Raw genomic sequence first — 61,960 nt, 5'->3', positions numbered from 1 at the left:
GTCCTCGGGAACCAAACGTGTCGTTGGACATCGGTGATGGGAAATTGAAAGTGAAGGGTCTGCTGGTTCCGCGTCTCTGATGCCCTCCCGTTCCCGATCGGCCCCCTCCGGGGTCCTGCACAATTTGTAGGACTACATGCTTCATTTCCAGATGTGACTGTCACAGTCCGCTTGCCGAACCCCACCCTGAGGAGCAGCAGGCAAGAGGGTTTGGGGGCTTTGTGCAGGGTGACTGTTCGCCGTTTCCTGGGCCTTCATGAGCCGAGTCCCCCGGTGGACCCCCAGCGTCCGCCCCTGCGGGCTCCCGGACCCAGGGTGGGCTCCCCGGTCGGCTGGGACTCGCTCCTTCTCGCCCTGGGAGCCCTGTGACTCCAGCCTTGATCCACACAGCACAGCCCCCACCCCTGGCCTTGTCCCTTCCTGCCTGACCAACGCGTCAGCCTTCCTGGGGGTCTCCTTGCCTCCGGGCCACCAGCTGGGGTCACATTTCCAAGACTCAAGTCTGGCCCTGTCTCTTCCTTTCTTAAAATGCTCCTGTGGGTCCCCGCTGCCCACACGGTAAATATGAACCCCTGGTTGTGGCACAGAAGGGCCCGGAGTTTCTTTTCCATTGCCCTGGTAATGACTTCCCCCCTCCCCCACCCCAGCCCTGCAGAGGGGTCTCCTGGCTCTGCCTGGGGCCATGACTGGGGCGAGGGAACACTGGGCTGCATGCAAAATCTAAGAGGTGCCTCCAAACCCAGGGACCAAGATAGACAATATTTTAAAACACCCAGGGTGCCTGGGTGGCTCAGTCGGCTGAGTGTCCTCCTCTTGGTGTCGGCTCAGGTCATGATCTCACGGCTTCGTGAGTTCGAGCCCCGCGTCAGGCTCTGTGCTGACAGCGCGGAGCCTGCTTGGGATTCTCTCTCTCCCTCTCTCCCTCCCTCTCTCTGCCCCTCCTCCGCTTGTGTGCACGCCAGCTCTCTTTCAAAATAAATAAACTTAAAAAAAAATGAATGCAAACAAAAAGTTCACGGCGGACAAGAGCGTTAGCGTTTTACGCATTTTGGGATGTGCCGGTTCTCGTACTGATGGAGCCGGAAAACGCGAGATCATGCACGTGTGGTTTGATGTGTTTTTGTCCCCAAAGCGTTCGCTTAAATATTGAAAAATAAAAGAGCAGGTGTATTAACACTCGTGGTATTATTTAAAGTTTAAATATTTTATTTTTACTCAAACCAGAGTTTATTATAATTTCACTTTCTGGCTGTCGTGGAAGAGGGTGTATCAGGGACATTCCCCAAAGCTGGGGGAGGGAAAGGAGATTTATTTTAAATGTTTATTTATTTTTGAGAGAGGGAGGGAGAGAGAGGGGCAGAGAGGGAGACACAGAATCGGAAGCAGGCTCCAGGCTCCGAGCTGTCAGCACGGAGCCTGACGTGGGGCTCGAACCCGCGAGCCGTGAGATCATGACCTGAGCCAAAGTCGGGGACACTTGACCGACTGAGCCCTCCAGGCGCCCCAGGAAGGCAGATTTTGTGTCAGCCTCCCTGCACTCACTGGGCATGGGCACAATGACGTCCTTCCTCTCCGGGGACACCCCTGTCTGGTCCATGCAGTCTGGGGGCCGCGGTTCTCAAACTGGACCTCCCGGTCCACACCGGGGTCACCCCCCACCCTCGACTGGTCCAGAGCGCGCACCCCCTTCTCTGCCTCCCTCGACTCCTGCTTCCCTCCAGCACCTTCCTGACCGCACAGCTCTGTCCACCCGCATTTATCCTCTGTCTCCACTGCTGGCCTGTGAGCGGCCCGAGGGCGGTAACCACAGGGCACCTGCGGGAAACCGAGGCTTCACCGGTAAGGGGCTGTGACGACCCGGGCCCGGCTGCAGACTCACTCTGCCCTGAAGGAGGCGGAAGACGAGGTTTCTGCCGCTCGGAGGTCAGCAAGCATGGGCTTGCAGGAGGGATGGTGACCCCGGCTCCAGGCCAGGCTGGAATTCAGTCCCCCAGGGGGCGGGCGAGGGGGGCGCAGGGGCCAGGGAGGCCCCGCCATTCTGCAAAGGCCCTTGGAGTTTCTTGGATGCTGAGGCCGGCTGGTCTGGGAGTGGCCACACGCGGCAGCTCCTGGGTATGGCCAGAGCCCTCCTTCTGGGCATCGTGGTGGCCAACGACGGGGGCATCCACTGATTCTCCCACCAGCCTCCTTCCAGGACCTCCAGGGCCGCCGTGCCCCCTCCTTCCCTGTATCAGGCAGGTTCCAACAGAGAAGCAGAAGGTGTGTGCGTTCTACCGCGAGGAACCAGCGTGTGCTCTTCCCCGGGACGAAGCGGGTGTGTGCGGGTTGACTTTCTTCTTCCTCAGGAAAGCCTCAGTCCTGCTCTGAAGGCCCTTCACCTGATTGAATCGGGCCCACCCAGAAGATCCACAATAATTTTTTTTTTTAAGTTTATTTATTTATTGAGAGAAAGAGCAGAAGCCGGGGAGGGGAAGAGAGAGAGAGAGAGAGGGAGAGAGAGAGTCCCAAGCAGGCTCCGCACTGTCAGCATGGAGCCGGATGCAGGACTCAAACCCAGGAACCATGAGAGCATGACCTGAGCCGAAACCGAGTTGGATGCTTAACCGATTGAGGCACCCCGGCGCCCCCAGAATAATCTTTTTTATTTAAAGTCAATGGATTAGGGGCACCTGGGTGGCTCAGTCGGTTGAGCATCTGACTTTGGCTCAGGTCGTGATCTCGCGGTCTGTGAGTTCAAGCCCCACATCGGGCTCTCTCTCTGCCCCTCCCCAGTTCATGCTCTGTCTCTCTCTGTCCCAAAAATAAATAAACGTTAAAAAAAAATTAAGTCAATGGATTAGAGAGGAAATACATAAGTAAACCAGAAGCTAAAAAGCTTGTTAAGGCAGCACTTGCCCCTCCGCGTTGGGGCGTCGAATCCTCAGTGTTCGAACCACCCCGATGAGCCCCGGGACGCTGTCTCCTTCTGTCTGGGCTGTCACAACAAAGCGTCACAGACTGGGTGGCTCACGATGGCAGAAATGTACGTGTGACAGTTCTGGAAGCTGGAGGTCGTAGATCAGGGTGCAGGCACGGCGGGGGTGGGGGCGCGGGGGGATGTCTGGTGGGCACCCTCGTCCTGGGCTTCTGGCGGCCAGCGTCTCACGACCTCACCTCGCGGAAAGGGGGCGGGATCGCTCCTCGCTCGGAGACCCTTTCACGTGGGTGAAAATCATGAGGCCCCACCTCGTGCCCTAGGCACCTCCAAGGGCCCCCCTCACCCCATCACCGTGGGGCCGGGATCTCCACGGACGGATCTGAGCCGCAAGGAGCCCGTGGCAACTCCGAACTCCCAGACGGACGGTCAGACGTCCGCCATCACAAACAACGGACCGCGCGACACCCCTGAACAGGCAGACATCGCACCGGTGGCTGGTCCTTTCACAAAGACTTACGTCTGCATTTCTGGGGGACACAGAACAGGCCTGACCGTCCAGGAGACCATGCTTTCCTTGCAAGTCACAGAGTCCACGCCGTGAGGGCGAAACCAATTGCAAGAAGAAAGAGAAGGCGTCAAAGAGGGATCCGGGCCCTTGCAGTGTGTGTGGTGTAGAAGCCAGACGGGGGAAGCCAAGAAAATGTGCCTCAGATGCCTTGGGAACATTTATCCCTTCTGTCGGGGCCTCTGCACGGGGGTCTGTCCACCGGCTTTCACTTTAACATTTACCGTTCTTTTCAAGGCCTTCGACACACGCGTAGAGGAAAGCCGAGACTCCTGATCAAGAATGAATTGGGGCCAAACAGGGGCCGTAAGGCAGTTGCCACGGCCCTTTGGAAAATCCGTTCTTATTAATAACACAGAGCTTTGCTCCCCCAGCTCCTCCCGCTGAGCCCGCGTGGGAAGGCGGCCTCTCCCCGGCGGGGGGTGTGTGGGTGTACCGCACCCCTACCCTTCGCCTGATGGTTCCCGCTCTCGCTGGCAGGGCTGTGGCGAGTTGGGGGCTGCAGGATGGAGGAGGTTCGGGTGGGGTTAGGCGGGCACCCCAGGCTGATGCCCCGCGTGCCTCTGTGGGAGCCAACTGTCCCGCGACACAGGCACACCTGCTGTCACCCCCAACCTGTGCCCGACACCGCCTTGCACTTCCAGCCGCAGACCCAGCTCTCCGAGGGGGACCCTGTGGCCCGGGGACCCCCTCCCTCGCTCCTTCCACCTCTCAGACTTTGAAACACCAGGGGTGTCCAGGGCTCCACCCCGGTGTCTCTCTTCTTCCCTCAGCCGTGCTCCCGCCCTCGGTGGCCTCACCCTTTGTCGGGTCCTGAGGTGCCACTTACCCCCACATTTGTCCCTCCCAGCTCAGATCCCTCCCCCGATCTTGGGTCTTGGGGTGAACAAGCAAGCGGGGCTTGGGGGGCGGGGAATTCAGTCTGTTGTGTTGATCTTTCCAAAGAGCCAAAGGGAGCACCTTGTATCTCCCCGGGACGTCTGACCGCTCGCATCTTACGACGTGGGCTCCACGCTGTTCCCACGCGGAACCACGTCCTGTCCCCCGGAACCCGGCGGACCTGGGTGACGGTCCTGACCGGTGGGGCGGGCGTGGCCGGAGAGGTGCCGTGGGATTTCTGAGGCTTGACCGTCCATCCCTGTGTCGTGGGCTCGGCCCGGCTCTCCTGAGATGCTTTTGCAAGCCAGCCACGGCGCCGAGAGGGAGGCCACGTGGCGAGGCCGTGTGGAGGGCCACACGGGGGGCTCTGGCCAGCAGCCCAGCCGAGGTCCAGCCAGCAGCCAGCTTCAAGCACCGGGGCCCGTGACTGAAGACGCCCACAGAGCATTCTAGCCTCAGCCATCGCGAGAGCTGCAGCCGTCGGGCCTTCCTGGCTGAGGCCCCCGCAGGGAGAAAGGAGACAGGTGGTCCCCGCTGGGCCCCCTGCAAGCTCTGACCCACGGAGTTCACGGGGCTTTGTTACGCGGGGCAGCCGGTCCGCCGTGGGTCCGTGGCTACCCTCCCTCCTCTCCTCCTCAGCTTCTGTTCCTGGTTTACTTCAGATGCCATCTCCCTTGTGTGTGTCCCTCCAGCGACCCCCTTCCCGCTCCTCCCGCCGATCGGAGCCCGACTCGGTTGCCAGGCCCGTCCCCTGCCTGTGTGCGTCCGCTCCCACAGCTCTGCTTGTCGGGCCGGGATTTTTCTTAACCTCTCAGCCTGGAGGACTTCTGGCCCTCGGGCCACCAATCCCACAGCTTCTTCTTTGTAAAGAAGGCTCCGGAAGGCTCTGGACTCATGCCTCTGGAGCGAGGGCAGAGCTGGGCTGTGGCATGGGCTGGGAGACCCCGTGTCCGTCTACACGGCAGCTGTCACCCGGGTCCAGATGGGTCTCCCTCTGTTGGGTTGTGGACTCAATACAGCCAGACCTGATTCCCCCGGAACAGGCGTGAGTTTATGTAAAGTCTCGGCTTGTCAGGCGAGTTTGCAATCCTGTCCCAATCGATTAGCCACCTCCTTCCAGGGCTCACTCCGTAGTGTTTCTAGGGGGCTCTCCAGGGCTGACCGAGGGCTGCGAACCGCTGAGGGCAAGGCTGACCCCGTGCTCACCGTCTCTGGAGCCCAGACTTTGCACGGACTTTGCAGGACGCATCCCGGGCCAAGGAGACCACTGGTTCGTCGGTCCCTGGAAGGAGGGTTCAGATGCCGACCTCCACTGCCTCCCCCCAGCGCGGCCACGTGGAGTCCCAGCCGCCTCCTCTCCGGCTAAGCCGCCCGCCCTGCGGTTTTCTCCTGGGAAGCGGCAAATCCAAGCTCGCTGGGGACCCCCCTGCCGGAGCCCGACCTCTTCCACAGCCCTCCGGCTGCGGTGTTTAACTCCGCTCCGAGACAGGTGCCTCTGCAAACCCCTGGTCTTAGCCGAAGCAGGACCGATTATCGCAACGTCCCCGGAGGACCCACGAAGGGTGTTCCCTTCCACAAGCGCCGAGGACAGGCGGTGTGGCTTGACGTGGGCACGTCATTTGCTGATGGCAAAGCATTATCTCTTCTTTATGAATAATGGGCGACATTGGCTGGCTCATCATCGTTTGAGAACTGTAGCCATAGTAACATGTGTTTTGCCTGTTAGCGGGAGATTTTTTTTCCCCCTCTCAAAGGCAACAGCTTATTTGACGGTGTTCCTATCCCCCCACTGGGGCAGTATTTGCTGGGTTTGTAGCTCCACCAAAGTCAGAAGAACGGGATGGTCTTTGCTGCCGGTGAGACCCTTGGAGGCTGCCACCGCGGGGGGCGGCGACGTAGCAGCCAGATTCCTTTCGGCCACGAATCGTCCTGTAGAACAAAAGACACAAGTCTCCGGTGGAAGGACTCAGTGACCACAACTTGGGAGGTCGTGTGCCCATGCCTGCCATTTTTCAGAGGAAAGGACTCAGGTTTCAGGAGAAAAAACCCAAATGCAAGGATTCCACATGCGTGCAAGCCCGAGGTGCCCTTGCCCCGCTGTGTGCCCGTGCTGGGGGGCGGGCTGTTACCCCAACTCGGGGCTCGGTTTCTCTTTCTATAACTGGGAGCCCATGGAGGAGGGAGGAGCCGGTGAGATCGGGCAGGGAGATGAGGGGGCCCAGTGTCAGTTGAAGGCAGTGGGGTCGGTCGGCTTGGAGAGGATGGCTGGAGGCTTTCAGGAGAATGATGGCCAATTTTGTCTCCCTTCTTTCTCTCTCTCTCTCTTTTTAAAATTTTTAATGTTTATTTTTGAGAGAGAGGGGGAGACAGAATGTGAGCAGGGAGGGGCAGAGAGAGAGAGGGAGACACAGAATCTGAAGCAGGCTCCAGGCCCCGAGCTGTCAGCACAGAGACCGACGTGGGGCTCGAACCTACGAAACATAAGATCATGACCTGAGCCAAAGTCAGATGCTCAACCGACTGAGCCACCCAAGCGCCCTTCTCACTGATGATGATGCCCATTTCAAATATCTGAGAGGCCATCTAGGGACAGAGGGATTAGACTTGCTCTGTGTGGCCCCGAGGGAAAGAACTGGGTCCCTGTGCGTGGGAGGACACCAAAGGGAGGCGTATTTCGGTCTGTCCGGGGCAGAGCTCTCTCCCTGCCATTGCTGCCCAGGCAGGGAATGGCCAGTAAGGGCGGTTCTGGTGCCCTGGGCCAGGGCCTCCGGGGATGTGACTCTGAGACATACTTGTGATGCACACGTTCATGGGGACGTGTCCTTGTCACCAGGATCTGGGGAGAGGAGCGGAGGAAGCCCGGCTGGGCAGACGCAGGAGGCGAGATCAGCCACAACAGAGGCTTCGGTTGACCCCACGGGGAGCCCTGGAGCAGGGGTGCCCATTAGCACCGTCCTGAATGGAGGCTGACCAGTCCCTGGACACAGTTGTCCCAGGGGAGGGGGTTGACCTTGGACAAGTCTGCTCTTCAGCTGAATGGAGGAGAACAGGTCAGCCGAGAGCCTGGGAGTTGGGAGCTGGGAGAAGGAGCCTGAAGGGGGCCCTGGCCGGTGCTGGGGCTGCAGGGACCTCTCCATCATGAGACTTCTGATGACCCTTCCACTGCTCACATTCTATAATAAAATATAGGGTCTACGGAAGACCCCCTTTGGTCCCCATGGGGCCTCCAGACGGAACCCCAAGTACTGTCTGCTAACTTCTAGCTTCAAGCTCTTGGATCCTGGGCAGCCGCTGACCACTGGCTCCAGAAAGAACAGTTTACCTCTTCCACATTCAGGCACATATTAATCGAGTGTCTTCCTCTAGGGGTGAGACACACAAGTGTGGACAGATTTCTGTCCCTGATGGGGTCACATTCTACTGAAAGAGACAGAAAACAATAATGGAGATAATCCTGGTAAGGGGACTTGGAAGCGTTGCCCACAGGCACTCCACCAGGGAACCAGTGACACGGGAACAATCCGAGTGCTGTGGGGGAAGCTGTGTTTGTGATCATCTGGGGGGACAGAGGTCCAGGCAGGAGGAAAAGCAAGTGCAAAGGTCCTGAGGCAGGAACGGTTTTGGTGTCTTCCAGCAGGCTCGTTTAGCTACGCAGAGCAGGGCAGATGAAGCTGAGCTTTCAGCAGCAGGCCAGCTGCTGCATTGTAGGTCCATCTGGGGACGGAGGAGGCACCTTCAGTGCGTGCAGTTAGACGCCCCTCGTGGCTCCCATGAGAGAAGACCCCAGCTCTGCTGCACAGTGCCGACAGGAGACTGTCCTGGGATTCCAGCTCATGTGGTTTTTTTCCTCCCCTGAAAAGCTGGCGTGATTGCAGGACCCCCCTTGTAGGGGTGTGGTGAGGAACTAAGGTCACGATGCATGGGGTGCTTAACTTAGCACCCGGCTCCACAGCAAGTGCTCACTAAACGCTAGCTTTCATCTGAGCTCTTCAATTCAGAGAGCTGAGGGGCTGGGCCTTCACCTCTGACCTCCGACTCCAGGGGGCACGCGTCCTGTCGATCCCAACTCCCAATGAGGAAAAGCAAAGCAGAAGCAAATGCAAAAGGAACAAAAAGGAAAAAAATTCTATGCAGATCCTTCCCTCTCTTCCCCCCACCCCCCCCCCCGTCTCAGTCGTTGTCTCTCTCCGTCTCTACCCCTGTCTCTCTCCGTCTCTGTGTATGTCTCTTGGTGGGCCTCTATGTGCTCAGTCCCGCCTGTTTGCCTGTCTGCCCCTCGCTCTGTCTTGTTTTTCCGCGTTCATTCTTTCCTTCTCGCCCCTCCCCTCCAACCCGCACTCCCCCGCCCTCTCTCCCTGCCTCTTTCTCTCCCTTCCTTCCTCTCCCTCTCCCTCCCCCCTCTCTTTTTCTCTCTCCCCCTCCCTTTCCCCCTTCTCTCCCTCTCCCTCCCCCCTCTCTTTTTCTCTCTCCCCCCTGCCTCTCCCCCTTCTCTCCTTCCCCGCTTCCCTCCCTTGGCCCAGAGCCCAGCGAGGCTCCCACAGGCCCAGGGACAGGCCGCTCTCCATGGTGCTGAAGAGGACAGCGGCTCCTGGCCTCCGGCCCTCATTAGGGAACAGAGATGGATGGAGGTGGTTTTCCTTGCACAGCAATCAGCAGGGACTCTCCATCTGCTGGGGCAGGGAGACCAGCCTCCCTGGAGCACAGCAGAACCCTTCAGTCGTGACAGCGGCTGCCCCTCTGCCCCTTCCCCCCGAACCCACTCCATCCCGTCTTGGACGTCCCCATGTGGCCTCCCTGGTCTCTGGACTGCAGCAAAGCAGGTTGGAAGCAGATTTATTTCTCCTGCTCTAGTGGCGCATAGCCGCTCCTGGTGAGGGAGCCAGGGGCTGGCCTTCTGGAAACAGAGGCGCTCTCTCCATGGAAACCCTTTTCGAGGACAATGGTGGCGAAGAGCCCAGCCCCTTTGTCCCTCCGGGAAGCTTTCTCCACTAGCACCTAAAGTGAATTAAGGGATGAGGGCCTGGGGATTATCTTTTCTGCTCCCTTTCAGCCAGTGATGGGTGCGGGGGAGGGCCCGGGGCTCGAGGGGCTCTGAGCAGGGGAGCTGTGGTCGCAGAGCCTAAGGCAGCCACGCACAGATCTCAGTCCCAGCCCCGTCGCTAACTCTGCTCTCTGGCGAAGGATGCGTGGTCCCCATCCGAGGCGGGGGGCAAACGTGTCTGCTCTGCTTCCTCACGAAGGCGTTATGAGGATGTGGCAGAACACAGGATGAGAGGGTTCAGAAACTGAGTGTTGTGCACATTCTAACAGATCTAATTTTTGGAGTGATTTCTAAGGCAGGACCTTACATACATGAACATCCTAATGGTGGTTAGGATGTTATTGATCCATTTAAGGGACCAGGAGACTGAGGCCCTGAGGACCCACGTGGCTAGTGAGGGGGGAGAGCTGTCCTTTCTTGCAGGACAAGCTTCGGCCGGTATCCCCACAGCCCAGTGGTCCCGATGGAGTGTCAGACCCAGGAGGACGGCAGGGTTGGAGTTGGCCAATCCACAGATGTGCGAGAGGCTGACCTTGGAGGCGCCAGGGGGCGGGTGGAGGAAGAAGATTTGGAGTTCCTTCTGGGGGTGGGGGGACCATCTGCTCTGTGCTCTTTCGGATCAACTACCCTCAAAATTTGTGACTTTCACCGACACTTTTGGGCCACAGGGATTAAGGAGACCAGGCATCTGTTCCTTACCTGTCCAGAGAAGGACAGTTATGCCCGAAAAAGGTGTTTCTGAGAGTCCAGGAAGGGTCCCTCCTGGCAACAAGGACCCGGCCTGGGGGTTCTGCAAACAGCCGGAGATTCTTGTCTTCCCATCCACCCGCCGGCAGCCTTGGCTTCCAGCCCCAGACACAGCCACTGACGGACGGCCCTCACCTCTGTTTTGAAGATGCCAAATATGATTTTAAAGTCTTGCTTTGTTCGAAACTCCAAGCAAGCTTTTCTGGGATAGACAAAGAAGCTGGGGCCAAGGGGAAGTTACCAGGGAAGACTTGGAAGTGAGTTGAATTGAGTTTCTACAACTGGGATGTTGACCTTCATGAGTGTGGATGTGAATTCGGTTATACTTATTTTCAACTAAAAATGTGGTTAACCTCTCCCCAACCCCCCACCCACGCAGCTTGCCATGTTTAAAAAACTTTAAAAACAATGTTTTTTAATGTTTATTTCTGAGATAGAGAGAGAGCATGAGTGGGGGAAGGGCAGAGAGAGAGGGAGACACAGAATCAGAAGCAGGCTCCAGGCTCCGAGCTGTCAGCACAGAGCCCGACGTGGGGCTCGAACTCACAAACCGTGAGATCACGACCTAAGCCGAAGTCAGTTGCTCAACCGACTGAGCCACCCAGGTGCCCCTAAAAAACTTTTTTTTTTAACGTTTATTCATTTTTTTGAGAGAGACAGAGAGACAGATCCCAAGCAGGGGGGTGGGGGCAGAGAGAGAAAGGGAGACGCAGAATCTGAAGCAGGCTCCAGGTTCTGAGCTGTCAGCCCAGGGCCTGATGCAGGGCTCGAACCTGTGAACCATGAGATCGTGATCTGATGCTTCACCAACTGAGCCACCCAGGCGCCCCTATCACTGTGCCCTTTTATCAGAGTCTAGCCCAAGGCTTTTCACAGAATGCACAGTATGTGAATGAATGAATGAATGAATGAGGGAATAAATGCCAACAACAACAGCTCTCCACTCTGATTAGTTGCTATCAGGATTCATAGCCATGTCCCCACACTTGCTGTGAGACCCCAGTGGTCCATGGGGACCTAACGGGCCTGAGGCCTGGGTTCTACTGCTGGGACAGCCCCTCCGTGCTTGTCTTGGGTCATCCAGTCCTGAATGTCCTGGCTGCTCGAATGGGCTGGGGATCATGGTCCCCTGCATCCTTCCATCCTGTGTCTGCAGGAAGGGTGTGTGCACGTGTGTGGATGTGCGAGTGTGTGTGGGTGCGTCCTTGCACTCTGGGGGAATGGCCAGACCCCCGGAGCTCACGCATGGCCTCCGAAATTCCCTCATTCTCTGTGTGAGTCAGGACTCAGTCACGGCAGTGGAAGCATGTTGAGTTTTATGGACAAAAGCCGTTTATGAGAGGAGATAGACCTTGCGCAATTGTGGGAGCCGGGTAAGACCTCCTTGTGACATTGTCGCTTCCGTGTCTGGAGCTGGGTCTGAAGTCATGTTGATCCATTTGAGCCGCCCAGTAGAAAGGACAGCTGGACGTGAACCTGGAGACAGCAAATACAAGCCGGAGGCCAAGAAGACGATGGGAGCCGGTGACGTGCCAGATCTGGCTCGATCCAGCGTGCCAGGGCTTAGTATGGAATTTTCAGGAGAATTATGAAATTCTGAGGCTTAGTATGAAATTTCTGTGATCCAGCGGTTCAACGCAGCCATTATTAAAATTTTAACTATATAAACGTACATTAAGTAAGTTACAGAATAACAAGAGTGAGGCATACTCAAAACTCATCACTTCCTAATTATCTTGCGATGTGTTATTATCACTTACGCTTCTGGGGTTATTTATGTCTCTCCGTGTGGCGGAAACACTATATAGTATGGCACCACCACGGACCCCTTTCCAACTCCACGTCCGGAGATATCATGGCGGCAGCTTTAAATTAGCCCCCGGGTGGGAGTATTTATACCACAGAAATTGGCAAACGCTTAAACCAGGCTTGGATTTATTACATTGTTGCATGCCTAGGCTTGTTCATAACACAAATGAAACTTAACCTTCCCCCCTCATGTTTATAGCACAATGTAGCAGTAGAAAAACTGGTTACATTGTGCATAAAGGAAATATTCTTCTGGTATCCAGAAGTATTTTTCAATGTAGCGAGGATTCCCCTTTGTCCTACTTGTCACCAGAAGCAGGTACCGCTTAGCAGCGCACTGTTGGCCGTGTCTTCTTCTCATGGCCTCCGATGCCCACAGCCCCGTGTGGCAAAGTGGAACACACACCTGGCCCAAGACTTGGGGGGTGAGAGGAAGGGAGGGAGCAGGAGCTGGAGGAGGTAAGCCAGGTGCCCCTGACACCGGCAAGGTGAGTGGGCAGCCAGGGCAATGGGTCTGTGTTCTTTCCCTGACTTCAGAGGACCACGGCTGGTGCTTTATTCTGCCTCCCAAATTTTGTGCCACCCTGAACTTGGAAGCATGTGCGGAAGGGAATTTGGACGAATGTCGTTCCCGCTGAGCCAGGCTGGCAGGGCCCCGCGCCTCCCCCGTCTCTATGACATGGTGTGAGGCTGGGTGTGAATATCCCTGGGTGTCACAGCTGTGCCTGGACTGGTGGCTCCTGCACTGGGTGTGGCGTGATCATGTCCAACCGCCAGGGTCAGGGCTGTGTGGAGCAGGTCTGCCGTGCCTACGGGCTGCCTTTGGCGTGATCATGTCCAACCGCCAGGGTCAGGGCTGTGTGGAGCGGGTCTGCCGTGCCTACGGGCTGCCTTCACCGGAAGCTGGGGATGGGCTGTTCTGTAGGAGCAGATGGAATGACCCGCAGTCAAGGGCATCTAAGTAGTCTTTTTGTGGGCACCGTGTGTTAATTGCCATGGCAGGTATGACAAGGCATCTGAGCTGAAGTGGTGAAGGGGCTTGTGGGGAGAAACCATGTAGAATTCCCTGCAGTGTGGAGTCTTGGGTCCCCTGGATGGCCCAGCCGGGCTCCTGGGTCCCCTATATGGGCCAGCCAGGCTCCTGGGTCCCTTTGATGGGCCAGTCGGGCTCCTGGGTCCCCTTGATGGGCCAGTCGGGCTCCTGGGTCCCCTTGATGGGCCAGCCGGGGTCCTGGGACCCCTTGATGGGTCAGCCGGGGTCCTGGGTCCTCTTGATGGGTCAGCCGGGGTCCTGGGACCCCTTGATGGGTCAGCCGGGGTCCTGGGTCCCCTTGATGGGTCAGCCGGGGTCCTGGGTCCCCTTGATGGGTCAGCCGGGGTCCTGGGACCCCGTGATGGGTCAGCCACGGTCGTGGGTCCCCTTGATGGGCCAGCCGGTGTCCTGGGTCCCCTTGATGGGCCAGCTGGGCTCCTGGGTCCCCTTGATGGCCCAGCCGGGTACCATTTGTCAGGGGAGAGACAGAGGACTCATGGAAGCACCTGGTTGCCCCGGCCTTGTGAGCAGATGCCCTGAGTCCTCCCAGTGGGCTGGCTTCCCGGCTCTTTGCTGGCACGGCCAAGGCTTTGCCAAGCAGGGGGTGTGAGGCTCAGAGCTGCCAAGGGCCGGGTCTTCATCCGCTTGGCTGCAAGCATCGTCTGACGGGCCAACATGTGCTCCGCTGTGCGAGCAGGGGGCCGATTGGAAAGGCTTCAGTCAAGCACGACCTTGGCTGGCTGGTTCCCTTGCGGATGTCTGAGCTCGCAGAGCCAGGGCGGGCGAGGCGGTTCCTGGGGAAGGGATCTTGCGTAGGCGGAAAGGGGACAGGAAGGACCTGGACGGGCCTCACTTTCCTTGTTGCCCAGTGTGGACGAGAAATTCCCCTGGGACTTCCGGAGGCCCCGCTGTCACACATCAAGCGCTGGTGGCCCTCGCCACGGTCACCAGCATGGCCATGTGAGTCAGTCCGAGCCGGGCTGATGGAGGCACGGGCAGAGGCGCTGTCTGCACCCCGCACCTGCCCGCCGCCCGTGGCCCTGCGCCACCTGGCTTCCAGCCTGCGCCAGTCCTCTCATTCTGGGCGTTGTCTTGGGCTCTGGCGATAGTTTTCTTTCCCTGGGGGGCTCTGGGCTTGGCGTCTGGTGCCCCCTCTGTGCATGAAGCTGCAGCCTGACGCTCTGGGCCAGGCCGCCAGCTCTCCCAGTCCTGCTTGGCTTTGCCGGCGGAGGACGGCCATCAGGACACAAAGACCTTCCTGACCGTCCCCGTGCTGCTGTCTGACCAGCTGACCATCTCATTAGGGCAGAGGCTCGTGTCATACGAGGATGGGGGGAGTTGGGGGCCCTCCAGGAAAGCAGAGAGCGTCCTCCTCCGCAGACAGCTGCTCTGGGCTGCGATTCACCCGCTCCCATCCCTTCTGCCTGGTCTCATGCGCCCTCCTCCCCGTTAAGGGGGGCTCCTGGGTGGCTCAGTCAGTTAAGCCTCCGACTCCAGCTCAGGTCACGATCTCGCCGTTCCCGAGTTCGAGCCCGCGTGGGGCTCTGTGCTGACAGCTCAGAGCCTGGAGCCTGTTTTGGACTCTGTGTCTCCCTCTCTCTGCTCCTCCCCCACTTGTGCAATAAAAAATTATATAAAAATTATATAAATTATATAAAAAGATGCCCAAGCCCACCGGGGGCCCACGCACTCACTCTCTGCTCCGCGTGGGCACCTTGTGTGGACGGGTCTGAGCCTCCTAAGCACAGCGCTGGGCTGCTCCGGGGTGAGGCATCTCCAACACTCCTCCCTCCTCGGCCGTGCTCTCCGAGGTCCCGGAGCCTGGGAGGACTACGGGATTCGCGCTGCACGAGGCCCATTGCAATACTTAGCAAAACACCGCCAGCCGCTGAGGCAGAGGAATCGTTCTTAAGTGGCCGAGGTTTTGACCTCCAAACCTCGAGGCAGAATTCAAGCGATCTGTTGCACCCCGTGGACGGCTTCTCAGACCCGAGGCCATCCTGTCTGTTTTCTCCCTTTGCACTCAAATCCGAATCTGAAGTCTCGTTGCTACAATGCAAGGAAAAGCCAACGCCAGGGGGAGCAGGTCTGGAGAGGAGAGAAGACAGAGGATTTCCTGGCTGTCCTCCCCCTGCCCTCCCAGGCCTGGGCAGCGGCCTCGGCCCAGCTGCATAGACCAAGACACACACACACACACACACCCGCCTATATAAGGAGCTGGCTGGCGTGGTTACGGAGGCTGACAGGCCCCACCATCTGCAGGGTGAGTCGGCCGGTTGGAGACCCAGGAAAGCTGGTGGTTTAGTTTCAGAGTCTGAAGACCTGAGACCTGGGGAGAGCCGTGTTTGAGAGCGAGCCTCAGTGCGAGCACAGGGGGGCGGGGGAGTCCTGTCTTCCTGGGGGAGGGTCAGCCTTTGCCGGTACGGTGGCCCCACTGATCGCATGCGCAGGAGTGGGGGGGGGGCGGGGGGAGCACCCGCCGACTGAGTCCGCGGACTTAACTGTCCATCTCATTGGAGGCGCCCTCACAGAGGCACCCAGGAGGATGTTGGAGCGAGTGCTGTGAAAGAGTGTTTGCTGAGCAGAGGCCAGTCGGCCAACAGGAGAGAGGAAGCTTTCAACCCGTCAAATATCCGGTCCGGTCGATGCTCTGAAATCTGGTTAACCGGACGCTGCCTCCGCCCCCAGGAGAGTGAACCTCCTTGCATTTGACGCGGATTCACCCTTCTGGGGAGAGAGGGCGATAGGGAGAGGGTGCTTCTGGCCCTCCGGAACCCAGACTCCATTCATTCTCTGGGCACCTGCCTGCCCGCTGAGACCCTCTCATCCCCAGATCCAGCCCCTGAGCTCCCCCTCCCGCGCCCCGTAAAAACCCTCCTATCGGAGCAAAGCAACTGCCCGTTCCATTTCCCTCCCACATCTCGTGGCGCGTGTCTTTATTTAACACAGTTGGCCACGTGTTTGTCGAGGGCGGGGGCCACCGTTCGCAGAGCGGACAGCGTGAGCAGGCATTGAGCCCGGTGCTCTGTGGGCGCCATTCCCATTCGATCCTCTCACAATGCCTGGAAACAGGTGTCTAATCTGCTCTCGGCGGACGAGGAGACGGACGGACGCTCGGGAGGGTTCAGTGTGATGTTCCCAAGGCCACGCAGCCAGGAGGTGGCTGGAATCGGAGCCCTAAGACAGGCCTGTTTAGAGTAAGGAAGGACTGGGGGCTGCAGACGCGCCCCGCCCCGGCTGGGGAAAGAAGCCAGCCCCCTTGCGCTTGCTGTGAAGACGCTCCCACCTCCCCCAGCTCAGGAAGGCTGTCAGCCCGTCTTGTCACGTCAGACTGCAGGACGGGAGAGACGTGTGCGTGGGAGGCTCTGAAGCAGGGGATCCCTTAATAGATGAGGCTCCTCTCAGCCCCCAGGCTCGATGTCCCCTCTGTGGCGGTGGGGGTGGGGTGGGTAGCATCAGTGCACGAGTCCCGGGCGGCCTCTGCAGGGCTGCGACCAGGGTCTGGAGGGGGAGTCCCGTGCACAATTTCAGGGGCACCCGAAACTCAGCAACCAACATAAATGATCTTGGAATGCGACGTTTGGAAACCAAAGTTAGTGCAAAATACCCATGATGGAAAAGTATGAACACTTAAAGTGTTTTTATGTTTATTTTATTTTTGAGAGAGACAGAGAGGGAGGGGCAGAGAGAGAGGGAGACACAGAATCCGAAGCAGGCTCCAGCCTCCGAGCCGTCAGCACAGGGCCCGACGTGGGGTTTGAACCCACGAACCGGGAGATCACGGCCTGAGCCAAAGTCAGATGCTTAACCCACTGAGCCACCCAGGCGCCCCTTACTGTTAATTTTTCTAATAAAGTCAAAGGTCACTCACTATTTCTATTTTCTTTCGGAGAAGACCGCAATACATGACCCACAGAACCCCTGTGTCTTTTGTCTAGACGTTACTAAGCGCTGGTTGGAAAAGTCCACTCGATGGAGAGTCAGTCCCAAGTCACTGCTTAAACCCTGTCCCCGTTGTCAGTGGCAGGACCTCGCGGAAAATCACGAGGCTCCAAGCCCACCTCCCCCGACCCTGCCCGGGGTGGGGGGGGGCAGGTGTTGGGGCAGATTCTAGGGAGATCATGGAGGTGCAGCTCTTTGCAAAATGGGGGGTGCCGTGCACACTGCGGGTAAATCACTAAGGTCCCATCTGTCCAGCGCTGTATTATGTTATTTAATTCTTTTTTTAATATTATTTAATTCTTACCACAATGCCCTGCAGAAGGACTACTTTTGTTATTGTAACGATGCGGCTTAGAGAAGAACCGTGACTTGATGAGGCGGCCACATGGGTCTCCAACACACTGCATGGCCGAGATTTGAGGATTTCTCTCCCAAACCATCGCAGACCCTGGAGAGGGGGCGTGAGGGATTCCAGGGGGACGTCTGTTCGGATTCGGGGTCCGGGGCTGGGCGGCTTCGGAGGGGTCCTTGCTGCCTAGCGGCACGGGGGCAGATGGCCTGCACGGAGCCGGTGACCGCTGCTGTGACTGAGCCAGGCAAGAATCGCGTGCTCCGCCCCCTCCCGCCCCCCCCGCGTCTCCGGGCATCGCTATGGAAACCCAGCCCAAGCCTTCCTCGCCGTGAGGGGCCTTTCCTGCGTGTTTTCCCTCCTGGCCTCAAAGCTTACAAATCACTCTTTCCTGTGCGGAGATCAGCTGAGCCTCCTGGGCCTCCGTCTGGGCAGGTGACTGACAAGTCAATTTGGTCCGACAATTGTTGGGGCTGGTTTTTCCATTGAACCGTGTTCCTTGTTTTGGCTCTGGTAACCGGGTTTTGAGCTGGAGCCGGGGGGCTGGGAGTGGGGGGGATCAGGAAGGTCAGGAGAGGACCCCGGGTGGGCCCCCTCCTTCCCAGGAGGGCTGAGAGGGGAGGGTGAGGTCTGAGGCAAGGAGCTCACACGACGACTGGAGTCTGTTCTGAGGACGAATCACAGGGTTCGGGGAGCTGCGTGGCTTTACCCAAGGCCACGGGACGTAAGTGGCAGAGCGGGGACTTGACTTGAAGGCGTGGTGACGAGCTCAGTGCCATTCCCATCACCTGGAAAACCGAAGGCGGCCTTTGCTCGGTTTGGGGATTTGGCCTCCTTGCGCTGAGGAGGGACAGGCGGCTGAGTGTGATTTCTTGACTCGTGAAAACCTGCACCTGACCCGACCTAGGGCTTTAGGTGATGCCCTAGGTGCCGCGTGCCAAGGGGGCCCCACTGCAGCTCCGGCCTGCTCGTCGGCGGACGGGGAGCTCACTCCTCGAAACGTGCAGCAGAGGCGGGAGGAGAAAGCAAGTGTCTGGAGGCCAGGAGACCTGGGTGTTCATCTCACTCGCTGTGTGACCTTGGGCAAGCGAACTGGCCTCTCTGAGCCTCCGACGCCCTGTCTGCACAGGGCCGAAGATAATCGTTGCTCTGCTCGCTAACCCGAGGTGTTGCGGGGGCGTAGCAGGGCTGGGACTCGGAGCACGCGTCTCTACGGGAGCTTCGGGGGCCCAGGCTCAGGATGTGCAGCCGTCGGGGGCCGAGTTGTGACTTTTCTCCTAAGGAGGGCTCTGGCCCATGGGGTCAGCCAGGGATTAGGGGACGGGATTCCTGCACATCCGTCCGCGTTTGTGCGGAGGAGACCTGCTGTCTGCTGAGGGGCCGGTGGGGGGGGACCCACCAGAGCGGTCCCCAGGAGGGGGCGCGGTGACTTGTTTCACTGGTCACGGCCGGGGTCAGGTAGGGCCTCAGGCCCTCCTCCTTTCCTCCTCCTCCTCCCACGAGACTATCCCCTGCACCTCCCCCCGCCCTGCCCCCACAACCCCTCATCCCCTGCCCCGCAAGGCCCGCCCCCACCCAGCTGCCCCTGGTCCCGTCCCCCCCCCAGCTGCCCTGTGACCCCGTCTTTCCCCCCAGGTGCCCCCTGGTCCCGTCCCCCCCCAGCTGCCCTGTGACCCCGTCTTTCCTCGCAGGTGCCCCCTGGTCCCGTTCCCCCCCCAGTTGCCCTGTGACCCCATCTTTCCCCCCAGGTGCCCCCTGGTCCCGTCCCCCCGCAGTTGCCCTGTGACCCCATCTTTCCCCCCAGGTGCCCCCGGTCCCGTCTGTAACACCTGGGGCTGTTGTTTCCAGCTCTATATCCTTCAGTTGCTGTAGGGCCCTGTGTCCCTCTGCAGGCTGAAACCCTCCTGACCTTGCTGGCTGCTCTCTGGGGGGAGGGGGGGAGGGTGGCAGACACCCACCCTTGGACCCCAGCCCCTGGTGGCGCTTCTAGGCTCAGGAACAGGAAGCAAAGTCATGTGCACTGAGGACCCGTTTTGCTCCTCGCCCTTCACACCTCAGTCACACTGATGAAACTGGTTCTAATCATGGCCATTTCACAGAAGAGGAAACTGAGGCTCAGAATGGCCAAGTGACTTATCCAAGGAAGCGTGGATGGTGTAGACAAGATCTCAGCCCACATCCACGGGGCCCTAAAGGCCATGCTGCGTCACCAGCCTGCCCCTGTCCCCAGGGGATGCATTCCTGCCCTGGACGTCTCCCATACGAGACCGGCCGTCCAGTGTGGGCAGCACCAGCCACGTGCAGGCCAGCCTGTGACACTTTCGCTGCTGACTCTGTTTCGCTCCCCCACCCAGTAATGCTGCGCCGTCCCTAACGTGAAAAGGAGACCCCGGGACAAAGCATTTAGGACGGAAAAGAAAAACCCGAAACTCAGGACAGTCCGACCTCGTAAGGAGAAGACAACAGGAGTTTAAAGACAAAACACAGGGCAAAGGAGCCAAGGTGACAGTCGGTCCCTCTGAGGTGGAAGGCAGCCAAAGTTCATGACAGATTTTCACACGTCGTCGCAAATGTCAGGGATAAAGTTTGTTTTGCTGTGAATTAGCCAACCGTGGGGGAGCCTCGAGATTTGGTTTGTTTGGGGGCCAGAGCAAGACAGAGCAACTCTTTCAATTTTGGTCTGTTGTTAAAAAGAAAATTGTTTTAACGTTTATTTACTTTTGAGAGACAGAGGGTGAACGGGAGAGGGGCAGAGAGAGAGAGGGAGACGCAGAATCCGAAGCAGGTTCCAGGCTCCGAGCCGTCAGCCCAGAGCCCGACGTGGGGCTCGAACTCACGGGCCGTGAGATCATGACCTGAGCCGAAGTCGGACGCTTAACCGACCAAGCCACCCAGGTGCCCCTGGAAGCAAGGGGTTTTATTGCTGGTGACGAGGAAGGGGACAGAGAAACTGAGGTCCCAAGCGCTGTCTCCACAACAGCAGGGTGGGCTGGGTTACGGCGAGCTGCTTCAGGCGGCCGGAGGCTCTGTCGTCTCCCGTGTCTCTTTGAGCGTTTCTGCGTCTGCTCTTCCCGGGAATCTCTGTTAGCAGAACTGAACACGTGAGGTTAAGGCCGGGTTCAAAATCTTCTCCCGCGGCACTCAGGACGGCCGCTGCCCTCAAGGAGGCCGTGCTCTTGCTAACGTAACTCCTACATTGGCACACAAAGACGCGGTGCCCCGGAGGGGAGACCTGTCCCGTGCGCAAGGCCGTGGTGGCCTTTCTGCTTCCTGCAGAGACAGAGGGGCTCCGCTCGGGTCCCGGACAGGGTCTCTGGGTCCTACGTGACCCAGACTTTCATTTGGCCGTAGGGCTGACACACCCACTGCCCTGGCTGGCTCAGCACCCCACAGGTAGGGCTTTGGAGCCCCGCATCAGGTTCAGCCCCAGCCCAGACCTGGCAGGCAGGGGTGAGTCCCTGCTGGCGTCGGTCCAAGGACCCCACGGCGAGTCTTCCGGTCGCCATCTGGTCCTGCCCTCATGTGCTCATTTGACACACGGTAACACAGTACTCACTGCAGGCCACAGCTGATGTTTGTACACAGTGTTACGTTAGTTTTCTCCGACAGCCACGAAAGGTAGGTTTTATTTCCATTTAATGGATGAGTAAACTGAGGAACAGAGGGGCTAAGGGATTCGCCCGAGGTCCTCAAACGAGCGGGTGTTTACGGAGCCAGGAGTCGGAGTCTGAAACTTGTGCTCTGAAGCGTGCGCCCCGATCGCTGAGCTCCTTGGCCGGCGTGGCCCCACCCTGAGCTCCGTCTGGGGTGGGGTGTGGGGGGGAGGGCGGCCCCCGGGCCCCGTCACCAGCGGGCGTCACTCGTCACGGTCCTGACGGCCTCAGCCTCCGAACATCCCCTTCCCTGGCGCCAGGATCGGGCGCCCGGAGCTTGCCCATCTCGGGACGGGTGGTGCCTGTTGAAATCCTTGCCCCCCCCCGGGCCGCGCCGGCGCTGACCTTCTGCTGCCGGGGTTCCGAGCGGCGGACCGCCTGGCCGGGGACGGGGTTTGCCGGAAGCTGGCGGGAGAGTCTGCGCGGAGCCCGCCGAGAGCCGTACGTCCCCAGGAAGGAAAACGTCTCTTGTTTCTTCCAGTGAATCGAGGCCGGGAGGCGCATTTGATGGGCTCCGTCTACAGCTGATCCAATCTGGCGAGCGACGTGGGGGGAGGCGCCGGCCCCACACTTCCGGCCGGACTCGCGGGGAGGGGCCGAGGCAGCGATCCGCGGGAGGTTGCGAGCGGGAGCCCCGCCTGGGGCCGGTTTCCGGTCGTTCCCGCGGCGACACACGCAAACACACCCCCGCGAGGTGCCCACGTGTGTAGACAGTGCACGTGTGCTGCAAACACACACGCATGGAGACGCACGGTCCATACCCCTGGCAGTGTGCACACGCATGTAGACACACGTGCACACATGCGTGCAAACACACACGCATGCACATGTGTGTGCGCACACACGGAGACACGCGTGCACATGTGTGTGCAAACACACACGCATGGAGACACACGGTCTATACCCCTGCAATGTGCACACACACGTAGACACATGTGCACACACGTGTGCAGACACACACGCATGGAGACACACGTACACACACATATGTGCAGACACACGATCACACCCACCCCCACACGCAAGTCATATAGACACGTGCATGCAAACACACGCATGTAGACACATGTGCACACGTGCGTGCAAACACACACAGGAGACACCCGGGCACACGTGCGTGCAAACAGACACACGTGGAGACACATGGTCCATACCCCTGCAATGTGCACATGCATGTGGACACACGTGCACACATGCGTGCAAACAGACATGCATGCACACATGCATACGTGCAGACACACAATCACACCCACCCACCCACGAACACCTGCAAATGCATGTAGACACACGCACTTAACGTGTCTGTCCTGTGCTACGTTTCCCTTCTGCCTCTTGGTCTGAATTTCTGCGTGTCCTTCTGCGTGCAGAGCCCCCGTCGAGCCGGCCGGTAAGGAGGGCGCGGGGGAGGGGGCACAGCATTCTGACTGAGGGGTGAGGAGTGTGTGGGCGGCATCACGGGTCCGCAAGGATGTGCACGCTGATGCCGGGGCCTGTGACTATGTCCCCGTACGTGGCAAAAGAGACTTTCCCGATGGGATGAGGTTAAGGCTTTCAAGCTGAGGTTGCCCTGGATTATCCAGATGGGCCGGGCGCAGCCACGGGGTCGCTGTGTCAGGAAGGAGATGGCGTGTGGGCGGCAGGGGGCCGAGGGACGTGCGGTGAAGACCGCTGGAGGGGCCCTGAGCCCAGGTGGAAAAGTCAAGGGAGCGGATCTCCTCCAGAACGTTCTCAGATTTTCTAGCCATAAAGTGCCCGTGACTTCTGACTCCCAGAACCGTGAGGCAAAGTACTTGTGTGGGTTTAAGCGGATACAAAGATCCGGAAGTCCTCTCCTCTTTCCTTCGCTCCCCAGCATCACCGAGAGACGTGTGCGGGCCGTGGAACGGGGAGACGGGACCCGGCAGCAGCGGGAAAGGGCGTCCGCGTGGGGCTGTGGCCAGGGCCCGGCCGCCTTGGAGGACAGCTCAGCGGTGTATCAGGGTGCTGGGGTCCTGGGCGCAAAGGCAAGGGCTCAGGTGTTAGGGGTCAAGACAGACACGTGGGGGCTGCACACAGGGTGTGCCTGGGGGACAAGGAACGGCGCTCCGCGGAGGCCGCTGGGCATGGGGCCTCAGTGTCCCCATCCGTAAAATGGAAGTCTCCCCGGTCAGGGCACTCTGGACAAGCAGAGCGATGTGACGGGCCTGTGGGGATGTGTGGGTGTTTAATCACTAAATTGCTCACGGACCACGAGGAGCTGGCTCGTGCAATCACGGGGGCTGAGCAGGCCCGCTGCCCCCCCCCCCCGCCCCCCGCTTGCAAGCTGGAGGCCCAGGGGACCCGAGGGTGTGTCCAGGTCCAGGGTGAAGGCCTGAGAGGTCGGGGGCCCCTGTGTCAATCCCAGCCCAAGGGGTGAGACAGCAGTGCGGAGCATTCTTCGTTCTCTGCCTTCTGTTCTGTTCAGGCCTCTCCGCGGGTTGGGGGGGGTGCCCATCCGACTCGGATGCTCTCCTCGCCCGGGAACAGCCTGGAGGCACCCAGGCACCCCTCTGCCCTGCCCAGGTGACACAGGAGGTTAGCCATCGTGGAGCTCCTCGATCGGAAGTCACGGAGGGGGGACGGATGGGGACGGAGGCCGCAGGCTTGATCCAGTCCTCAGACGCACCTGACTTACGCTGGGTGTTTTACAACGTGTGGAGCGACATTTTGAAATCACTAGACTTCACGTACGAGTCTGGCCACGGTGGACCCATGCCCCGGCCCGTGTCAGAGCCTCCCGGCCGATTCTGGGACACCCTCAGGGGCGGCAGACCCTACGGTCCCCGAGGTGGGGCCACCGTCACCCCAAAGGGGGAGCGCAGGCTTTTGGGATCTCGCTCCGGGGAGCCCCAGGGAAGCGTTCGAGCCGTGGCCTGCTCGCCGTGGCTGGGCTGCAGACGCAGCTTGACAAGTGCTGAGTGCAGCAGGGACTCTTAAACACATTGATCCGGACACTAAAGTCCCATTAATGTAGTCACAGATGGCAGCTGTCTTCTCAGCAGCCACTGGCGGCTGGTGCTCACACAGGCGGGGGCGGCTCGCTCCGGGAGCGGCCGCGAACCTGACTTCCTGGCCGGGGGGGGGGGGCCTGGTCCCCTCCAGCGGACGCCGCGGACCCCAGTCATGCTGTCTGTATGTCCAGCGCCCTCCGGGGCCTCCCCCATGGCAGGGGGCGCTGAGACAGAGCTCCCCCACTCCGGGCCGGGCCCCTCCGAGCTCCTTCCCTGCACATCCGGGCCCCCACCCGCCGGGGGGGGGGCGGCTTGCACGGCTTCCTGTTCCCCCTCCCTGGTTCTCCAGGCCCAGCCTCACCTCCTCCCACCTTACCTGGGCCTCCCACCTGCGCTCTCTGCCTCCAGGCTCTGCTCTTTCAGCCCATTTTCCAGCAGCAACCGGAGAACTCTCCTTACCCCTGACCCTTCAGCGTCCCTCAGCGGCTCCTCCTTGATGTTACGCTGAGGTGTGGGTCTCGGAAGCCTCACGACCTGTCCTCCCTTCTCTCCTCCAGTCCCCTGCCCGGCAGACAGCGCCACCCCCCCCCCCCCCGGTCTGTTTGCAGGACCCCTGTTCTCTCTGCAGCTTGGGCTTCCGTGCGAGTTGTTCCCTACGGCCAGCACCGGCTCCTATCTCGCCCCGGTCCCCGGATGCGACTCCTGCCCCCGCACACCCAGGCCGGGCTCCCCGGCTCTGTCGTTCCTATGAGCCGATGCCTTCCGGTCACTCCCGGTGTTACTGCTTTCCGAGCCGTCTCCCGCACCGGGCTGTGAACCCGTCAGGTTGCGGCCATGTCCGTTCTGCTCTCTGTGACCTCCCGGCCGCCTGGTGTAGGCCCGGGACCCAGCAGGTGCTCGATGCGTTCGTGTATAAACCGTGAATGAATGATAATGAGGACAAAGCCAACAGCAGCGACCCCACGTGGGCAGATAGAGACCTTCCCCAGGTTGATCCAAATCGTCTTAGAAATTTTTTCAATGTTTATTTTTGAGAGAGAGAGAGACAGAGCGTGAGCGGGGGAGGGTCAGAGAGAGGGAGACACAGAATCCAAAGCAGGCTGCAGGCTCTGAGCTGTCAGCACAGAGCCTGACGCGGGGCTCGAACCCAGATGCCCCCCAATCATCTTTAACTGACACTCTCTGGGAGCCCGCTGGTGTTAAATACATCTCCAATCCACCAAGATCTCCGAGTGCCCCTTGGTTTTTCCGCCAGGGGTCCAGCCTGGTTCCGTAACGTACATGGTTCCCTGGCCGGGAAACCCAGCCGCGCTGGCCCATCGTTGTCACCGGTTTGGGAGAATGGCGAGGCAGTGACGGAGCAAGGGATCCCAAGGGAGAAGGCGCGCCCTGCCCTGCCTGAATTTCGGCGGTCTCCCGCCTGGTCGCCTCGGGCCAGCCCCGCTCCGCTGTTCCCGCTGGACTTAAGGAGACTTGGCAGGTGAGGACCGGGTAAGGCTGGGCCCAGTCTAGTCAGGCCCACTCGCAAGAGTGGAGGGGGGACCTCATCGCTCCCCGGAGACCTCAGAGGTCGCACAGGTAGGAATTCTGTGGGAGGGAACGTAACAGCCTCTGGGGTGTACGTGAGCGTGAATGTGCGGCTCGGTCTGGCTCACCTGCCGAGTGCGATGCTGTGGCTCCACGGGCGGGCACCCTTAAGGCTCCCAAAAGCCCCCGGAGTCTGAGTGGCTCGCCTGCGATTCCGTGGTCAACAACAGTCTATGGCGGCATCGGGATGGGGAAGGTCCAGCCGCCAAAAGGAGGGAAGCCCAGAGCCCCCTTAACGAAAGACCAACGTGCCCACCGCGAGGAAAAGGGACAGTGGGAGAATGAGCTCCCGAATCGGAAGGGGCTGCCCCCAAGCCCAGCCGATATCGGGAGGAGCCTCGAGAAGGGGGGCTTATTGGTCTGGCCGAGATGGAACCAGACTAAAAGGGGACACTGACTCCCTCTCTCTCTGTCCCTCTGCCTAAGATGTGAGGGCTTCTCCCTCATTCATTTCCCGGGTTAACAGCTATAATTGCAGCCAACTGTGGTCAGTCTACCTGGGGACAAGGGACTTTAAGGAATAGTCCCAAGCAGGTGCTGCTTCTGCCTTCCCCTCCCCCTCAGGTTTCTGCACCTGCTTGGGTGTGGTCCTCTACCCTCCTCAGTGCCTCGGGCACCATGGCTCCTCCTCCCACCCTCCAGGTCAAGGAGCGAGGTGCACCCCCTTGGACCACCCACTTCAGAAACCTCCACTGGTGCCCCAGGTGAAAACTGACAACAGGGACAAATTGACGTCTAAGTGGATGCAGGCGAAACAGATTTGGTGTTTAAACGAATCTGAGTTGGTCAGGCCTGTCTTTAAAGTTATCAGCAAAGGTCAACTTAGCTCACCTTATCTCTGTTGCAATTTGTTATACCAAAGAGACGACTTAACACGAGAGTTAATTTTGTCTGCCTCAAAGTTTTCATGGGTGATTGTTAAGACAGCTTTCAAGGTCTCGGGTAACCTGAAACTTTCCAAAGAGAATGAATTGCTGGAGCTTTGATTACTGGACATAGGTTTGGGTTTAATTTCTTGTTGCAGAGAAACTGAGGCTGTTTGGACCTATTGGAAAACCTGCTTTGTGCTTACTTGGTTTGTGAATTTACCGTCTAAAAAAATTCTGTTGTAAACACCTCTCAGTCGATTACTAAGTCCTCAGTTGGAGACTAAGGTTTCCCGAGAGTTAAACTTCTGCTAAGTGTACTTAAGACTGATGGAAATAAGGAAAGCAACCCTGTACGTAGGAGAGTAGGAGGTGTGTACGAAAGATAGAAGGAATGGAAATACGTTTTTGTCGAGGGTAGAAGAAAGTAATTTTGTCCTAAGTGAGACTGGTTGTTTGGAGAGAAGTGGCTTTGGGACAAAGTTTGAAGGCAAAGGAGAGCTGTAGAAGGTGCACGGAGGGAAATCCCAAGGAATTTTATGTGTGCTCAGGACGGAGTAAGGCTGAGATGAGTGGGATTTTAAGAGTACATTGGTATTAGGTTGAAATTCTGCTTTTCTCTCTGCTCAGATGACAGCGTTTTCTTGGGCCGTTGATCTGCTCTTGATAAGACAACGCAAACAAGGTTTATCCTCCGGGACAATCAAAGTTTTAGGTCTCATCTGTATCACGTCTTTGACGGCTTAGTTAAAACTTCTCAATGTTAAAGGAGCTAGGTTTTGCTAACAGCTACATAATGCGATGCATTCGCCTTTTGGGTCTTTTATGGCCACCTTGGTTGAATAAATCAAGTTTTAAGATTTGTAATGATCTGTAATCCTAGGTAGGATGTACTTATGACTTCCTAAGGTTTTAACAAACTTCCCGGGGTTTAAATGGTACATGAAGTCGTTTTGACTAATTAGGCCCTTTATCTGGGATGCTAAGTTACTTGGAAAAGCGCTCTTCTGAGCGGGGTGGGGCGAGGGCAGGTCGTAGGAGCCTTCCAGCCGTCACAACATCCTGTCCCCACTTCTCTGTCCTGTCCGTACGGAGGGCACGGGGGACGGTGCCAACCGCCTTGCCGATCCAAGTGACACTTGTGTTCACCAACGGGGCAAATGAGCTGGGTTGGGGTAACCAGTGTCAGGAAGAACCGAGAATTCCAGAGCTCAGCTGGATTCGTCCCTCCCTCCCTCCCGCCATTCATATGTCCTTCTTCCCACCTTCCTTCCTTCCTTCGTCCATCCATCCACCCATCTATACATCTATCCATCCATCCGTTTATCCATCGGGGCACAACATCACGATTCAATATTTGTGTGTCTTGTGAAATGATCAGCACAGTAAGCCCCTCCCCCCCCACCCGGAGGCCACCAGTCGGTTCCCTGCGTCTCCTCAGAGCTCCGCTTTCTCGACCACTGTGCCGTCCCACCTGCAAGGTGAGCGGGGATCAGGCTGAGCTCACGTCCACGGGCGGGACCGAGCCGTGGCGAAAAAGGCAGAGATCTGAGCCATAGCCTTCATCTGCGCCGTGCAGCTGTGTGACGTGGGGCGAATGTCTTACCCTCTCTGGGCTCTCCGTTTTGCTACCCGATCCTCAGATCTGCGGGAAGGACTCACCTTTCGTTGCTTCGGGGCACGTAAGGGGCAGGGGCCGGGCTTCTCCACGTGGGGCTGCCCGTGGCGCAGCACGTGGCCTGGCCCGTCGGCGGTGGCCTCGGAAGCGTGAGGCTGAATTGGAAAGCTCCTCGCAGACGTCCCGGATCCCACCTTTCACGAGGCAGGCGCGAGCTGGGCAGCGAAGTCCACTCCGCCCTCACTGCCCGGACAATTGCTTTGCGTCACTGGTGTGTGTCATTATTTCCTCTGCGAGAATGTGTCTTTTCGAAAGCAAATCAGGATCTGTCAGGCTCCGTCGCGCAATGAACCCGGCAAAGGAGCCCACGCCGTCCGCCGTCCGAACAGAGGCGGCCGTGGGCCGTGTGTGTCTGGGGCCCGGTCACTGCCGAGGCTGCAGAGGACAGAGGCGTCCCCTCTCTGGGGAGTGTCCTCTAAGCCCCCGGCGGTTCCCTGGGGAGCGGAGCGGGAAGGCCCTGATATGGCTCGTGGCCTGAGGGGCGGAATCCGCTCCCGGAAGGGCTCAGAGCCCGTGCCTGACCTGCGCTCGGACGTCAGCGCAGAGGACGGGGCCCCGAGAGCAGGCGGCAGCATGGTGGGGACGCTCCTTCCAGTGGTCCCGTGTTTTGTGCCTGGCACGTCACCACGTCGTCGCTCGGGCTTTAGGAGGCAGGTCCCTTTTACAGATGAGGCAGCTGAGGCTTGCGGAGTCGGCCGGGGCCAGGTGACCCCAAGCCCCTGTTCTCAGCCCATGTGCTGCTGAGGACCCGCGAGGTGTGGCTGCGGACGGCCAGCAGGGCGGGGGTGTTCGGGCTCTAGTGCATTCGGGGGAGGCCGCCTGGGGCTCCCGTGGGCTTGGCGGGTGCCCGCAGGAGTCACTCCTCCTGTGGCCTGAATGCATGTGGCACAGAGCCCAGTGTGGAGGCCGAAGGGCGGCAGTTTGGGTGCTCTGTCCTCTGTGAACCTGCTTAAATGGCTGCGAGGCCCCACAGCCACCTGCCCCCAGCGTGTTCCTGGCTGGGCCTGCCCCGTGCCCCCCTTCCTCTCCTCCCTCCTCCCCCCTCCTCCTTCCTCCCTCGTCCTCATCCTCCCCCCCTTCTCTTCCCCTTTCTCCTCCCCTCCTCCCTCCCTCCTCCTCCCCTCCTCCCTCCTCCTCCCCCCTCTCCCTCCTCCTCCCCCTCCTCTTCGTCCTCCTCCCCTTTCTCCTCCCCCTCTCCCTTCCCTCCTCCTTCCCTCCTCTTCCTCCTCCCCCTCCTCCTCCTTTCCTCTTCCCTTCTTCCTCCTCATCCCCCTCCTCATCCCCCCGCCTCCCCCTCTTCATCCCCCTCCCCCTCCCCCTCCTCCTTCCCTCCTCCTCCCCTCGTCCTCCCCTCCTCCTCCCCTCCTCCTTCCCTTGTCCCCTCCTCCTTTTCCTCCTCCCCTCCAAACTCCTCCTCCCCTCCTCCCTCCTCCTTCCCTCCACCTCCCCCTCCTCCTTCCCTCCTCTTCCCCTCATCCTCCCCTTCTCCTCCCCCTCTTCCTCCCCCTTGTCCTTCCCCCCTCCTCCTCCTTCCCTCATCCCTCCCTCCTCTTCCTCCTCCTCCCCTCCTCCCCCTCTCTCCCTCCTCCCTCTCTCCCTCCTCCTCCTCCTCCCCTTCTCTTCCCCCTCCTCCCCCTCCTCCTCCTTCCCTCGTCCCTCCCTCCTCTTCCTCCTCCCCCCTCTCTCCCTCCTCCCTCTCTCTCTCCTCCTCATCCTCCTCCCCTTTCTCCTCACCCTCCTCATTCTCCTCCTCCTCCCTCCTCCTCTCCCTCCTCTCCCTCCTCCTCCTCCTCCTCCCCCTCCCCCCCAGCTGGCAGTGCCCACCAGCTGGCACCCCGGACGGGGGACCAGGAGCCAGCCTCACATGTCATAGAATAAAAGCTGAGCTGTGACAATCCTGTCTGCCACAGAAAGAGAGGTTTTATGTAGTTTTTGGCATTTACAAATCCTTTGTGAAAAGGTCACCCTGTTCTTGGAATCTTTTATTAATGCTGAAGACTGGCCCCGGAAATGTCATGTCTTTTTACCATGATATTTACTCCAAAAAGTATGACTAAGCACCTGAAATTCTAGCAGTGGCTCGACCTGGGCCGGGCTGGCGAACACGCAGGGGCAATCGGGCACTGGTCTCCCCGGAGCGTCCCCTGAGCCCCGAGTGCCACCCGCCTGTGTCTGCTGCCCGCCGTCCCCAGCGTCCGGCCTCCTCAGCGCCTCCAGGCTGGAGCCCGCGTGTCCCCGCCAGAAGGGGTCTCGGGGTGTGTGCATCCAACCTCCCTTTTTGCAGGTGCGGAGACTGAGGCCCAGCGAGTCGGGGCCGCTGTTTCTCCTACACCCACCTGTCCAGACTTGTTCTCTTGCTGAGCCTGGGAGGCGGGACGGGAGTGAGTCTCTCCCTGGACTCCAAGTTGCGGTCCCACGACCAGAGTCCGGGGCAGTTCACTGCAGGGGAGACGCGGGCACAGATGACCGTACCCAGTTGTCACCCGCCCACCTCCCCTTCCACCCGGGGAGTGCAGATCACATACAAGCCTCCCTCCTCCCTCGGGTCCTCCCGGATGGTCCTGGCGAGGTTTGGGACAGGAAGGGGTTAAAGCCTGCCCCACTGTCTTAGACGGGGCAGCAGTGACAAACAGCGCAGACCTGCGGCGGCTTCGACAGCAGACGATTCTTTTCTGACGGTTCTGGAGGGTGGAGGTCCCAGATCAGGTGCTAGCGCGGTGGGGTCGCCGGGAGGATGTGCTTCCCGGCTTGCAGCTTCCTTGTGGTGTCCTCACGAGGCTTTCCTCTGTGTGCGCATGTTGGGGATGTATGTATGCATGCACGTGTGTGTGCATGAGTGTGTGAGCATGTCGGGAAGGGGTGTGCATGCGTGTGTGAGCATGTGTGCACATGCACACTGGGAAGGTGTGTAAGCATGTGTGTGTGTATGTGTGTGCATGCGTGTGCATGCTGGGAAGGTATGTGTATGCGCACATGCGTGTGTGAGCACGTGCATGTGTGCGCACACACCAGGAACATGGGTGCATGTGTGTGCACGAGTGTGCATGTATGCATGCTGTGAAGGTGTGTGTATGCTCATGTGCATGTGTGCATACATGTGTGTGAACGTGTGTGCATATGCCAGGAACGTGTGTGTGCATACAAGTGTTCATGAGTGCGTGTGCATACTGGGAAGATGTGTATGTGCATGTGTGTGTGCGTGCCTGCGTGTGTGTGCATGACGGGAACATGTGTGTACATGCATGAGGGGGTGTGTGTGTGTGCGCTTGTGTGTGCATGCATGCTGGGAACGTGCATGTGCATGCATGAAGGTGTGTGTGTGTGTGTGTGTGCATGCGTGCACGCCGGGAACGTGTGTTGCATGCATGAGGATGTGTGTGTGTGTGTGTGTGTGTGTGTGCACGCCGGGAACGTGCGTGTGCATGCGTGAGGGTGTGTGTGTGTGTGCACGCCGGGAACGTGTGTTGCATGCATGAGGGTGTGTGTGTGTGTGTGTGTGCGCGCGCACGTGTGTGTGCACACCGGGAACGTGCATGTGCATGTGTGAGGGTGTGCATGTGTGTACGTGTGCACGGGCGTGTAGGCAGCAGGCTCCCACGTGTCTCCTACAAGGTCCCGCCCTCGAGACCTCACCTGCCCTCATTACCCGGAAGACCCCCCTGCAGACCCCGGCACGTGGGGGGCTAGTGCTTCCACGTGAATTATGGGGGGACCCACCCATTCAGCCCATGACCCCTCCCGTCTTCCAGGGACCCTGAGGGGCTGGGCCGCACGCACACGGAGCTTGCCTCCCCAGGGAGGCGGAGGCAGTGCGCGGCAACTGGCGTGTGATCTGTGGGTGGTGAACTACTGTTTTGCCTTCGGGGGGAGGGCAGGGAGGAGGGGGACCGCGAGCCACTTGGCCTCTCCGATGCGCTCGCTTGCATCTAGGGGAGGAAGCCCAGGCAGGGAGGCCCCAGGGAGACATTTGCCGCCGGCTCCCCGCCACCTGTTCCCCCCGGCCCGGCTGCAGCCCCCGCTCGTCCCCCCATTTCGGTGGCCTGCAAGGGGCCGTGGGACCGAGACCTGAGCCGAGCCCTTCGCACTCCCCCAGCCACTGTCACTGGCTCAGGAGTAGGAGCTTCACCCCCGGATGTCTGATCCGTGTTTCTAGGACTTGGCCGGCACTCACTCTCTTCTGATGGATTCGCACTTGGCTGCTGTTACAGCCGCTGTGGCCGTGAGGGGGTGCCTGACTCTCCGCACTCGGAGACGTGCATTCTCACGCAGTCTCCGTCCCCGCGGGGGCAGGGCTGCGCTCGTGTGCCGAGGACACTGCCTGGAGCAGGGACGTATCGGTAAGTCTTGGCCAAATGATGGATTTTGGAGCCCCTGTATCCAGCCACGCTTGCAGCCAGCTCTATTTCCGAACCCTGGTTATTAAAAGCCTGTCCGTCCCTTCTTTTGCTTGAGCCGGCCTGAGTCGATTATTTGATCGCTTGCAACAACGAGTCTTAAGCGTGATGTAAAAAGCAAGGGCCTGGAGAGGAATGGTGGGGGTGGGAGCGTGGTGAGGGGCTTGCACGGCCCAGGACAAGGGTCTTGGAAAGGCAACCTGACCGGGCCTCTCTCCAGGCCCAGCCTTGGATTCAGGGTGGGGTCTCTGTGCTGAGGCTCCTGCCCCAGCTCCCAGTGGATCGTGTCCGAGGCGCGAGGAGGCCTCTCGCCCTTTGAGGGAAGCGTGAGGCCCCGGTGCCCCCATGCTGCTGGCGGCCTGGCTGCGGGAGAGGCGCCAGCGAGGGACGTCAGCCTCGCCACGTGCCAGGCCTCGGACCCTGCCGTGGACAGACCCCTCGGCCACCAGGGCGCTGGGAGCATGTACTGTTCCGTGCGGCCTGTCTCTGCGACAGGGACGCAGCTCAAAAGGCAGGTCAGGCCGCTTTGGGGCTGCGGGCTCGCTCCCTGGAGCCCTCTGCTCAGGGTCCCCTCCCATCCCATGGTCACTGCAAGCGATTATATCGCAACAGTGAGTCACCTCCGGGCTGGTGAGCGTTACTGTTACTCCCACAAAGCGCGAGGACGCCGAGATCCAGAGAGAGGCGGGACCCAGGTGCAGCCCACGTGGCGGCATCGGCTGGGGTCCCCCCGCCCGCACCTGCCGCCGACCGGTCAGCCCGCCTGGTCAGCCGCGTGGGGACGGAGGCCCCTGATGGACACTGAGCCGGACACCGGGTGCGGGGCCTCACCCGGCCCACACGCCACGGCTTTGGGAGCCTGAGAGGGACTCAGGGGCCGTGGACCGTCCCAGGGACGCTGTCGGGGGTGTGGAGCCGGCACCTCGTGGAGCCCCCGTCCCTGCTCTCCTGGAGGCTCCCCCCCCCCCCACGGGCTGGGGGAGCCCAGGAGCCTCCTCTGCATCCTGAGGCCCCGTGGACGGGGCACCGCACCCCTTCCCGATCGGGGCGGAAACGGGGACTCAGGCCCGCAGGGCAGACTCGGGCACCGTCTGAGGCGGGGTCTGTGCTGCGACGGAGTCCAAGCTGCAGATCCTGAAAAGGCCAGGCCGTCCCTCCACAAGGTGATGTGTCAGCCACGTTGATGGGAGGAACCCACACTTTCCCCACAGACCGGGATGCATCGTCTTGAGGAGGAAATCAGTCCTTCTACTGAGTGGTGAGTCTGTCCGTGGGCGGGTGGCGGTGAGGTCGGGGGCAGAGCCTGAGGTGGCCCGGGGCCCTTCCTCCCACAGCCTGGGGGTCCGGTGCCCTGGGGCGGGGCAGGGAGGGGGTCCCGGGGCGCCTGTCCGAGGACAGATGTGGGCAGTCTGGGAGGAAGGGTGCGGGCCCACTGCGGGGACAGGGCGTCGGGCTTAAAGGCAGGGGTGCGGGGGGCGCACAGAGGGCCGGTGAGCTAGAGAAGCGTCTGGGACGAGACCTTTCCACGGCTCCTCCCCGTGATGCAGGAGGACAGGACTCCAGGAGCAGCGACCCCCACCCATCGCGGGCACAGAAGCCCCGGGGCCTCCGAAGCTGTCGATGTTGGGAGCTGAGTCGGAGCTGAGGCTCCGACTCAGTGGGCCTGGGGGCCCCGGAACTGGCGTCTCTAAGAGACTGGCCCGCATGACGGCACCCAGCGGGTGCTGGCCCTGTTCTGCAGCCACAGCCGTGTCCCCCGCCCCTGGGCCCACAGTGGGCTTGGTCCTGGAAGGCGACGCTGGGTGTCCGTGGGGCTGAGGGGTGGCGCCATCGACCGGGCAGTGGGCCCTCTGTGGGGTGGCAGACGTGAGTGCCTCTCCGGCCCGATGGTCCCCCTGGTTCTCCCACACCCCCCGGGGTGGGTGGGGGAGGGACACCCCTTTCCAGGGCGGAGGCACCGAGGTGCCCAGGTTGCTGGGGGCGGTCCGGGTGAGAAGCAGACGGCGATGGGGCCGTCTTGTTCCGGGGCTCGGTACCAGAGCTCAGGTCCGCACCCTGCCCCACGTGTCCCCACCGTGTGGCCTTGGGGGGCCCCTAACCCAAGAAGCCCTGTCTTCCCCCATCTGTGAACCGGAAATAAGGAAAACGCCTGGCCCACTGCTCCCTGGGCTGCTCGGGTGTGACACCTGCACAGGAACTGTAGGTTCTGGGCGCGTCTGAGTTCAGAGGACCGTTCCCACTTTGAGAGGAGGCCAGGGGACGAAGGGGACGCGGGGGAATCACCAAGAGGTCCCGCCTTCTGCGGGGCTGGGGGCTGGTTTCCTCTTGTTTCCTCTGTATGTTCAGAGAGAACTCAGATCAAAAAATGCAGACTTACTGCACCTTTATTCATTTGTCCACAATTATTTTATCCCCCCCCCCCCCAGCTTCCTTGAGGCATATACGGCAAGTAAACGCCGCAGACATTTGCGACGCATGGCACGAGGCTTTGGGCTCTACAGACAGCGTGGGCGTGACCGTAACCAACCTGGCGAACTCCTCTGTCGCCTCGTAGAGTTAACAGCACTGTTAACTGTACCGTGGCATCTCCGGAAGGCATTCATCCTGCACGTCTGACCCTCTGTGCCCGCTGGCCAACGTCCCCAGTGCCCCCCGCTCCAGCCCCTGCTGCCCCTGCTCTGCCCTCTGCTCCTCCGAGTTGGGCTCTGCTGTATAACCCACACCTAAGGGAGACCACACTGTATTTGTCCACCTTTGACTTCTCTCCCTCAGCATAACTCCCTCCGGGTCACCTATCTCTGCTACCACAGATGACAAGATCTCCTTGTTTTTAAAAATTTTTTTAATGTTTATTTTTGAGAGAGAGAGAGAGAGAGAGAGAGAGAGAGCATGAACGGGGGAGGGGCAGAGAGAGGGAGGCACAGAACCGAAGCAGGCTCCAGGCTCCGAGCTGTCAGCACAGAGCCCGACGCGGGGCTCGAACCCACGAACTGCGAGATCGTGACCTGAGCCGAAGTTGGACGCTTCTGAGCCCCCCAGGGGCCCCTCCTTCTTGTGTTTCAAAGCCGAATACTATTCCATTGAATATACGTTCATGCACACCTTTATCCATCCAGCTGCCCGCCAACGTTGAGGCTGTGTCCTAAGGTCGCTCTATCTCAACCCGGAAGGTGGCTTCATTGTTGCTACTTTGCGGACGGGCCACGGAGGCCGCGGATGCTGTCCCTTTAGAGTAGCTTACTAAGTGGCGGAGTCCTTACTCTTCCCCTCTCGTGTTCTTGCAAAGGCCAAGAACACACGCTGTACTCCACGCGGCATCGGGTGACTGTTAGGGACGTCGCTACCCTGTCTCTGCATCGAGTTTTGGTGCTCGGAGGAATTTTCTCGAGGTTCCTATTTTCCTAGCTGAACAAATACGTGCCCACCCGTGCGCATCGACAGCAGCCACGAGGCGCACGCGGCGGCCGTGATAGAGCCTCGGCGCCCCGTGACCACAGGTGACTTGGGGACAAAGAAAAGGGGGTTTTGCGAGCCTTCTCCATTTCTCCCCCCACTAGCCTGCTGCCTGGGACGATCCTGGGTTCCCCCCCCCCCGCCCGCCGCGCCCCCCCAAGCCGATTTGTTGCACCGGTGTGATTTCTTACGCTAACAGTAACATATCGCAGGAGCTCATTACCGCCGGGGTGACGGTTCCCTATTGAACTGTGTCAGACTAATTACGTTACTTCCTTTTCACTCCCGCTTAGTGCTTCTCCAGAGAGCCGCAGTGCAGCTCCGGTAATAATGATTAAAGCCCTGTCTACGGCTCCACCGGACGTCCAGACCAAACAGGGACAGTTCCTTGCTGAAGACGTGACTCGCGGTGGCTCGCTACCCGAGGCGACTGGTGAGGTTCTAGAAGCCGTCACCGGGCGGCGGGTGACTTCCACCGGACGATGGGGGCTGCAGGTGTTTCTTGGGGGGCGGCGCGGGGAGGAAACGGCTCAACAAGGCGACCCAGGTGCCGTCCCGTCCCCGGTGAGCCCTTGGGTCCCGGGAGCCGGGCGCTGGCCGGGGCGGGGGGCGCGGCAGAGGCCGGGTCATGAAGCACGCTGTGTGTGTGTCAGAGGAGGGAGCCCGGGGAAGATGAATGAGAGTGAGGTGGCTGTCACCTTCCCAGCCTCACACAGAGCTCTTAGCTGGAGCCGGAACCAAATGAGCCTTTGTCTCCTTGCATCAACGGGAGGGTGGGAATCTCACTCCCAACAAGAGCTCTGACGAGGCCGAGGCTCCTTATCGGCCTGATGGGCAGCTCCCCCGCTCCGAGCGCCCCTTCTCGTGGGTATTAACGACTCCAGCGATCGCAACCAGCAGCGGTGGGCCGACTGCGCCGTGTCAGGCAACGTGACCGGCTGTGGGGAGAGGAACGTGCCCTCGCTCGCGCACCGGAACCCCGTAGCTGACCCCCAAGCCCATTGGCGGACTCACCACCTCTGCGCCCAGACAACCACGGCCATCGGGGCCTCCCTGTCGCCCAGCCTCTGCCCTGCAGACAGATTTCCAGCGTCACGGGCGAGGCTGGCCTTCTTGGGGCTCAGAGCTCAGCCGCCAGCCTCAGGCCAGGGAGACCCGTTCCAGGAGGGTGGAGGCGGGGAGGGGGGCCGTGAGAACACCGTGACGCACTCAGTCTTTAATGTTGATTAAGCTCTTACGTGGGCCAAGCTCTGTGCTGAGTGCTGCGAAGTAGGTCGGTTGATGGAGCCTCAGAGTGAGCTGATCACCGTCAGGATGTGTAAATGAAGCCTCGGACTGTTTGCACTTGGCTCAAGGTCCTACCCGCCATGTTCAACGCGGGCAGGTCTGAGCTATTGCTGAGGAGCAGTGCATGGGGCATACTTACTTTTTCTCTCGGGGGCACCTTATTCCTAGAGGAATGGGCCATCCACTCTCTCAAGTCTGGTTGTTCTCATGGGAACTGTCAGCATGGGGCCAACTGGAACGTTCTATCCATATTGGCCAAGCTGCCATATTGGCTGCGGGTGGATGCAAGACACAGAAGCTCTGGCCTGGCCACATGAGAGGACAATGGAGAAATGTGATATCTGCTTGAGGAAGGGCATCCATGCCATGTCGTGTCCCAACCGGCCACATGGCATGCCACTGGGCTCGAGAAATACCAGCTGATGCTCATGGACCTTTGGAGATCTGGGTGCCATGGGACGCTTGTGTGGCCTGCTCTGCCCCGGAGTGTGCACAGAACTTCCACAAAAATGGTCTCTTCTGGGGAGCCTGGGTGGCTCAGTTGATTGAGTGTCCAACTTCGGCTCAGGTCAGGATCCCACAGTCTGTGGGTTCAAGCCCCACGTCGGGCTCTGTGCTGACAGCTCAGAGCCCGGAGCCTGCTTCGGATTCTGCGTCTCCCTCTCTCTCTGCCCCTCCCCTGCTCACACTCTGTCTCTCAAAAATAAATAAACATTAAAATTAAAAGAAAATGCTCTCTTTTGATCTTGACAATGGCCAGTGAGGAAGGCATTACCATAAATATTTTACAGATGAGGAAACTGAGGCTGGAGAAGTCAACAACTTGCCAAAAGCCACAATACCAGTAAGTGGAAGAGCGGGGATTTGACTTCGGATGTGACTCCCCCGGCTTCCTCCCGCCATGCTGCCTCATGAACCCAAGCCCCCATCCTCTGTGCGTGCCCTTTCTGCGACTCAGTTTCCCTCCCCCAGCCTCCTCAGCCTTTCCATGCTTCAGATCCACCAATCATTCATTCCTATCCGCACAAGAAAACAAAAACATAGATCAGCGGTGGCCCAGCCCTGGAGGGCGGCTGGGGAAATGCGGCTAGTGGCCACAGCCGTTTCTCCCTGGAGTGAGGGAAATGTTCTAAAATCAGGTTTGGGGGGCTGCAGCATTCTGTAAGTAAACTAAAAATCAGTGAGCGGACCCTGAGAAAGGTGAATTTTATGGCATGTAAATTATACCCCCATAAAGTCTGAAAAAACACAGGCGTCTTGAAACCTCTGGACCAGGTGAGCCGAGGGGTCCTTCCGGCTCTCGCCTGCCGAGACCGCGGCCACCAGCCCCTCTCCCTCCCGCCCCCCTGGTTCCTGCTCTTCCCACAAAGAGGCCCCAGACAGACCCTGAGTCGACCCGTTTTCCTTTTCTTACCTGATTCCAGCGAGCATTTTGCAGAGCTTCAATCTCTGGGGACAAAGTCCAACTTCTCATCCACCATTAAAGGCACAGAATCTGGGTCAGTGGAAAGCGTGCTCTTTGTCAAAGAGCAGGGTCAAGGAGAAGGTGTTGGGGCTACGAACTAGGAAGGAGGTTCGGGACGAGACACAGCATTTGACTCTGGGCTTGGGGGTGGGAAGGGGTTCCTGTGGAGGACACGGGCAGGGCGGGCAGGCGGGAACGTGCTGGGGGCGGGTGGTGTGGCTGAGCCTGCAGAGGGACTTTTGCAAACCTGGGGCCGTGGGGTAGCAGGTGGCGGGGGCTGTCTAGGGCAGGGGTGAGGCAGAACTCCGCCCCCACAGGGCTGTGGGGAAGCAAAAGAGGGGAGAGCCACGGATTCTCCATTTGGCGGCTGAGGCAGTCTTTCAAGAGAAAGAATTCAGGGGCGCCTGGGTGGCTGAGTTAGGCGTCTGACTTCGGCTCAGGTCATGATCTCGTGGTCCGTGAGTTCGAGCCCCGTGTTGGGCTCTGTGCTGACGGCTCAGAGCCTGGAGCCTGCTTCGGATTCTGTGTCTCCCTCTCTGTCTGCCCATCCCCACTCACACTCTGTCTCTCTCGGTCTCTGAAAAATGAATAAACCTTAAAAAAAAACAGTGAGGACACAGCAAGGCAGGAAGCAGACCCTCCCCGGGCAACTGGCTGGCCGGTGCCTGTGTCTCCAGCTTCCCGCCCGCAGCCCAGGGAGAAACAAACGTGTGTTGTTGAAGCCCCTGAATCTGTGGTCCTTTGCTGGGGTGGCCTTGAGGCTGACCAAGGCCACACTGCAGCGGCTGCCCTGCTCCCGTTTGCAGAACCTCACGGACACGCGCAGTGCACGTCCTGACCTCCTGGACACGTGCCGTGCACGCCCTCAGAAAGACCCACTTGTCGGCAGGCATGACTTCCGGGCTGGGCTGGGTGACAGGCCCCTGCGGGGCAGGTGTGGAGAACTGGGATCTCCTCTTCCGGGTGTGTCGTGTCCGGGACTGGGGGCCGCGGGTGTCCTGGAGACCCAGGGGCAGGAAGGGAAGGGGAGCGGACTGGAGAGGCTTCTTCCGCTTTGTGGACATGCTCAGAGAGGCAGGTTTGCTGTCACCCCTGTTTTCCAGCCTCAAGTTCAGACACCTGCCTCAAGTCCTTCCCTGGTAAGTTGCTCTGCAGACACAGCTCCCGGGGACCTGGGGCCTGGTGGCTTCCACGGTGACACCACCATTACCTGCCCCCGTGCTCTGAATCCAGGCTGACGGAGGCCATGGCCCCGAGTTTGCTGGGGCCCCGGAGGCCCCCACCCACATGTGACCTTCTTCACTTCCGCTCAGAGGCGCTGGCCGGGGTCCGCCGACGACAAGGGGACCGTAGGCGGAGGGTGGTGGTGGTGGCGCTCATTCTCTGCAGGCCGCGAAGACAGAGCAGAAGCATCGGCGGCCTCTGCACCCACCCGGGAATGGATGTGCGCACGACAGGGATGGCCTGTCCCCGTGTGTGCCCGGAGGCAGCTGACAACGCAGGGGGGTCCCCACCCCGTTCGTTTGCAGCCCCCCACGCCTACACGGCCTCTCTTTCTCCAAACCTCTTGGTCACTTGCTGCAGCCGCGGGCCCACCTGCCCGCACAGGCCCCGCGTTCTGGGGGCGATGGGTCACCGCTGGATACCGCAGGGGGGCTCACGAAGGAATCTCTGCCCTTTGCCTGAGCCTCCGGCAGCCACGGACGCAGGGTTTTCTCACGAGGGACTTGGCCTGGCGTCTTTCTGGGGCTCCCGAGCACGGCCCAGACAGGCTCTGCAAGATGAAAAATAAAGCGTTGTTTTTACGATGCTGTGAAAAGCCTGCCTTCTCCTCCTAGGAAAAAAGCTTATTTATGTCCGCGTGCACAGGGGTTTGCAGTAAGTGTGGAAGGATTAAGCCTTGGAAACTGTCCATTTATATCCATGAGTGATGCTTGGCCTCTGCCTGGGAGGGGAGGGAGGCCCCCGGGGCGGGGCAGAGTCAGTCCCCCGTCACTCAATCACCCCGGGGGGGGGGTCATTCGTGAAGGGTTCCCAGAGCCCCCACTGCCCGCGGGGCCTAGGTCAGGGGCTGGGGGCCAGTGCCAAGCACAGGGGGCAGGGGTGGGGTGGGTGGGAGGGGTTGGAGGGCAGAGGCTTCACGGAGGGGGGGAGGGTGGAATGGACCAGGGGAGGGGTGGCCCTGGTGGCACCGTGGGAGGGGAGGAGGCGGGCTGGGGGAGCCGGTTCGAAGCCCAGCCTTGCCCATCCGAGCTGTGGGACGAGGCTGTGATTCTCCAACTGGGTGTCGGAGATTTAGGGCGCTGGGACAGGTCAGTGCCTGGCGTGGGGGAAATGGCCTGTTGATACTAGTTAACGAGGCACTAGAAAGGCAGTCGAGGGCCTGAACGTCCAGGGAGGAGCTGATGCTCCGATCCTCACTTTCAGAGTCTGGGGGGTGCAGCGATGTGGGGTTTTCCAGGGCCTGGTCTGACCCTGAGAAGAGAGTCCGGCTGTGGGGTCCTGAGACAGGCCCTCCTGGCAGGGCAGGGTGGTGGGGCCTGAGCCGGGGGCCTGCAGGGGTGAGGTCTGCAGAGAAGTGCTGGGCTTTCCCAGGAACCCGCCGCTACGCACACCTGCTGACGGACCAGTGCGGGGCAAGCACGACTTCCAGAAGGGCCTGGCCTGTGTCTGGTGGGGAGGCCACGTGGGAGGGGGTGCGGGCCCTCGTGGGCTCTGAAGTAAGTCCCAAAGGCCAGCTCAGGCCATGCAGACCGGGAAGGTGAGCCTGTGTGGGTGGGGTGGTGACACCCGTCCCTCCCTCGGGGGCTCTGTGAGTTAGACGATGTGTCCCAGTGGGCAAGGAGCTTAGACCACGGGGTGCAGCCCAGGAAGAGCGATGATTGCACGAACTTTGACAGGGACGTGGGCTGTGTGCCTCCGGTCTGGCCACTCCCCGGGACCTCTGTCTGCTGTTTCTGCAACGGAGTCCTGTGCCTGGAGGGCCACTTGGCTGGGTGACGGCAAGTTCCTGCCGGGACGGCAGCCGGGACGGTCCAGAGTGGAGACACTTTCCCAGAGAGCCTGGCTCAGGAGGAAGGGAGGAGAAGAGGTGGTCTCCACACAGGCTGGGCGGACGTGCGTCCCCGGAGGTGCTTGTTCAGAATCGGGTCCCAGGTGAAACCCGGCCCTGCCTGGTGAGTCCTGTGATATGGGGGGGGGGGGGGGGGAGTCTAGCGCCCCCCCCCCCCCCCCCCCCCCCCCGTTTACGGCTGAGAAGGAGGAGAGGGCGTGTGGGATTGATTCACCGGGACCACACGGGCAACGCTAGCCTCTCCCTGTTCTGGCCAATCGCTACCGATCCTTGTATTTTCAGCTCGACTCTCGCCTCCTTGGGGGCACCTTTCCAGATCCGTCAGGGACAACAGGTGCTTGCTTGGAACTGTGTCCTCTGTAAAGTTACCATAGTGGGAGTCGTGGGCTCACTCCCGTGACTCAGTGGCTGCCTGTCAGGACAGAAGGAAGAAGCTTTGCTGAACTGGGAACTCACCCCTGAGTCTGCAGCTCACGGCCTGACACGTGGTCGGTGACGAGGAAACGGTTGTGGGTGGAATGAAAGTCTTTTCTCACTGGCCTGCCTGCACCCGGCTGCCTTTGGGGGCCTTGGGAAGCCGTCCCTGGAGACGTCCAACGCCAGGGACAAAAGGGGTGCAAAGGCACCGAGGTAAGCTGAGGCCTCCCTGCTTCCTCCAGGGAGGACTCATGGCCTCGTGATGTGAAACAGCCACCAACCTTCCAGCTGCAAAATTTGCAAGACCCCAGCTGAGACTGACAGGGTGTGGGGGAGAGAGTTTTTATTTCTGCAGGGAGGGGTGTCACCGCCAGGTGAGGAGAGAGGGGGCTGGACCCACCGAGTGGGTGGGGTTACATTCAAGAGAAGGAAGAAGGAGGGGCCCTTTGGGACCAGCACAAAGGCCTGACTTAGCAGCTGCTGGGGGGACAGCAGCTGGGGGTCAGCTGAGGGCTGGGGGTCCTCCCTCCAGCCCTTTCTTGTAAGCCTGGAGAACAATGGCCCCCAACGCCCACAGCAAAACATTCCTCGGGGTTCAGTGTCAGAAGAGGCGGTGTGGGGTTGGGACACATCTCCTGTGGGCACAAGGGCGGGGGGAGGGGGGCCTGTGTGGCAGGTGCAGGGGGGTCACCGCTCGGGCCGAATCCCCCAAGGCGGTGCCTACGGCTAACGTTCCAGCCCCGGGGACTGTCCGGCACTCACTTATTTCTGTGCGTCCCTTGCGCAGCGGCTCGGTGACCAGGACACCGGGCCTCGGCTGCCCGCGCCTGTGAGATCTGCCCTCCCCGCCCCCCCCCCCCCCCAGCCGGGGGCAGGAATCACACACAGGACCTGCCGCGTCCTTCCCCACCGACAGCCAGCTCTCGGAAGACCACACGGTTCTTTCTGAGTCTTCTGCGCGCTACCTCGTCCCTCGTTCCCCCAAGAACCGCGTCGGCTCCGAGGTTCTCGCAAGTAGCGATTCACTAGAACAAAACCAGTTCCCTAGTCAGACTCAGAAAGCAATGGAATCGAAAAAAAAAAGAAAAGAAAGCAACGAAATCAACAGAATTGCGTGTTTCGTCCCGAGTCAGGACGGCGGAGACGGGCACGCGCTCGGAAGAGCCTCGTTTGTGGTCCTTTTAAAGCGACCCCGCTGATCAATCCGTCCGCGCTTTCGTTTAAACCCGGGGCACAGGGGGAGAGACAGAACAAAAGCTTCTTTTCTCCTCGCGGGAGCCTTTGCAACCCGCTGCTCCCATTTCTTAAATCTGCAGACCCCCCCCCCACCCCCCATCCTGGGAACCTTCATCCTCCTTGTTATCCTTGGGAAACACTCAGCAGGAAAGGAACATCTGGAAACACAGGTTTCCATGGAAAAGACAGCAGGCCGGGTTTTGTTCTCAGCACCAGCTGATGGAGACAGTCTCTCTGATGGCGGCCGGGAGCCACCGTTGGGGTCACCGCAGTGCTGGGAGCCGCCTCTGCCTTTAGTGTTCTCCCCTCATGCTGCTTGGGTCCACTTGCCGCTCTCCCCCCACCCCCCACCCCGGCCCGGCTTTATCTCCGCAGGACGAGGAGAGCTGGTCTCCGAGCTTCTCTGATTGTTGCCCGACTGTCCCGGGTCTCCAGCCTCGGTCCGTCCCTATGCCAGCCTCTGCTGACCAGGAACAGTGTTTCAGCTCTGTTCACTTACGGCTCTGGGGCGGCCGGCCAGGCGGTGGCCACGCAGGACCGACATGGCCATTTCCCCCTTTGTGGCCCTAAGAGAGGGAGAGAGAGAGAGGCGTGGACCTTGGCGATGGGAGAGTCCGGCTCCCTCCTTTAGAGATGAAGACCCAAGGCCCAGAGACACGCAGTGACTGCCCCGGGGTTGCACAGCGAGGTCGACCCTGGGCCTTGCCTGCTGGCTCCAGTTTGGCGCTCTGTCCAGGGCTCCACGGAGCCCGAGCCGTGAGCCGGCCCTCTGAGCCACGTCCTTGGAAAGAGAAGTGAAATGAGACGTCTGGCTGAGCTGGGCTCTGTGGCAGCATGACAGATGGCCCCCTCGCCTTGCTAGGAAGCGTGTTCTGGGAACAAGAGGCCAAGCGGAGACATTTATCGGCCTCCCGGTTGGCGGCTGGGCTCGGCCGGCACGGGGGGGAGGGAGGGAGGGCGGGTGTGAAGGCCACAGGCTCTCCAGCTCCTTCCTAACAGACACTCTCGGGGCGGACCCACGCCTCGGGCCCGGGGCCCATTCATCGCAAAGGCCAGGGCAAGGGGGGAGGACACCCTTTTAATTTAGCCCGCGTTTAAAATCGGAGCATTTCAGTTTATTCTGATTGCATCCCTGAGCCTTGCAATTTCGTGTGTGTGCACGCGTGCATATACTTAATTTTTAAGGCTGTAACATACAGGATGCGGTGAGACAAGAGTTCTCAAACGTAGAGGACAGAATCATTTTTACAGGACATTTGGCAAGTGTCTATGAAAGTCTTGAAATGTTTATCTCCTTTGTCTTAGGAATTGCATTTCCAGGACCCTGTTCTAAGAAAACGATCAGAGAGGCGCCTGAGTGGCTCGGTGGGTTAAGCGTCTGACCCTAGATTTCGGCTCAGGTCACGATCTCACAGTTTGTGAGTTTGAGCCCCACATCGGGCTCTGCTGACAGCGAAGAGCCTGCTTGGGATTGTGTGCCCCGCCCCCTCTCCCCCCTCGCTCTCTGCCCCTCCTCCACTCTCTCTCTCTCTCTCTCTCTCTCGAGAATAAATACACATTAAATAAAAGAAGTTTAAAAAAAAAAATGATCAGAGACAGAGACAAAGGTGTCTATGGCAGCACTAAATTAGATGCAATCTTCGTATCCTGCCCGTCAAGATACAACGGCGAACTATGGTCCATCCGCTTGGTAAATTTTTACGAATCATTTGAAAATGGTATATGAGCTCAGATGATATGAGAAACGCTCCCGACACGGCGTTGGGTGGAAACACGGGGCCCATGGCCGTTGGTACGTATCTTTCGACTGATTTCTCTCTCTCTCTCTCTCTCTCTCTCTCTCACTTTTTAGAATCCTTACACCATTTTAGAAAAAACATGGGAAGAAGGAGCCACGTTCAATGTTTATGGCGATTTTCTCCGGGAGAAGGGGGATTCGGGGTGGTTTTGACCCCCTTCCCGTTTCCGTGCTGGCTTCGCGCTGTGTTTTATGCTCGCACACGTGGCTGAGGTGGTGGCCCGGCCGGAGGCGAGATTTGGCGTCTGTGGTGGGTGGAGGTGAGTGACGGCCTCTCCCTCTGTCCCGGGTATCAGTTTCCCCTCCACGGGTCTCCAGGAGGCCTGCGCATTTGGGTGTGGGTGTGTCTGGTGACCCCCGTGAACCTCCCCTTCCCCGGTGGGCAGGGGCCCCTGGCAGACAAAACTGGCCGTTCCTTTCTGGAAACAGCTGTTACTTGGAAGTCCCCATCCCCCCCGTTGACCCGGTCACCATGGCAACCTGTGTGCGCCCAGCGGGGTCTGAGGACCTGCTACAAACGCAGCGGTGGAGGGCACCCAGCTGGCCACGCCCGGGCTTCGTGACAGTACTGACGTTCTGTAGTGAGAGCATCCCCATAGGGCGGGAGTCACAATCTTGCGGGCAGGTGCACAGACGTATTTCATGGGGTCGACACAAGGGGACGACTCCAGGCAGGTCCCAGCCTCCAGTGGCCTCCCCGCTGTGGCCCCTGCACCTGCAGCCCCGAGGACCTGCCCCGAAGACCTTCCCAGCCTCTGCCGCCTGTGCTCACTCTCCCTCCCTCCCTTCCCCGCCTTGCCTTTGCTCAGTCTGCCCCACCTACATCAGTCCTGACTCCCGGCCACATGGTCCCAACCCTCCTGCTGTGTGTCCCTCCTCGGACCCAGCGCTGGCTTTGTCCGTGGCTCTGTCCTTGCCAGCCCCGGGGGGCGCAGAGCTCGGCCTGTGTCAGCGCTCAGTGCCCACTGAGCAAAGGTGTTCTGCCCCCTCATACTGCTGAGAAATCGCTGGCTCAAAGAGGCTCAGGGAGCCACCCAGGGTCACACAGCTCTCGGGAGAAACACCGGAACTCAGGTCTTGGTCCTTCAAACGCCTGCTGGTCTTTCTTTGTACGCGTTATTACAACGTGTGGGGAACCTGGATGCTCTAGTCACTTGGGGGGCCCAGGGCTAGAGAAGGCAGACAGTGGGTGTGGCTGATGCAAACTTTGTCCTCGGAGGTGACTGACCGGTGCTGCCCAGAAAACACACCGGGGTTGGTCCTTGTCCGGAAGGCTGACTTCCTCCCTCGGGCAACCTCTTCTGTGCGGGGAAGAGTCCTGTGGGGCAAGGGCCCCCAGAGAGAGGGCCGAGCGCGTGGCCTTGTTCTGTGTCCGGTGGGCAGGCAGGACTCTGCACAACCCAGACTTCAGACTCTGCTCTGCCGTGTGACTTCAGACGTGCCACTTACCCACTCTGTGCCTTGCTCCCTAGGCTCCCCGGGACCCTTGAGACGCTGCGGAGCTGGTTCCTACGAGGCTCAGACCGGCCCCTGGCGCACGGAGAGCCTCTGCCTGCTCACGCCTATGCCTGGGGTGGACGCGGACCAGGAATCAGGACCCCGAGGCCGCCCCTTCTCTCTCTGTACCTGGGCCCCCGGCACAGGTGGGATCCACGCCGCTGGGCGCCTTCTGGTTTCCGGTTTCCTGCCCGTGGTTCCCTGCTGCCTTGCGACTGCTTTTAGCTAAGCCTCCCGAGGCCACGGGGAGCCTGGGGGGAGTTGAGAGCCTCCCAGCTCCGGAGGCCCCGGCCCCTTCCGTGTGGGCGCAGGGCAGCCGGGCACCTGCCGGCCCCCAGGCGACCTCGTGTCCCGCGGGCAGGTGTTCCCGAGGGGGACTCCCAGGGGCGCTTGGGGGTGGACGGGCCGGAGCCCTGTGCTCGAGGGACACGATGTCCCTTCACACTTCAGGGCACTCAGTACCGCGTGGGGGAGACACGGTCTGAGCTGGGGGCGAGAGGGGGTGTGAAGCCGTGAGGGTGGGTTGGAGCCGTCCAGCTGGTGCAGACCCCGGGCCACCACCGCCTGGGCTGGGGGCTGGCCCTGCGGGAGGGGGAGGCCCAGGGCCCTCGAGTCAGGCTGCGGTGAGGGCAGAGGGCCCCTCCGGTCCAGCCTGTCTTGGGAAATCAGGTGACCTCGCCTCGGTGGCCCCTCGCTGGGGTCGGGTCTGGGGGGCCTGAGGCCCCCCGTTTCCGGAGCCTTGGAGTCAGTTGGGGGGCTCCCTGTGGGGCTTCTCGGGGTTGCCCCCCTCCGCGCTGCACAAAGGAGGCTCTGTAAGCCCGCTGCAGAGCCAGGATGGGGAGGGGGGCTGGCTGGGGCCCCCCGGGTGGGGGCGGGGGGCTGTCTCTGCAGATTCTGGGCTTCACAGGCTCCGTTCAGGGCTGGGGGGTGCAGACGCTGCCTCTCTGAGCCTTCAGATCTCCCACCACCTGCTCAGCGGGATCCCCTGTTTAAACCCTCCACGGGGTTTTCTTCCAGGGGAATAACTCGCATCCATTTGTTTCTAGCGGCTCACTTGGGGACATCAGTCCTGTGGGAGCCCTTCGGGGCTCAGGAAGTTTCCATTTGAGGCAGAGTTGAAAATGGCTGGAGTGGGATCTTGGGGGGAGCTCGGGGGGGGGTGCTACGTGTTGCTCACCAACATCTGGTGCCTCCACTGGCTCCCTCCCCAGCCCCGGTCCCCGCCTGTGTCTTACCTCCTGGGTGACGAGGACGGGGACGGGGGCACGGTGGTGAGAGGGGACCTGTCCTCTGGGGACACCATGGGGAGGGGACGCCCGCTGAGGGCCTGCTGGGCGGGAGGAGAGGAGACGTGTCCTCCTGTGATGACCGAGCTTGGGGAAGGGGCTGCGGAGGGGCTCACGGAGGCCTAGGTCCCGCTCAGGCGTGAGGTCTGTCACAGACCTGTTCTTGGGCCTGCTGCTTTGGGATGAGCTGTCTCTGTCTCTGTTTCTGTCTCTGTCTCGCTCTCAGAGCAGCCTGCTCCCCGGCCGCCCGAGGACTCAAAGCCCAGCGGCTTCTCCTGAGAGCAGTCCCTTTAGCTCCAAGAACTCGGTCACTTGAGTGCAGGCTGGTTTAGATGTTCCCGGCCAGTCTCCTGGCTCTCCCGTGGCCGAGCGAGTCCACAAAATCGCGCCTCATGCTCTCGTGGCTGCCAAACCCCCACGTACACAGTCCTCTCTGATCCCCAAACACCCCTGTCAGGTGGGCGTTAAGGTCCCATCGGGACAGGGAAACAGAGGCACCTGCTTGTGATTCTGGGCCTCTCCTTGCCCATCTGTAAAATGGCCAGGCTGGACAAAGAGGTTCTTTGAGGTGCTGTCCACGCAGTCTCCCCCTTGTGTGTTGGCACTGAGGGGAGGACACTTCCCCGGATGGCGCGGGCGGGCGCTGGCCGCGGCAGGCTGCACGGTGAGGTTGGAGGGTCAGAGGTGTGAGACTCATCTGGTCTCTTGGCTTGGCCCTAGTTTAGCTTCTGGCCTTGGGTGAGTCGCTTGAGCAGGCCGGACCTGTTTCCTTCTCATCCGCCAAGCGGGCTCACGATCCCGCTTCCGTCTGCCACAGCCTCGTGTGAATTTCAGATAAGAGAATTGGTGTGAAAATGCCCTGTGGCCCGTGGGTGTTAAGGTGGCGTTTGACTCTTGTGAAGTGGCATATGCGTGTCATATAGAATTCAGACTTTGCGGCAGGGGGCAGAGGAGAAGGTTCCCTCCCATCCTGATCCAGCCCCCTGTTCCGTTGCTGAGAGGCAACCCGTTATTAGCTTCTTGTGTGCTCTTCCTTTGAGAGCTCCTATACGTCAAATATACATAAAGGCGACATAATAAGTGTGTATATGCATGTTGCTCGTATGTAGACGCCTTTGGGATCTTTAGGAATATTCACTCATCAGATAATCCCTCCCTCCGGGAGCATGCATCCTGGCTCCCTCCGCGTGGGGCTTGGCGGTGGCTTGCTCAGGCGGAGGGGATGTGAGGAGGTGCGACCTAAGTAGAGAGCTGACATCATGCCCTTGCTGGAGCTCTCCACTTCTGCTTCTGCCACGACCACGCGAGGAACGGGCCCCGGGTGGACGGCTGGCCCTGGAAGTGAGCTGTCCCGGGGCGTCCGCACTCTGCCTGTATGGAGAAATACAGCTGACTGTACATTTTGGAGCCTGAGAGCAAATGCGTGCTGGTGCGCGTCGCTGAGTTTGGGACTGTTTGTTAAGCAGCACTAGCTGACTGATACTCACATACATCCCCTTAAAGGAAACAAAAAAACCAAACCTCAAATGGATGGGGTGATGCCGTGTGGACGGCCCTTCCCTCTCGCTGCAAACCTTCTGACTTTGGCTCTGCACCCACAGTCTTCAGGCCTTGCCATGGGGTTTCCAAAAGGCAGTGTTTTCCCAACGCGGTGTGTGATTTTAGGGGGTCCTGGAGACGATTTCAAAAGGTGCACAGATAAGGCACTGATGTCATTGAATCACAGAGTGAGAACATTATCCACTTTCCAAATATCCACTTCCCAAACCTCTCCTGCTCCTCTGGTGACATCAAGGGTGATGTCGAGCCCACGAACCGTGAGATCATGACCTGAACTGATGTCGGACGCCCAACCGACTGAGCCGTCCAGGTGTCCCTGGAAAGAATTTTAGACTTCCAGAAGGACTGGAAGGACAATACAGAGTGTCCCCTGCACCCTTCCCCCATCTTCCCCCAAGGCCGACATCTTTCGTAACTATCGGTCCAATCAGTGAAACCAGACAGTCCACAATCACTTGGGCGTCTTACCCTCTGCACCTGTGGAGATCTCGTCTCCGGTCCAGGACCCCACTTTGCACTGAGTGGTCCCACCTGTTTCACGTCCCCTCTGGCCTCTGACAGTTTCTTTATCTTGCATGATCTTCCTGCGTTTGAAGGGTGCTGGCCAGTCATTCAGGAGAATGTCACTCAGTCTGGGTTCTCTGGATGTTTCCTCGTGAGGACCACGGACGGCGCGTTTTGCCTGCTCGTTGCGTCGCGCGTCTCGAGGCGCCTGACGTCTTGGAGACCTTCGGACACGTTTGTGTGGCTGAGGTTTGGGAGCCGGCCACAGACAGAGGCAGTTACGTGGCCGTCCCCTGGTGGCCTCTGCGACGTGGGTTCCTGTCTGCGCGGCAGCCCCCGTGACCCGGCTCCCGTGAGCATCTCCTGCCTGGGTCGTGACTCACAGCCCAGCTCTGTAGTGTCCCTTACGGGAACCAGCGACCGTGTCCCCATCCCCTGCCCCCCGCAGCCGGTCCTGAATGGTGACTGAGCTCAGGCCCCACTTAGCTTTTATCATCGTGCTTTGTGAGATGCGCTCACGCCGGCTCAGGCGAACAGTGCGAGACAGCTCTTTGGATTTGGTCTCCCCTTAGATGACGCTTTTTGGGCTGGAAAATAAAGATGCCCCAGGCAGGTGGGAGTCATGACACCCTCGGAGAGCCATCTCGGCCTTTTCCCGTTCAACCCCAGCAGAGGCTTTCCCAACAGAGCTTGCCAAACTATTGCTTTGACTTCCTTTCCCTTCATGCTCAGGAAAATGTGCCGTGACATCACAACATCTCTTCCCTGTGCGATCGGAAGACACTCTCTCTTTTGGCCTCCTTCCCACGTGGACTCTCCCTGGGGCTCCGGAAGGAGGAGGGGGCTTGCGCCAGCTGCTGGCTCCGGGCAGCCGGGCGCTGGTTCAGGGCCCCAGGGTGCTGTCCTGAGGAGGAAAGCCAATTACCCGAAGTTGGGACGGATTAACCACCGTGGAGGGCTGATCTCAGAAGAAAGACCTCCCTCTCCCTGGCATCCATGTAACGAGGTGATGGGCCATGGGGAGGCCCTGGACGGCCTCCAGGAGGTGATGGGCTAGAGGGAGGCCCCAGACGGCCCCCAGGAAATGATGGGCCACGGGAGGCTCTGGACGGCCTCCAGGCCTGCAGTGATCCCCTGGCTCGGCTTGTGTCAAATCTGGCTCCCAGCGTCCCCACCTCATGCCGACTGGCCTCCCGTGTCAAAGCTGACGGAGGGAGATGACAAATAGGTAGTTACGGTTCTTGGTCAACACGAGTCACTCCCTTGTTTTTCTCGCTGGTGTGCGAAGTCACACGGGAGACAGCAGCTTCAGAGCAGAGAAGTCCGGGAGGTGGGCGGGTGCCGTGCGGGCAGGTGCATGAGAACAGGGAGAAGGGGACCGGCTGAGGGCGGTCTCAGTGCCGCCCGGGCCCCGGGAATGACGGGGGGAAACGCTCTGGGCCGAGTCCGGGGAGGCCCTGTGCTCTCCTTCTGTCCAGTCGGCAGCCTTTCTCCTCGAAGTCCGAGCCTCCCCTCGGGCCGGAACCGGTCGGTGTGGCCGTTCATCGCACCGTGAGTTGTGGCCGATGGAGCGTGGACAGGAGTGATGTGTGGTGCAGGACTGGGCTCAAACCACCTCGTACAATGACCCTCCAGTCCCCCGGGGACGGAAGGAGCCTGGGTCCCTGGGTCCCCACGCGGAGGGCAGCCCCCAAGGACAGCCTCCTCGCGTGCGGCGGCCGTGACGCCGACAGGAAACCCACCTGAGTTTTGTGAGGTCACCGAGACCCTGACGCTGCTCCTTCCTGGCTGTAGGGGGGGCTGTGTTCTTCCCGCCTGGTCCGTGGCCTGGTCCGTGGCGCTGCAGTGGCCCCTGGCTCTCTGCATCCGGGGAGGGGTGCGGGGCCACGAACGGAGAGGCCTTGCCGCGTGTTCAGCAAGCCCAGGTGGGGTGCACACACACACAGGCGCGCGGGGCCCTATCAACCGAGATGCCTGCGTGGCCGGAAACCCCTCGGTCCCAGTGGTAAAAACCATAAAGCTGAAGTCTCCTTGGGGGTCAAGCGCTGTGCTAATGTGGCGTTAAACCCCGCAGCGGCCTTGCCAGACAGGTACCCTTACGATCCTTGTTTTCTTTTACAGATGAGCAAACGGGCCCAGAGAGGGCGAGCAACCTTCCTGAGGCCACATAGCATTCGAGCACCCGGACTCAGGAGTCCGTCCCCTCCGTCACCACACGGAGACAGGGACAACCACAGGGGGCTGGGGACACGCGCCCACACGGCAGGGACGGATCCTGGACTGTCTTTGTCCCCAGCGTGAGCACCGTCCTGCCCACCGGAGAGAGACGGCAGGGTCACGGCAGAGACGACAACAGACCGTCGCTTCCGATGAGGACTTCAGTGAAATTCTCGGCAGGCTCGGGACGTGCTGTGTCTGTCTCCCTGGGTAACTTCCGGATGCTATCACTCCACATGCCTGTTTATCTCGCCGGGCTCCGTCTCTCCCCGGCCCCCCAAGGAGGTGCTGCTGCTCGGATACAAGTGGTCCCTCCCTCTCATTCTCACGCCTCCCCCAGAAGCCGCTTCCTCCCAGGCGACAGACGAACATCCTGCCGACGGGCTGTCTGCTGAGCGCATGCCTGGTCTCTCAGGTCCCGAGCTTGGGGTGCCTTCAGACTCGCCCCGGAAATGCGGGGGGCGGGGAGCCCAGAGCAGGGGACAGCCTTGCCTTGATGTGATTCTGGGAAGGGACTGCGTCCGGGTAGGACGCGCTCCTGGAGGCTGGCTGTTGCAAACACTCACCCGTTCCAGCCGCCGTCTGATCAGGCTCACGGATTCTGTGGGGTCAGGCACGTGGGCAGGACCCAGCGGGGCTGGTGAATCTCTGCTCCGTGACGTCTGGGGCCCCACCCCGGGAAGGCTTGAAGGCTGGGGGGGGGGGGGTGGTTGTCACTCTGTGGCTCTGGGCTGGCATCATCCAGACACCGGGTCCCGAGGGTAAGCATCCCAGCAGAGGCAATGCAGTCGCGCACACACGTTCACGATCCAACCTCGGAGGTCACGACGCGTCTCTCCGCTCGTGCGCGGATGTCTGCCCTGGTCCGCAGGGAGGGAACGTGGAGCCCACCGCTCGAGGGGGAGGCGGCCAGATTCCAGAGGATGGTGTGGGGGGGAGGCAGACTTCCCTGCAGCCGCGTCTGGGAAACGCAATCTGTCACCCCATCTCACATGCGAACCCCGTCCTCACGGCCGAGCGCCCGCTGGTGCGGCCTCCCCTCCCCTGACGAGGAGCTGACCACCACCAGCAGAAGCCCGGTCTGTACGATGTAAGCCCAGGGGATTCATTGGCACGAGGTGGGGGACACTGAAGGCTCGGAGTAAAAAAGGACCAGCGAGCCACCAGAGGCAGGAACGCGGGGCCGTCTTGTCTGGGCGCTGCCTGGGGCAGAAGTGAACCTCGGTCTATCCTTGAGCCTCTTCGTCATTCAAATGCTGGGGAGGGCGGATCGGAATAGAGCAGAACCACTTTCCTACTTGCTCAGCTCTGAGCGAGCTGCTTAGTTGCTTTGTGCCTCAGTTTCCGGGTCTGTAGAACATGCACACTTAACGGCTACTTCCTAGGGTACGTGAACTGAAGTTAGACGACGCTGATGGGTGCTCAGCACGGGGTGCCGTGCAGGGCCCCTTTGCAACAGAGGTTAGCCAACAGCAGCCACTGTGATTTTGGCTGGCTTGTTTCCGGCCTAGGCCAGGGCCCGGCACGGAGTCGACGTTCGGTGGGATCGCCCCCGAATGAATAAATCAGTGCGCGACAAAAGAAATGAATGGCTCGGACGTGTGGCAACCAGGTTCTTCGAGCCCATCTGTAGACACTTTTTTTTTTAATGTTTACTTACTTTTGAGAGAGAGAGGGAGAGAGAGAGAGAATGAGCAGGAGAGGGGCAGAGAGAGAGAGAGGGAGACACAGAATCCGAAGCAGGCTCCAGGCTCTGAGCTGTCAGCACAGAGCCCGACGTGGGGGTCAAACCAACCATGAGATCATGACCTGAGCCGAAGTCGGACACTTAACCGCGAGTCCTTCACAAACTCGGCGAATAGTAAACAAAGGTGAATCGTATGCAGACGGGATGCCTTCCGCCTCGGCTCTTGTGTCCGATTGGATTAACTTTGGCTACGTTACCCGTCAGAGGTGTCCTTCAGCTGGGACACTGGAGGAGGCAGACAGAGAGGGGGTACCGAACAGGGCACAGACTGATGCAGAGAGTTCGCGAGCGCCCACAGAAGTAGCCGCGGAGATTTACCACCTCAGAGCCTCAGTGCCGCAGGTGCTCGCGGAATGAGCTCACTGCTGGCCCGGGCTCGAGTCACGGAGCCCCAGCCACCATGAGCTACTCACTTCACATGCCATTAATCATCGGAGTGGCCGGGAAGTGCTGACCCACTTAGCTGTGATGCCCAAGCAGGTGACGGCTACTCGCAGCCTCTGGCCCCCCCCGGGCACACGTCTCCGGGCTCTGTGATCTCTATGTGGGTGACCGTGTGGCTCAAGGTGACGACTCCAGCCCCCTGGCCAAGAAGTTGCTTAAATGGGTCAGGGCAGGATTTAATTCTGTCTGCTGCACCTGAGCTCGGGGTCCTTCCTCATCGGGGTCATTGACACCCTTCTTCCCCTCCTCCACACGTCCCACCTCATCTTAGGAGTCCGAGGAATCATCCAGCCCTCACTTAATTCAATTTAATAATTAGTTTTTGAGTTGGGTAGCAGATACCTCGGGTGTTTGTTATGTCTGACCCACCGGTCCACTGCTGACTTCAGCTGTGGCTGAGAGGTGTGACTAGGGATGAAGACTGAGCCCTGATCGTGGTCACAGACTGAGCCCTGGTCGTGGTCACAGGCTGAGCCCTGATCATGGTCACAGACTGAGCCCTGGTCGTGGTCAGAGACTGAGCCCTGGTCGTGGTCAGAGACTGAGCCCTGGTCGTGGTCACAGACTGAGCCCTGATCGTGGTCACAGACTGAGCCCTGGTCATGGTCACAGACTGAGCTCTCATTGTGGTCAGAGACTGAGCCCTGGTCATGGCCAGAGACTGAACCCTGGTCGTGGTCACAGGCTGAGCCCTGATCATGATCACAGACTGAGCCCTGGTCATGGTCACAGGCTGAGCCCTGGTCATGGTCACAGACTGAGCCCTGATTATGGTCAGAGACTGAGCTCTGGTCATGGTCAGAGACTGAGCCCTGGTGGTGGTCACAGACTGAGCCCAGGTTGGAGTCACAGACTGAGCCCTGATCATGGTCACAGACTGAGCTCTGATTGTGGCCAGAGACTGAGCCCTGGTCATGGTCACAGGCTGAGCCCTGGTCGTGGTCACAGGCTGAGCCCTGATCATGGTCACAGACTGAACCCTGGTCGTGGTCAGAGACTGAGCCCTGGTCATGGTCACAGACTGAGCCCTGATCATGGTCACAGGCTGAGCCCTGGTGGTGGTCACAGACTGAGCCCTGGTCCTGGTAACAGACTGAGCCCTGGTCGTGGTCAGAGACTGAGCCCTGGTCGTGGTCAGAGACTAAGCCCTGGTGGTGGTCACAGATTGAGCCCTGGTCATGGTCAGAGACTGAGCTCCGGTGGTGGTCACAGCTGGAGTCCTGGTTGCAATCACAGACTGAGCCCCAGTGCTGGTCACAGAATGAGCCCCAGTCCTGGTCACAGAATGAGCTCCAGTCACGGCCACAGACAAAACCCTGGTCCTGGTCACAGACTGACCCCTGATCGTGGTCAGAGACTGAGCCTGGCTATGGTCATGGACAGAGCCCCAGTCCCGGTTACAGACTAAGCCCTAATTGCAATCATAGACTGAGCTCCAGTCCTGGTCACAGACTGAGCCCAGTAGTTACAGACTGAGCCCTGATCATGGTCACAGAATGAGCTCCAGCCATGGCCACAGACAAAACCCCAGTCCTGGTCACAGACTGAGCCTGGTCATGGTCATATACTGAGCCTTGATTGTGGTCACAGGCTGAGCCCTGATCATGGTCACATACTGAGCCCCGATCACTATCACAGACTCAGCTCTGATCAAATGAGAGCACAGCGAGAGAAGGACTGGCAGTGGCTCAGCTCAGGTCACCCCCACTTCTGCAGTCACAGGTGGGAGATACATGTCCTCTCACAGGGACATGAGAGGCGGAAGGATCAGGGTAGACACATCTTGCTCATAACCAAAGATGTGACAATCGCGGCACCCCGCGTCCTCGGGTCTCTGACTCAGAGAAAGCTGCTTCGGTTTCAGGCAGAGCCGGACGAGGGTTCCAGAACTCATGGAGGTTGTTGTGTTTTGCAGGAAAATTAACTGGCAATTAAGTTTCTGAAAAAGCGTTTGAAGCTCCTACAAGCCATGCCTCATTGTTTTGCGGGACTGGGTGCATGATGTAATAATTCCACCTGCAAACTAATTTTCTCTCGCTCACAGCTCCTGACGTAACCGCACGGTTATTCACTCATCCCCCTTCTTGGTGCCCGTTTATCATGTACCTACTGTGGCCCGGACAGTCGGGGGGAGATGAGCTGGGTCAGACACAGTCTCTGTCCTCCAGACGCTCCCTGTCTAGCAGGAAGGCAGCGTTTTCTCGGAAATAAAGGTCACGGAGGCAGAATGTGAGCATCTCATTAGAAGGAACATTCCAGACAGGGCACGGAAAAGCTCCTGACTTTGTTTCTGTGGACGAAAGACAGAGAGAAAGCTGGAGGTGCCAGGAACTGCATTTATGGAGCAAATGCCGGGTGCCAGACCGCGTCCTGGGCGTTTTGCATCTGGGACCTATTCCATCCCTGGAACAGCGCTGTGAGGTAGGACTATGATCCCTTTTACAGATGGGGAAACTGAGGCTCAGGCTGGTGGGCAATCTGCTTGAGGCTGTGCGGCCAGCGAGCATCAGAGTCTGGACTGGAACCAAACGTGTCACTTCACTGAGGACCACCTCTCTGCCGCGTGGTCTGTGGCCTTCCTGTCCCCGTCGGCGCACGGGGAAGGAGCTGCGAAAGGCCAAGAGGCCAGCGACTCCCGGCAGAAGTGACGTGAAGGTGCTCGAAGCACAGGCCGCTCCTTCCTCGGACCGGAGAAGACACGGCTAATCCAGTGCTCCTGGGCACCTGCTGTGCGTTTGCCGCCCCCCCCCCCCCATCCTCACTCTAGGAGGTGCGCTTTGTCCTTGGCGCTGTCTTCAAGGACATGAAGGCCAGAGAAGTTAAAATCCTCTCCAAGGTCACACAGCTGGGAACCGGTGGGGCCACGGGTCCAGCCCAGGTCTGTCTGGGTCTGAGTCTGACTCCACATCTCAGCAGGCGGCCTCCCCCGGGGGTGGTTACACCCGGCCGCCGTGACCGGCTGTCACACGCTGTACGTAGCAAACTGTTCTTAGAAGTTTCTATAATTGGGATGGCTTCAACAGAAGGACTGACTCATCCTGGGGCTGGAGCCCTGAGCCTGGTCCTGCGTCCCTGTCCCCACCTGGGTCCTTAGATGGAGCCCGTGGTCTTGTCTCCCTGTTCCTGAGGTCACGTGGCCACGGACACCACTCTGATCCTGCTGGGACGCTCTCCCCACTTCTCGTCTGCCGGCTCGTCCCCTGGACGCCTCCTTCCACGGGACTCTGGCAATGCAAGCCTGGCACGCCCAACAAAGTCATCATCCTTCCCTGCCCATGTCCCCATCCCCGTGGATGGTGCCGTCGGACCGTCTTCCATATCGACCCTCGCCCTTTCGCTCCTACAAATAACACCCTGGTGACGGTCCTTCCCCCATATGCCTCCCTCCCCCACCCTGCACCCACCCCCCCCGCCTTGGTTCAGGCCTCCTCCCTTCCCCAAGGTGTGGCTGTCTCCATACTGCGGCCAAGCTGTGTCTCGGGCCACGGGCTCGAACCGGCTGTGCGCGTGGCCCGAAGCCGGTTACCTAATCTCCCCGTGGCTCATTTCCCCCGTGAGCGAAGTGCGGACAACAGAGCCAACCTGCCAGTGCTGTCGTGTGGACTCGTGAAGCAGACAGGGATGTTAGCTAACGCTATGACTGTGCAGGTAAACCGAGGATGCCCGCCGCTGCTCGTTTGCTGGCTTCCCGTGGCCCTGGATGAAATCCAGGCTCGGTGCCAGCCTGGCCAGCAGGCCTCTGACAGCCCACCCTCGCCCCTGCCTCCCAGCCTCCCTCACTTGTAATTTCGTCCCTACCGCTGGGAACCCGGGTTTCCAGGCTGCGGCGCACGGAGGGAAACCAAGGCAAGCCCAGCAGGCGTCCTGAGCCCAGGAGCTGGAGCTGGGTGTCAGGAGATGTGGGCGGAGCTCCGGGCGGATTCATTGAGAACTGGCCACGCCTGCATGTGGGGAAACCATCGAGGCCGGGAAAGTGCTGTCCGAGGGACCAGAGGTCACAACGCCCCATGTGAGCGCGGGGCTGAGAACGGTTCCCGGTCCCGCCAGCCAGGCCGCGAGCCCAGGTCCGAGGGGCGCCGCGTCGAGTCCCAAGAGGCTCCGCCCCGGGACGGGGAAACGCGAACGAAGGCTGCTGTGGTCCTGCCTGGCAAGTGGGGAAGGCCTATCCGGAAGGAGCACTGCCCTCAAGTAACGGCTTCACCCGGAATGTAGCGCAAGGACATTTATGGGAGCCCCCAGGACCCAGCACCCAACCAGGGGAAGTCCGGGATCCAGCACCAAATGATCAGGAAGACCCGGGGGCTGGCGGATCCACCTGGAAAGGAGACAGACTCTAGAACCATCAGATGGACACGTCGATCCGTTACCGTGACAGGGTTGCAGCCTTGGAAAAGCTAAGTGGACACCAGGGAGCTGACACCAGGGGAAGACGGGCACCCAACTTCCAGAGTTGAAACGGTGGCCACAGCTGCAAAAACACATCAGGGGGAGTTCACGCAGCCCAGGCTTCCCGGTGGACGAGACTCCAGGAGCGGGAGACAGAGAAACTGTTCAAGATGCAACACGGAGGGATGAAGAAGGTAACGAACGGGCAGAGGCACCTTGTCGCCTCCTTGAAGGGCCTTGTAACATCGGAGTCGGAGACGGGTGGGGCAGAGAACTCAGTTGAGATAATGGCTGAAAAGGTTCCAAATTTCATGAAGACCGTAAGCCCACCTCCAGCAGGCTCGGCAAATCTCAAGCACGAGAAGCGTGAAGGCATACCGTCACCCAGTTACTAAAAATCGTATCTGTATGACAGACCTGGTCATAAACTTTCTCGTCTCTCATTTGTTCCCCTAAAGAGCCCACTTGTTTTCCCTAAAGAGACCTATTTGCACTTCCCACGAGAGCCTCTTCCTTCTCTTCCTCCCCCCCCCACATAAGCCCTAAATTTTACCCCCCTGTTTGAATTCCTCATCATTGAGCACGCCTGTGTGTATGGGCGTTGCATATGTCAATAAACTCTGTGTAACTCTCTTGTTTCTCTGTTTCTCGTCACTTTAATTAGCAGGCCCTCGTGTATAAACCTAAGAGGGTGGAGGAAAAGTTTCTGCTCCCTCACACTCCTCACACTCAGCCCTCACCTCCAGAGCTCCAGCGTCTCTCCCAAGTGCAATCGTCCGGGAATCGTCCCCGCGAACGTGCGTTTTCTAAACCTGCCAGGAATTCTCGTCCTAGAATAACTTCTCCTTCTAGCTGCACAGGTGTGTGAAACCCAGCGCTTGCTTGCTTCTTCGTGGAATGGGTTACGATGAGCCCAAATTACTCAAAGGAATATTCATGTTTTTAGGCCAACCACCATCGACAGGCTCTCTGGGTTTAAGAAAAGCTATCCCTTAGGGAGAGAACAAGGAGAACACTGCAGAGCTTTTGTCAAAATAGTTGGCCACCGAATAGTTCTGATTTGTTTCATAGAACTGTCTGTGCCCTGTCTTGTGATCCTCCCCCAAATCAGAGCCTCTGCTGGTTTCCGCTGGCAATTTGAGAAGAAGTGGCTTTAAAAAGCAACTGGAAATCCAGTTCAAGGTGGCAGACGGGCCCCGGCAGCCTCGTCCTCCTGCCCCCAATTTCGAGCAGTGACTGAGTCATTATTTTAAGAAGGTCCCGTAACTGGGCTGGCGGGGAAGGAGGGGTTCTGCTCCTGGGCAGTGGTGACGAGAAGCCCCTCAGACTCAGCAAGGAACCTGCAGTCCAACCAGATCGGAAGGGAACACCCACAGCAGACGGGCTACGTCCCGACGTGGGGAGCCTGGAGACTGTGACACAGGCTGAGGGCACCCCCAGGCCCCTGACCGGGTGATCGATGGGGACGCAGTCCTCTTGTCAGGGGACAGTGGTGCGTTCCGTGTCTTAAGGGGAGCAGAGAGGCAGGGCCAGGTGCCGGGGTGGCTGACGTCACCCAGAAAAGATAGACGGCCCCTTGGCCCAGATTAGGTAACGCCCTGCACCCCCCCCCCCCCCGCCCCGACCAGGTCTCACTGGTGGCACAAGGGAGGCCGGGGAATCTGCCCGGGGAAGCACGTTCCGCTCCTTCCTATGTGATGCACGCTCTCCAGCCCGGCACACGGGGGAGTCTACAGATGAACAGACACCAGAAACCAGCAAGACTTGAGGGAAGCCAGCCCCGCGGAGAGGCACCAACTTCGACAGGGGAGCTGTTGTCTGACGACGAAGGCAAAAGGCAAACAGAGCAGGGACGCTGGGGGCGCTCAGTCGGTTGGGCGTCCGACTTCGGCTCGGGTCATGATCTCGCGGTCCGTGAGTTCGAGCCCCGCGTCGGGCTCTGTGCTGACAGCTCAGAGCCTGGAGCCTGCTTCCGATTCTGTGTCTCCCTCTCTCTGTCCCTTGCCCACTTGTGCTCTGTCTCTCTCTCCCTCTCTCTCTTTCAAAAATAAAGAAATAAACATTTTTTTTCAAAAAGGAAAAAAACCACAAATACAAATTAAAACTCCACTTCCCATTTTTAAAAAAGACTCTCCCCAAAGTACTTGTAGAAGAACGCCTCCCTCACCTGATAACGGGCGTTTCCGCGGGACCTACTCAATATCGCGCTCGATATTTCTGGGATGCCTAGCGACTCAGAAACAGGGTGAGGATGTGGCTGCTCAGCCCCGTGGGGTCCCCAGGTCCCGTCCCCAGCCTCGTCCCCAGGCCCTCAGTCCAGACTGTCTATCAGGATCACGTGGGAGTCCCGGGGTGCAGGTGGCTTCCGGCCCCTTCTGGTCCAGTCTACCTGCAGCACAGTGTCTGCAGGGGTGAGTGGGGCAGACGCAGGAGGGCCACTGAGCTCGCTGGGTGATGGGGTGAAAACAACGAGACGAAGAAAAGCAGCGAAAGGCATGGCTGCCAGAGAGGAAGACGAAACTGTAGGGTTATTCACCTGCAGTATCGAAGGGAATTGACTGGAAAACCGGACAAATGAGGACAAGAGTTCGGAAGGTCAGTGTAAAAAAAGGTTCCTTACGTGGTATTAGCAATACATAAGAACATGTAACACAAAGTCTCAATGAGGAAAAACGTAACAAAAAAATGAAATAGACCTTTATGAAGGTAATTGTGTTTAACCAAAGACGATGTAAATAAATGGGGAGAAGATACCAGCTCTATAGAGAGGGGCACTCGATTGCCAAGAAGCTAATTTACTCTAAATTATCTATAATCCTGATACAATTTTCAACAGTGCCCAGCATGGAACAGATTCTAAAATTCATATGAAGGAGTCGATACGCAGGAGTGGCTGAGACAAATTTGTAAAAGGGTATCCGTGACATCCAGTATCTCGTCCTACAAGATATCAAAACATATTATACGGCCGGGCGTCTGGGTGGCTCAGTCGGTTGACTGTCCGACTTCAGCCCAGGTCACGATCTCACGGTTGGTGGGTTCGAGCCCCGTGTCAGGCTCTGCTCTGACAGCTCAGAGCCTGGAGCCTGCTTCGGATTCTGTGTCTCCCTCTCTCTCTGCCCCTCCCCTGCTTGCACTCTGTCTCTCAAAAATAAACATTA

General features: G+C 59.6%; 1 long non-coding RNA gene and 1 other non-coding gene across 3 annotated transcripts; one reads left to right on the top strand and one right to left on the bottom strand.

Moving 5' to 3' along the window:
• Positions 1-16,733: 16,733 nt before the first annotated feature.
• TRNAQ-UUG (transfer RNA glutamine (anticodon UUG)) lies at positions 16,734-16,818 on the bottom strand. Its single transcript has one exon. It is a non-coding gene; the product is annotated as a tRNA-Gln (tRNA).
• A 25,028-nt stretch (positions 16,819-41,846) lies between these two features.
• On the top strand, positions 41,847-53,843 carry LOC128313470 (uncharacterized). 2 transcript variants are annotated; one of them, XR_008294235.1, is made up of 4 exons: positions 41,847-42,337; positions 45,213-45,418; positions 46,631-46,801; positions 52,127-53,843. It is a non-coding gene; the product is annotated as an uncharacterized LOC128313470 (long non-coding RNA). The 2 variants fall into 2 exon arrangements; XR_008294236.1 differs by lacking the exon at positions 41,847-42,337 and adding an exon at positions 44,516-44,725.
• The last annotated feature ends 8,117 nt before the right edge of the window (positions 53,844-61,960 follow it).

Source organism: Acinonyx jubatus, chromosome E1 (assembly GCF_027475565.1).
Source record: "Acinonyx jubatus isolate Ajub_Pintada_27869175 chromosome E1, VMU_Ajub_asm_v1.0, whole genome shotgun sequence".
In the NCBI taxonomy this organism is placed as follows: domain Eukaryota; kingdom Metazoa; phylum Chordata; class Mammalia; order Carnivora; family Felidae; genus Acinonyx; species Acinonyx jubatus.
Note: the sequence above shows the minus strand (reverse complement) of the source record. Positions and strands in the feature narration are given on the sequence as shown.